Source organism: Muntiacus reevesi, chromosome 15 (genome assembly GCF_963930625.1).
Source record: "Muntiacus reevesi chromosome 15, mMunRee1.1, whole genome shotgun sequence".
NCBI lineage: Eukaryota > Metazoa > Chordata > Mammalia > Artiodactyla > Cervidae > Muntiacus > Muntiacus reevesi.
The window spans coordinates 41,838,549-41,910,637 of NC_089263.1; the positions used below are offsets into that span (position 1 = coordinate 41,838,549).

At 42.3% G+C, this 72,089-nt stretch overlaps 1 protein-coding gene across 1 annotated transcript; it reads right to left on the bottom strand.

Annotated features, from left to right (window-relative positions):
* Nucleotides 1-20,611: 20,611 nt before the first annotated feature.
* EGLN3 (egl-9 family hypoxia inducible factor 3) lies at nucleotides 20,612-49,300 on the bottom strand. Its single transcript, XM_065906530.1, has 5 exons — nucleotides 48,629-49,300; nucleotides 27,340-27,459; nucleotides 25,605-25,741; nucleotides 23,160-23,233; nucleotides 20,612-22,297 (listed from the first exon to the last, which is right to left on the bottom strand). Exons 1-5 carry the CDS (start codon nucleotides 48,983-48,985, stop codon nucleotides 22,266-22,268), a joined length of 720 nt encoding a protein of 239 aa, XP_065762602.1. The 5' UTR covers nucleotides 48,986-49,300; the 3' UTR covers nucleotides 20,612-22,265.
* Nucleotides 49,301-72,089: the final 22,789 nt, after the last annotated feature.

Below are 72,089 nucleotides of genomic sequence, written 5' to 3' on the forward strand. Positions count from 1 at the left end.
ATTAAAACAAAATAGGCTAGTTAATTCAAGACGGCAACATGACAGCGGACTTCAGTAAATGAGCCTGTTCCCTCCTTCTGCACTAAAAACTGGGGCAGGGAGTGGGGAGAAGGGAAAAAAATAAAAGAAATGGTATTACCCTGGCCAAGGATTATCAGGGTCTATGTGGATGATATTAGGTAAGACAAGTAGACTCACATATATATTTTTAAATATATTTATTTTATTGATCTATTTGGCTGCACTGGGTCTTAGTTGTGACACATAGGGTCTTTAGCTGTGGCATGTGGGATCTAGTTCCCTAATCAGGGATCAGGTCCAGGCCCCCTGCATTGGGAGCGTGGAATCTTAGCCACTAGACCCCCCTGGGAAGTACCTCTTGTATATACATCAACACAGGCTAAGGATTGGTGTGAATCATGGATCTGACTAGCAATGCCACGAATATTAGAGCATCTGTGCATATTGAGTTAAAATTAGGTTTGTGCATATGGAGTCAAAATTGGGTTCTAAGTGATTACATCTGTAATGACTTTGATTACAGTAGCTTGCTAAATTGCTATAAATGGGGGCCTCCAGGAAAAAGTGTTTAAGAGCCCACACTGTGCTGTCAAATCTCGACTTGAGGCTATGGCTTGGCCACCAGATAGTTTATGATCTTGATGTAGTTATTTAACCTCATTTTCCTCTTATATAAAGTGGGAAAACAATAGCCACCACAGGTTCTACCATTTCCTGGGGTTGTGGAAGAATCAATTATAAGGCGCTTGAGATGGTGTCTGGCACAGAATGGCTTTGTTCTTTCATTTTGTATGTGTTCTATGCACACACCACAGGAAAATAAGAAAACGATTATTTGCAGACCAAAAACTGACAAATACCCAGCTCTCAAAAGTTAAAGTAAGCAGAAGTACCTTCTCAGAAGAAATTGTAAGACTTCAGGTTCTCTGTAATAATGGGTTTTTCTGCAATAATGGGCTTCTCTGTAATAATGGGATATTTGGACAAGCCCTCTTTAAAACAAAACACGCACATGAACACTATAAAGGAATTCCCTAGAGGTCCCTAGAATTCCCTAGAGGACTTGGCATTTTTACTGCTGAGGGCCTGGGTTTCCATCCGTGGTTGGGGAACTAGGATCCCATCAGTGGCACAGCATAGCCGAACACACACACACAAACCAAAAACAAACACTAAAATTTCTGGGTAAGTGTTAAAAAAAATAAATGAAAAGCAGATATCTCTCTTAAAAGTAAGAGGAGCTAACACCATAGTTAGAAATAACCAGAACCAAAGGAACTCCAGAGATAAATAAGCAGAGAAGCCACTGCTGTCCTGAGGGCTCTGTTGCTCCCGCTAGACTTGAACTCGCATTTGAATGACTTTTGGCTGCAAATGGTACACAAGTCAAAGCTCAGACTCAAACCAGGTGGATATCGAGAGGGAGCTTCTCCCCTCAACAAGGCTGAGGCCCAAAGGTGAGGACGAACTAAAGGAATCCATTCGTCATCTATAAAATCTTGCATTCTAAATGGATCCAGACCTCAAGCCTTGAACTAAGTGTTGCTGAGTCTAAGCTCGCTAATCTCGCTGCACGACAGGCCAAAGAATCCAAGAGACAAGGTGTTGTTGAGGCAAGGAAAATTACTTTATTCTGAAAGCAGCTGACCGAGAAGATGGCAGGATAGTGCCTCAAAATAACCATCTTATCACGGTCTGGATGCCAGGTTCTTTTATAGATCAGAGATGGTGGAGAGGTGAGGAGGCAAAGTAAAAAAGCCATTAATCTTGCAAACGTCTGCTAGAATGGCAAGCCTCAGACAGGGGATGTGTTAATTTCTTCCTTCCTGCCATCTATAGGTGGACCGGGTTCTGGAACAGAGGCACTTTTTCAGTTTTATTTATTTTCTTTACAATATTGTATTGGTTTTGTCATACATTGACTTGAATCCACCATGGGTGTACATGTGTTCACCATCCTGAACCCCCCTCCCACCTCCATCCCCATCCCATCCCTCTGGGTCATCCCAGTGCACCGGCCACAAGCACCCTGTATCAAGCATCAAATCCGGACTGGCGATTCGTTTCACATGATAATTTACATCTTTCAATGCCATTCTCCCATATCATCCCACCCTCGCCCTCTCCCACAGAGTCCAAAAGACTGTTCTATACATATGTGTCTCTTTTGCTGTCTCGCATATAGGGTTATCGTTACCATCTTTCTAAATTCCATATTTTTGCATTAGTATACTGTATTGGTGTTTTTCTTTCTGGCTTACTTCACCCTGTATAATGGGCTCTAGTTTCATCCACCTCATTAGAACTGATTCAAATGTATTCTTTTTAATGGCTAATATTCCATTGTGTATGTGTACCACACCTTTCTTATCCATTCATCTGCTGATGGGCATCTAGGTTGATTTCATGTCCTGGCAATTATAAACAGTGCTGAGATGAACATTGGAGTGCACGTGTCTCTTTCAATTCTAGTTTCCTTGGTGTGTATGCCCAGCAGTGGGATTGCTGGGTCATATGGCAGTTCTACTTCCAGTTTTTTAAACAATCTCCACTCTGTTCTCCATAGTGGCTGCACTAGTTTGCATTCCCACCGGCAGTGTAAGAGGGTTCCCTTTTCTCCACACCCTCTCCAGCATTTATTGCTTGTAGACTTTTGGATAGCAGCCATTCTGACCGGTGTGAGATGGTACCTTATTGTGGTTTTGATTTGCATTTCTCTGATAATGAGTGATGTTGAGCATCTTTTCATGTGTTTGTTTTGTTCATGTGTTCCACAGTTCATGTGTTTCATCTGTATGTCTTCTTTGCAGAAATGTCTGTTTAGTTCTTTGGCCCACTTTTTTATTGGGTCGTTTATTTTTCTGGAATTGAGCTGCAGGTGTTGCTTCTATATTTTTGAGATTAATTCTTTGTCTGTTGCTTCGTTTACTATTATTTTCTCCCATTCTGAAGGCTGTCTTTTCACCTTGCTTCTAGTTTCCTTTGTTGTGCAGAAGCTTTTAATTAGGTCCCATTTATTTTTGCTTTTATTTCCAATATTCTGGGAGGTGGGTCATAGCGGATCCTGCTGTGATTTATGTCAGAGAGTGTTTTGCCTATGTTCTCCTCTAGGAGTTTTATAGTTTCTGGTCTTACATTTAGATCTTTAATCCATTTTGAGTTTATTTTTGTTCATGGTGTTAGAAAGTATTCTAGTTTCATTCTTTTACAAGTGGTTGACCAGTTTTCCCAGCACCAGTTGTTAAAGAGGTTGTCTCTTCTCCATTGTATATTCTTGCCTCCTTTGTCAAAGATAAGGTGTCCATAGGTGCATGGGTTTATCTCTGGGCTTTCTATTTTTGGAACAGAGGCACTTTAACAGTTGGGGGGCGGGCAGGATTCTCTGAGGCAGGCCATTCTGTATGATTATCACAACAAAAGCAATGAAAAGCAAGTCAAAGAAACAGTTCCAACATGGAGTCAGAATTGGCTTCTTCTCTGCAACTAGAGTAGGGTAGTCCTGGATTAGAACTACCCGCCTGTACCATGCAGAAGCAAACTCCAATGCTTCCTGCAAGACCGTAGCTGTGTTCTAGTTCTCCACTTTTTTCTAGAGATAGCTCCAAGTACAGTAGTCGAGAATTAATGATGAAGATGGACACTAAAGTTGTTACCATGAAGAAGAAAAGCAGAATCAAGCATGTGTGCTCATGTGCACACTGACACACATGGACCCACAAGGGATAAAAAGCATGTCGCTTATTATATTTAGTGAAATGCAAGATATGCTCCATCTACAGGGAAAAGGAGACTTTTACCAAATGAGAAAGGGAACCAAGCAGAACTTCTAGAATTTAAAAATATGATAACCAATGTTATGAACTCAGTGGATAAGTTAATAGCAGATCAGGTACATTCATGAATAGGGATAAAAACCAAAAGAAGTTATCAAGAACGTAGCCTGAAGAGACAAACAGCAAATGCAAAAGAACTGGTAAGAAATAGGAGGCACAGAAGTGAGATCATGGGCATTCAGTTGAAAGAAGAGAGTGGCAAAGAGAATACATTTGAAGAGATAATGGCTGAGGATTTTTCAAACGAATTCTGATTTAAGTTCAGTTCACTTCAGTTGTTCGGTCGTGTCCGACTCTTTGTGACCGCATGGACTGTAGCACACCAGGCTTCCCTGTCCATCACCAATTCCTGGAGCTTACTCAAACTCATGTCCATTAAGTCAGTGATACCATCCAACCATCTCATCCTCTGTTGTCCCCTTCTTCTCCTGCCATCAACCTTTCCCAGCATCAGGGTCTTTTCACAAGTGTCAGTTCTTTGCAGCAGGCGCAAAGTATTGGAGTTTCAACTTCAGCATCAGTCCTTCCAATGAATATTCAGGGTTGATTTACTTTGGGATGTACTGGTTGGATCTTCTTGCAGTACAAGGGACTCTCAAGAGTCTTCTCCAACACCACAGTTCAAAAGCATCAACCCTTCAGCGCTCAGCTTTCTTTATAGTCCAACTCTCACATCCATACAGGACTACTGGAAAAACCAGCCTTGACTAGACGGACCTTTGTTGGCAAAGTAATGTCTCTGCTTTTTAAAATGCTGTCTAGGTTGGTCATAGCTTTTCTTCCAAGGAGCACATGTCTTTTAATTTCATGACTGCAGTCACCATCTGCAGTGATTTTGGAATCCCCCAAAATAAAATCTGTCACTGTTTCCATTGTTTCCCCATCTATTTGCCATGAAGCGATGGGACCGGATGCCATGATTTTAGTTTACTGAATGTTGAGCTTTAAGCCAACTTTTTCACTCTCTTCTTTCACTTTCATCAAGAGGCTCTTTATTTCTTCCTTGCTTTCTGCCATAAGGGTGGTGTCATCTGCATATCTGAGGTTATTGATATTTCTCCCGGCAATCTTGATTCCAACTTGGGCTTCATCCAGCCTGGCATTTTGCATGATGTACTCTGCATATAAGTTAAATAAACAGGGTGATAATATACAGCCTTGACGTACTCCTTTTCCTATTTGGAACCAGTCTGTTGTTCCATGTCCAGTTCTGTTGCTTCTTGACCTGCATACATATTTCTCAGGAAGCAGGTCAGGTGTCTGGTATTCCCATCGCTTGAAGAATTTTCCACAGTTTGTTGTGATCCACACAGTCAAAGGCTTTGGCGTAGTCACTCAAGAAGACATAGATGCTTCAAGAGGTTCTATGAATTCCAGTCAGAATGAATAAAAATACGTCCACACTTAGAGCACATCATTGTAAAACTGTTGATAGTCAATGACAAAGGAGCTACTCATCAAAGAAGTTTAAGAAAAAACGGATTTTTTTTCTTTTCTGTTTTTAATTAAATAATTTAAAATCAGTCATTCTAGTAGATGTGAAGTGGTGTCTCATTGTGGTTTTAATTCGCATTTCCTTAATGAAGTAACCCAACCTCTTGGAAAGTCAGGATTACCATTTACAAAATGGGTAGAGTGCTTATTTTACAGGTTTTCTGTGTGGAATAAATAAGACTGAATTATCTGAAGCACAGAAAAATCCAATAGAGAGCAGATGATGACACTGATGCTCCAACAGACTTTCCTAAAAGGAGTGTCAGATTAACAGTAATAAGACTGAAAACAGTAGAAAGGATCTTTTCTTATCATATGTTAAAGATTGCTGTTAACCTAGAATTCCATTTCCAGTGAAAATATTTCTAGAATGAAGGTGAAATAAAGGTAATTTTAGAAAACAAAAACAGAATTTATCACCCAAATAAAAGAAAATCTAATATACTCTCTAGATGGCAAATATGATCCAAACTGAAGATCAGAGATGTGAGAAGGATTTATGAATTCATGTAACTAAACACTGCAAGCATAAACTAGATCTTGCAGGTTTTAAATATAAAAAGGTCATTGCATTTTCCAGAAGGAGGGTAGTTACCAATTAACTTAACATGCTGCAATTTTTAGGATAACATCTAAAAGGAACAGAAGAAGAATGTATAATGTCTAAGCTAGTAGACGAAAAATGGAATTCTAAAATAATTTAAGATATACATGAAAGAAAAGGGCGCAACAAAACAGGGTAAGTATGAGCACAAAATAAGATGTCAGAGTTAAGCCCAAATAAAACAATTAAATTCATATTTAATTGAACTGAAACATGTATAAAAGAATAAAGAAATTCCCTGTGAGCTGATATAGGGTGATTTTCAGGATATATTCTTAAATAAAAAAGCAAGATGCAAAAATTATGTCACCTTTTGTGTGAGAAGGATAAAAGGAATATACATGTTTTTGCAAAATCAATCAAAAAGAACTAAAATCTATGGCCTACAGGGGTGGCGAGACTGGTATCCCCAGAATGGAAGGGATAGAGAAGGGAATGAGACTTAGAAGACTTTTAATAGAATTTTGCCTTGAACCATGTCTATTTTTTATACATTCAAAAATAGATTGAAACAAGAATGGGGAAAACTTTAACACTGAATTCAGACACAAACAAACCCATATGTCACGTTAATATATAATTACCCAGAAGGAAAAGAAAAAAAATTCTGAACACAGTACACTGACAATACAACCTCAAAGGAAGAGTTCAGTCTTAGGACAAAAACAAATCTTAAACGAGACAAAGTAAGTTTTCTGTTGATGAAGCAATTATGAAATATTTTTCGTTTCCTGCAGGACTGAACAAGCATACTGTTGAAAACCCAAGTTCTCATTGAGGGAACAAAGACGTACAAATAGCCAATGTAGGCAGAACAGGAAAATACCCCCATGGAATTAGGATGAAGTTGGAGGCACTGTCAGTATAAACTTGAGATTTCTTAGCTCTTTCCACAGAAGGGCCTGGAAGCAATCACATCTCTGCACCAAGGAGCACACCTAGCGGTCGGATCTTAGTTTTGAATACTATTCCCCACTACGGAGGAACAGCAGGATGGCTCAGAGAAATGCCTGCTTTCTGGAAAGTGAAAAGGAAGCCCAGAAGATTTTCTGGTACCAAAGAACTTAAAAGTGTTCAAAACTGATGGAATCCAGGGTCTTAAAGGAGGTCACTATGATCAAATCTTGGAGAATCTAAACTTCAAAACAATTAGTGACAGGACTAGATTATACCTCTGAATAAACAAAATAATTCATAAATCCACTGATTCTAAAATTTCCTTTAACATTTTAGAGGGGGCAAAGAGGAGTAAAGGGAAGTTTTCCTTAGGGTAGGTGCCAACTGACAGGTGTAGGAAGAATGACAGAAATAGAAAAATCATTATTTTACATGAGTAGAATCACCAATGAATGATAAAATATGGGCTAAGAGATAGTTGGGGGGCAGAATGTGGAGAAATCTGACAGACATCCACCTTCACCTACTTAGCATCAGTAATAATGGGGCGAACTGCATTGTGCACCCCTCACACATCACACTGAGGGGAACACAGCGGGGGACACCTCTGACAAAAACGTTTACCTGGCCCTGATCATGAACATCGAGTTAGACAGATGCAAATATGCAGAGGGATGTCCTGCAAAATAAGTGAGGTAGACCCTTTAAAAAGGAGAAAAGAGAGAAGAAAAGGGAAAAGGAAAAAAAAGAGAGGAAAAAACAGAAAAACAACAACAAAAAAGGCTGGGGAACTCTTCTACCTATAGAGAAAACTAAACGTGGTTCTTGACCCTTAATTGGGTCCTGGATGGGAGAAAAACACTTGAAGACTTATTGGGACAACTGGGCATATCCGAATGCAGTGGTGGTTTAATCATTAAGTCGTGTCCAACTCTTGCAAACCAATGGAATGTACCCTGCTAGGCTCCTTTGTCCATGGGATTCTCCAGGCAAGAATACTGGAGTGGGTTGCCATTTCCCTCTCCAGGGGATCTTCCCAAACCAGGACTGTATATTAAATGATAATATTATATAAACGTTAAATTTTTAGAGGATAATTATCTTATGGTAGGACAATGTCCATATTCTTAAGCGATAAAGGCTCAGTTCTCATCCACTTCAAAGAAGCACATATGTGTCTGTATACAATATAAATAAATACACATAAAAATTATATACATATTCATTTGTATATACACATTCACAGAATGCAGCAAAGTGTTAATAACTGGTGAATCAAACTGATGTTTATTACTCTTGTGGATGTTCTGCAGACTTAAAGTTTTGAAAAATAAAAAATTGGGGAAATTTTAACTAAGGTTTATTCTTTGAAAAGACAAATATTGTTATACTAGGTAAAGGGAGAAAATCCAACTAGATACGGAGTGCATAAAAGCTACATTTAAACCTAAGGCTATTAAAAGATTGAAAATAAAGAAGATTAAAAAAAGAAAGCTCAGATGGCTCCATCGGACAAGACCAATTTAAAACAAGAAGCATTAGCAGAAAGAAGAGTTGTCTCAGTAATTTTTTCAAAAAGTTCAATTTACAAAGATGAGATTTAAAAATACTCAAAATGTTTATGTCAAATAAGAGAGCTTCAATATATAAACCAAAATTGATACAACTGCAAAAATAAATAGAAAAATCTACATTCATAGTGAAAGCTTTTAACCTATATCTCTGTTATCGATAGACCAAGCAGCCAAAATAGCATTCAAATGAGAGGAGGAAGAAATTGAGACATTCAAGGACCCAGAGTTTAGCAGCCACAAACACCTCCTGAAATACTAAAGGATAACTCTTCCTAAAGGAAAAAAAAAGAAAAAGAGTCCAAAAGAGAGAGACAGAGTACAAAAAAAACAATGGCCATTAAGAAAGCAATTAAAAAACAAAAAAGAAAAAATCTCTAAAAGCTCTTTATTACAGGGAAAAATAATAATCCTAGAAATAATACCTGAGATTAGGAAGGAGGGAGTGAAAACAAGCAAACATTATTTTGTACAAGAGGAAGTGACAGATTCTGGCTACAGCATAGAATATTTAGATACACATCAAAAATTTAAGGTTAGCTAGTAGAAAAACAGTTTATTGTTTCGGAACCACTAGAGTAAAAAACAAGAACAAAAGCAAACACGCAAGAACTTGATCAAAAACAGGGAAGGAACAAACAAGAACACAAGAAGCATGGTAAAACATAACATGTCAATCCAACATGTGACAGTAACAGATGGCTTGTATGAGGGGAAGCAAAGCTATGAGCTGTTTACAAAAGACACTCCTAAAACAACAGCAAAGAAAAAAAAATTGGCCATAAAGGGATGGAAAAAACATCAGAAAATGCTAACTAAAAGAAAATGGGTAGGATAATATTAATCTCTGACAAAATTGTGTACAATCACTAAGAGAAAACAATGAGAGATGTTCTTATTTTTTAAAAAAATTACAATCCACAGAAATCCCAGGAGTCACAGTTGTCCATTATTCCCAGAATTTCAAAGTACATAAAGCAAAAAAAACCTTGTAAAATATTAGAGGAATACCCATAACCACATTATAGTTAATACCCTTAAAGTCCACTCCTATATATTCTGCAAGTTTCTCCTGACAGATTAGCAAAGTCTTACAGTCTTTTTAGTATGTAAGTTGGGTCTTCCCAGATGTTAGTATATCCTGTCCCTGGAATAAACAGATAATTGACTCTACAGGCTAATAGTGAGCCTCCCAGGAAGCGCTAGTGGTAAAGAATCCACCTGCCAATGCAGGAGACACAAGAGATGCAGATTCAATCCCTGGGTCGGGAAGATCCCCTGAAGGAAGGCACAGCAACCCACTCCAGTATTCTTTCCTGGAGAATCTCATGGACAGAGGAGCCTGGCAGGCTGCAGTCCATAGGTCTGCAAAAGGTCGGACAGGACTGAAGCAACTTGGCATGCACACACAGGCTAATGGTAACAAGGGCTGGTTGTGGTGGATCTTGAGAAGGAACATTCCCTTTCAAGGCATCTGTCCCAGATGAGGTGAGCATGGAGTTTTCCAGCAAAGAAAAGCTTGTTTCTTCAGATATCAGAGGGCAAGATACTTCTACTGGCAAAGGAATCAGGGTGACTTGCGGTTTCAAGAGTGTTAGTTTTATCAGAATATAACCAGCTGTTCCTACTCCAAGTTTCAGAATCCCATTCTTTCCCAGTCAATGCCCTAATCTGTAACATAAGATACTTGGCATCACTGTGAGTTTAGCAATCATAATTCAACCACCCACACAATTAAATTTTGTATAATCTTTCAGTGATATCAGCCCTCTGGCAACAAGAAATAATTCTTGTAAGGGCTTAATAAAAGCTCTGTGACATTCTGTAGTCAGACCATGACTTAAAAGTTGGAGGACCTGAGCATGTCATTTTCTCTCTGTAAACACTCTAGAACCCTCAGCGCAATCCACCCCACATCACAATCCTCATCGTCATCATGACCGCCATTAACAGTCCAGCAGTTGTCTCAGATTCCAAGGCATTCGCTTCCATTGATATTGCATCACAGTTAACCACCGGTGAGAGCTTAATTAACCACGATGCCACTGCATTACCAGCATCCCATTTCCCATGGGCAAGGAGCTGAACACTGTACTCAAGCCCAGACAAATCCCCAAATACCATTTGTGTGTATGGTTGGAGAAGGGAGGGGGACATCTATTTACTGGGACTGCTCCCGGTATCAATTCTATCACAGTCAGACTCCAGGCACAGACAGAAACTATACGGGAATTTGAACATTTGAAACCATATATGGATGCTTCACACGAAGAACTATTTACAGGGAGTACACACTAAAAAAGAAAGAATACCCCAGGGCTGAGGAAGAATAGCCAAGCAAAGAACAAACTTTCCCAGGCTGAGATTCAGATCTCCTGCCAGAGGACAAGACTGCAGCCCATGGGTGGCAGAGAAGCTCGAGATGGCCGGGGCCAGAGCTGGTCCACAGTAGGTGAGCTGAGGCTGGCGTGGTGGTCAGGTATCGCGGGCAGAGCACACGGGCCGGGGACCAGCGATGCAACTGGCTGGAGTGCAAGGACCCCTGAGTGTCCTCCACTTAACACTGGCAACCACGGGGCGAGCAGAATTAGGAGCACCCTGCAAAGGGGCAGGCACCCCTTTCCTCCTGCCGTGTCCCTCCAGCACCTCAACTGACAAAGTTAGCATTGCTCCAGACGGCGAGGAGTCTGGCTCCATCATCGAGGCAGTGAAGGGCGGGATGGAACACACAGGCAGTTCATCAGTCACTGTCTTACTCGCTGTCCACCGCACCCCCTTTCCCTTCAGCCAGTGCCACAGCTGCAGGGGCCCTTTGCCTGGCCCTGACCCCTCATTCTCAGTGGGGCTGAGTCCCGGTCGTGCTGCCTGGGGTCTGTCCATCTTCATTACAGGCACAGGAAACCAAGGACGCAGCCCGGGGGAGGCCCAGACATCCGCCATGCGCATGCCTCTGAGACCTCCTCCGGCAGCGTTGACCCTAACCCTCCCTTGAGAGAGTGTCAACCACTCGAGTCCACTCTGGGTTGTGTTCGTTTTTGCGGCCTATTTCCCTAGTAGTTACTCCTGAAGGAGTGCCTCCGGGTGGCTCTCTCAGCATCCAAATCCAACAGAAATTTCCCTGTGCCTCCTGAAGGAAGCATTTGTCCTCTGGGCGCAGAAACCCTCCGACAGGAGGAGCCCAGCTCCACGGGGACGGGAAGCACCGTGGAAGTAGGTTAGAGGGAGTGGAGGCGGGCTTACAGAGGAGAAACTGAGGCACTCAGAGGGTGGGTAACTTACAGAGGTTGTACAGGTAGAAACAGCCGAACTGGGACTCCAAGCCAGGCCTGACTCCAAAGTCCATGCTGTTTTCCCCACACCACATTGCCCCTGACTGTCTGCCAGGCCGCTGTGAAATACTGGGGATGAATACACGGGCAGACCCCACCCCACCAGGGCCCTCGGCTTCTGAGTCACCTTCAACTCACAGACACACCAGGCCCGTGGTTAAGCCGGGCTGCTTACAGGACTCTCTGCCCACCTGTGCTGTTTTTTCACCCAGAAGCAGCCCCATTCCCCCACGAATGTCAAAACCAAGAGCCTCACCTCCGGAGCTAGACTCTCCTCTGATCTCAGAGCCGAGTGTTTCCGAGAATGGAAACACTACAGCAAGGACCAGAAGCGGGTCCTGACCTCGGGCAGTTGGACGACCACACTTCCTACCCTGTGGGTAGCAGACACTGCTGAGTCTGGCTGAATTGTGGTGACGGTGGTTTGGCAGGGGGAAGAAAGGCAGAACTGGTGACGAGTGGGGAGAAATCCGAGCTTCTCAGAGAGGATCTGCTGACCTTTCTGGACGCCTCCAAGCCCGAGTTCAGCTGCTTGTTCAGAGAAGGAGCCACAGCTGTGCAGGACTCAGGGCTTACAGGTGTTTAGGGGTCATTAACGCCGCTCCCTCTAGAGATGGTGGGCGTGGCTAACGCAGCCTCCAAAGACCTGTTGATGATGCCCTCCTGGCAGTGCAAGCTAATAGGAGCCGGAGAAACACGTGGCTGGGACCCACGGTAAAGGCAAGGGGATTCTTTGTGTGTGTGTGTGTTTAAGAAGCAGAATCTAATAGGAAAAGAAATGGTTGTGCTGCGGCTCTTCTCCTTGAAGATGAAACTTCATAATAATGTGACTTTCCTTTGTCCAGGTCATCCCCAAGACCAGGCTCCTTTGTGAGTCTAGAGACATGATCTGATCGGCCCAGCTTTATGTGCTAGGACAGGGTCAGCTCTTACTCATCCACTGCTTACCTCTTACCAATGAGGCAAGTGAGCTGGGAACCTGGCCCACCTCCGGGAACGTGGTAAAATGAGGAGAAGTACCTTCAGCTGCTCACCCAGCAGGAGGCTGCTTCCACAGGCCTCCTCCAAGCTCTGGGAGCCTGGCCTCGCCTCCTTCTCCCCGACTTCTCCCCTCCCAGTGCTTTCCCCCCGACTGATCCTAGGTCTTCCAACCCCTGCTCTCAGAGCCCTATGACTCTGATTCACAAGTCGGGACACACATAAAGAGGCCAGTCAACAGCCTATCACCATTTTGATATATTTTTTAAAGAGCAGGGCTTTCACCTTTTTGTGTCAATTAGAATTACTTTACTTGTCTTTCACAGAACCCGAAAGAGCGCGTATGACCGCTATGTGATTTGGAGGGGCCTGCCCTGCCCACATGCCCTTCTGAGAAGAACAGCTGGAAGCAGCCTGTAGGAACTGAAGGATTCTACCCTAGTTCCCCCAAGCATCAACAACGCTAGTGAACACCTGCCCCCAGAGCAGTCAATCCAGATTGCTGGTCTGGCCCCACAAGATGAGCTTTGCAAATCATATTCTCTCCTTGGGAACAAGAAAACTGAAAGCAGCTGGAAGTTTCCATGGGTGGGAAGTCATATAGCAGGAAAGCTATATAGCTAGGGTGTCAAGGAGCTCTTTAGCAGAGAGAAAGAGCAGAAGAGAGTTTCCTCACTCCTGGCTGCTCTCATGGCTTCTATGCTAGTCCAGTGAGCCTGCACCGTTCATGGCCTGCTCTTGGATGCCCATGACATTTCCCCTGGAACTTAGACCCCACTAGAGCACTACCTGGAGGATGAGCATGGGGGCCCTCAATCAGCAGCAGACCTTGGAACAAAATCCCGGCCTCCAGACCAAAACTGACAGATCTATCCTCAAAAGCATGGGTGGTTCTGAAAGTTCTTGACAGTTATGTGGCTGAGGCCCCACTCGTCAGAAGGGAGGTCTGCCCCATCAGACGCCAGCAGGCATGGGCTGGTTACCAGCTTAAGTCAGGGCAGTTGTGGCAGTTGGAGGAAGGCCATGGAGAATGGCTTCACACCCTTGCCTAAATGAAATGATGCCTTAAAAGCTCTCTATAAATTGTCAGGGTGGCATAGTTTTCAAATTGCTCCCATCCAGACTTGGCTCTGCAAGCCTCACTCCCTGCTCGATGGGGCCCGAGAAGAGTGGGGTGTGGCCCTTCAGAAAGACAAGGGAATCGCCCCTGGTCTGGCACACAAACCAAGTCCATAGGTGGAGCCAAAGTAGTCTCTTCAAATTCGGGTTGCTGTGCATTGACTTGAGTTAGCATGAGTCAGAATGTAGCCAGCAGAGAAGGAAGAAAATCTCTCTCTGAAGCTCTTGGGGGAGACTTTGTAGGTCCCTGTAAATAAAGAAATATAGTGCTACTGGCTACCTCCTGACTCGTGCTAACTCACGTTCTCTCTCTGGTGGCTCAGACAGTAGAGTTTGCTTGCAATGCAGGAGACTGGAGTTCAATCCCTGGGGCAGGAAGATTCCCCCGGAGAAGGGAATGGCAACCCACTCCATTATTCTTGCCTGGAGAATTCCATGGACAGAGGAGCCTGGCAAGCTACAGTCCGTGGGGTTCGCAGAGTCAGATTCAACTGAACGACTAACACACACACACACAGTGTGGTAGCTGTGATAAAAGGCACAGGCACACAGCCTCCAGTGGAGGAAGAGGGCCGCTCACTCCTTCATACAGCCCCCGAGAGCATTCAGGCTCTCTCAGTGATGTCCAAACATTTTTCCACACCTTCAGGCAACTTTTGTAAAAATAAGTACCCCCTGCATATTTGAAAGTTGATATCTGGTTTTCATCTTAAGCTTAAATCATTGCAAAGAAAAAATCTTCCAGTAAGTATTGACATTTTAAGTTAAAACTGTTCCATTACTCTCTTCCATGTAAAAATAAAACTAGACTGTGAAATAGCATGACTGGAAGGTGAGGTGGGGGAATACTAAGAGTGGAGATGCTCTTTAGGAAGCCAGGATCTAAATGACCCATCATTATCCATGCAGATGGGTGGGAGCAGACCACTCTAGGCAGAAGGAACAAGTGCAAAGGCCCTGAGGCAGAGGCAGACTTGACTTGTTTGAAAAACAGAAAAGTCCTGGTGTAGTGGATAGGCTACGAGGGGGAGATGGGGCTGGACCGTGGAGAACTCTGGATGCTGTTGTGTTGATCTGTTTTACCGCCCCCGCCCCCCACATTCCCTAGGTTTTGCCCCTCATTTGAGCCCCAGAAGCCTGACCAGACCTATGTCCCGCTATCAGTGGGCAGTTGACTGGTGACTTACAGATGTGCTTAGCCAAGGTACATTTCAGCAGCTCTGACGAGGGAAAAGCCAGAGGTGTGGTGTTAACTACCCAGCTCCCTTCTTGCAAGGTCCCATGAGCTGGCTGGGTTCCTGCAGTGAAGGTCCTGTCAGGAAGCCTCTCTGTTAGGGTTACTGTTTCCTCCCCTTTCCCGCCTACAAGTCTTAGAGTCTGGAGTGGTACCCCCTGCTTTGGAAGGCTGGGTACTGCACTCTCTCTTGTGGCTTCCCTACTTGCTCCCCACCTTGGTGAAAAGTCTTTTTACTTAACTCTCCTACAATTATCCTAATTGTAAGTGTTATCCATTTCCTTCCGGGACCCTGGTTGGTACTCCATGATTAAGTGGTTTTATTTTATTTGTTGTTTCTTCAATCCTCTGATAACTGTCTTTCTATCCTGTGAAGCTACATCACAGACCTTTTCTTTTTTTTTTTTAGCTTAGTTTCTAAGCGCCTATTACAGGGTTAGAAGAAAGGCATAGTGACTGTATACACAATGCACGGTAGGGCCAAGAGATGCTTGAGAGACAACCGGTCCATGGAGAACAAACTGCAGTTGGAGGCCATGAAGTTCAAGTCTGGGACAGCATTCCCATGCACAGCCCTCTCTGGGGAACGCAAACTCCATCGCCCTCCCCAGGTTCAAAACTTCCACTTCCCCTTAGTGTTAGTTGGAAAACTTTTAGCCAGAACCATATTTAGTCAAATCTGGGGAGGGGTCGGGTCAAAAGTCAAAAAGAAGAAAAAGAATGTATATATGCTTACGTAGTTAAGGTCACAGTTACTGCTAACATACTTGTCTGGGAAAGCCTGGGCCAGAGGGCTCAGGACAGGAAAACAAACTAAGCCAAATAAACCTTTCCCTTCGATTGGGTGGATCCTGGCTGCTTTCATTCATCTCAGTCCAAGAATCATCCTGTCAAGTCATGACGTGGTCACACTGTGGGAGCCTTAAGTGGCCACAAGGCCATTGGCAACTCAGTCCATGTTAATCACCACAAGTCACAGCTGTCTAGTTTTCTAAAGCGTGCTTCCTTCCTCAAGATCATGCTAATTTACTGACAGAAGGAAATCCACAGACAGCCCAGAAGGAGGTGTGAGAACAGGACCTGGGGCAGAGGGAAGTCTCCCTGCTATTAGAAAGTGAGCCAGGTGCCTAGCATCCCAAGTGGCAGGTCCAGGATGGGATGGGAGAAACCCTGGCACCCTACACGGTACCCCGATGTTCTGCTGTCCACTTCTGAGGAAGCCAGGAAAGGCCGAGAAGTGCAGGGGGCCCATGAAAATAAGAAGAAAGGATTAGAAGTTGGTTAAAAATAAAACTTATCAGATGAGAATTAGGTCCTGAGAATGTTATCTCTTCCCCCAGGAGGATGGAGAAAAAAACTGCATGTTAAGGAGAACACAGGCCACATGATGAATAAGCATAAAAATAGGAGGAAATGACCCAGCAAACGTGCCAGTCCTGCGGGAGGAGGGCTTTCCAGGAGGCGCTGACCTTCCAGGAGAGGTGGTCACCCTCCGGGGACACAGAAGAAACTGGCCAAGTGGCTGACTCTGGTGGAGAGAGACTTTTTTTCCCCTCTGTACTTTTTAAAAACTGATTGCTTCCTTTCCCCATCCCTGCCCCTGTCCCACATGCATTTGTTCCCTTTTCAGAAAAATATCGGTGTTTGGAAAACACTCTAGGGCAATTCCTATTTTTCAGCATTTTTATGGCAGGTAACCCTGTCCTCAGAGAATTTTTCAAAGTCCAGTTAGTAAACACTTAAACTGGGTGAGGATGAAGGAAGCTGGCAGCAAGCAGCCAAGCCTTGGCTGCTAGGAACCCACCTCCTCATGCCACCCCCAACCCTTCACCCCCCACAGCACCCCCTTATCCTCAACAGCTTTTCTGGGATTTGCCACCAAATTGGGCTTCTCCACAGCTCTTTTCAAAACCGGCCTACCACACACCCGCTGAAGTCCCATTACCAATGATACATGAAGTCCCGACTCTTCTACCGCTATGTCCGCCAGGCATTCATCATAAGGGATGTGCCGTGTTCCCTCAAGAAATAGGCACAAAACAAAGACTGCCTGTGAAATTAATTTTTAATAACCTAGTGCAAATAATGAATTTCATTCCACAGCTGCTCTTAAAATCTGTATGCAAAACTGCGACAATAAAGCACAACAGCCATTCCCTATCTGAGATGTTCCTCTAACTTTAAAAAAAGAATCACAAAATGGTCTTTATAAAATTTCTGAAAAATCTCAGCACTCAGGAGCACAAGCAGCAACTACTTCAAGGAAAGCTTTTCTAAGTACAATACTAAGTTTACCAAAGGTCAAACAAACAGGATTCAAGAAAGAAATCTGGTGCTTTTTTCAACACTCACAGTCTTTCAGGGTATTTAAATAGGCAAAAGTGCTGTGTTTTAAAGAAATGAAAATGACATCCTTCTACAAGCACCTCAAAAAGATTAGATAAGAGACTATCCAAGAGCTTCGGAGAATTAAAAATGTTTCTGAATTTCCACTCAATGTCACTTAGAGGGGATGATGAGAATTCCCTACGATGACGGAGCCTAGCCTAGCTTCCTGTCTTGATTTCCACGTATCAGAGAACTGTCAGTAATAGAACCACGCTGACATCTCAGCCTTAAGCCTAAACTGGAAAGTTAGGTATATTTAAAAAAAAAAAGGTTTCCTTTCCTCCCCTCAGAGGGCATCAACCTAGGGCCGTGAGGACAGCAGCCTGGACACTGTCCACATGTCCCCACACACTGCATGCACTGTGGCCTGCTGGGAGGCTTCCAAATTGTACCCTGCAAGTCCCAGTCTGTTTTCTCTTCCAGAAAGTCCACACTGCTTAACTCTGCCCTGTGGGGGATGGCATGCCCCACACAGCTCATACCCAGGGTTAGCCTGAGAGACCAATGTTGCCCATATTCCCAACTTCCCCCATGATCCTGGGAGGCATGCAGCGAAGATCCCATTGCAAAGACAAGGGAGAATTCATTATCTATGCCGTTGATGTTTTCTGCTCATGTGGCTTCTTCTGAATAACTGACATTCCTTTAGGATGCTGGGCATGAGAACCTTGTGGATAACCTGAGCCTCACGTGAAGCTATCAAGCAGCAGACATTTAAAGCTTCTTCTCCCCCTACTCCGCTCATTCCTGCTCTTTTGTCTGGCATCTCCACTGCAGGAAGGAGACACCGAAGACAGCGAGTCCTGAGGAGCTGGAAGTGCTGAGTGCAGTACTCCTTCACCCCATGTCATGTCACGTCATGTGTTAGTCGCTCAGTCGTGTCCTACTCTTGGCAACCCCTGGACTGCAGCCCCTGACAAACCACCCAACTGCTCTGAGACCGTTTGCTCATCTGAAGAGAGCAAGAGCTGACAGAGGCTGCAGAGAACAAACGTGTGAGCGCACGGAGCTCAGGCCTGGAGCAGAGCCGTTGGCGTAGGAGGCGTCATCTTACCAGCTGCACCACAGCGTGACTTGGACCTCTCTGACGTTGGCCTTGCAAATGTAAGAAAGATAAGCCATAGTAGGTCTGGGATCTCAAAGGACCTAACCTATCAACACAGGGATAGTAATATATTAAAAATCACTTTTGGACAGGAATAGACTGATCTGAAAGCAGATTGGATCTTAAATATACACTAGCATGTATCATTCAAGAGTTCAACTATAACCAGCTTCATCATGAAAAGAGCTATTTCCACTGTTTCTACAATAGTTTCCAACTGTCAGGCGAGTGTATGCTCCTCGGTTCTTTGTCTCATCACAACAAAAATTTGGAGTGACGAACATTGAAGCCCCCTCGGCGGGTCACAGCTCTTGGGTCTTGGACAGACCAGTGTTACGGCTCTTAAATAAATCAGTGTTACAGCTCTATTTTATTTAGATGATAGCAGGAAAATCCATCTTGGAGGTGTGAGGGCACGTCGATCCAAAGACGGGAAGAGAAGAGTGCCCCATCGTGCAGGAGAGAGAGAGAGAAGAGGGCTTTGGCTCCTCTTTTTATATGTTTCTCTGTCCCTGAGCCTGTCTTCTGTAAATTGGGCCAGCCAGGAGTGTTGTGTTTTACCTGAGGTTCTCACTCCGGTCCTCGGACCTTCCTTTGTTCTATTTTCACGGGCTTTTCCCTTCCAGGTCTTTGAGCCACCACCACTCTGGACTCCTTTTCCCTATTCTAACTACCTAACACAACCACCTCACTGCTGCGGCTGCTGCTGCTAAGTCCCTTCAGTTGTGTCTGACTCTGTGCGACCCCAAAGACGGCAGACCCCACCAGGCTCCCCTGTCCCTGGGGTTCTCCAGGCAAGAACACTGGAGTGGGTTGCCATTTCCTTCTCCACCTCATTAACCAGTATTCTTTTCATGCCCTTCAAAAGATTCAAGACTGAAGCTAAGTCAATTTTGTATTATTTTTATTTTAAATAACTTTACCAAGAACGTTCCTTGGGCTTGTCCTCATAGTTGATCAAATATAAAAGTACCTGTCATGTCCCAACCCCTATTTTATACAAACTGCTGACTCAGCATGGCACTTCCCATCACTGCTTCCTAAATCACAGGAAATTTCAAGACCGAGGGACTGAAAGAAAGTAGAAATGACCCAGCCTCTAAAAATCCTGAGTTATGTAAAGAAAAATAAAATCATATCTGAGTAGATAATTCATGATTCAGACAGCCCAGCAGCTAATTGGTATTAACTACTCTACTGAAGATCTACTTAATGCACTTAGGTAAGACTTTTTATTTCCATGAAATTGGATCTTTGGTTCAAAATTTAATCTCCTGCCAAAGACTCTGCACTATGTAGGTGACGTAACATGTCATTGCCAGGAATATAAAGAAATTGATCCGATTATTTGCTAAATAATGTTTCTTTATCAGGGCTAAGTCCTCCTCTAAGTGGGCTGTCAAAGAGAGGAGCAAAAAGCAGTCACTATTAGTTGTATTATCCAGGACTCCAATTCAGCCATGAAAAAAAATCAGTGCACTAAAAATTGATTGGATATACAGATTATTAGGTTATAGGACCTTTGTCTGGAAGGAACAAGCAAGGCCTATGAGGTCTGATCTTTTGGCAAGTAAAAATATTAACTAAAATGAAAGATATAAGACATAGTATTGGAATGATATGATATTCCTTCAGAATATTATCATTCTCATGACATTAATAATCATGGAAGAAAATTTACCTACCATTATAGGGAACATAAAATTCCTAATAAACAACTTTGTTTCTTTTTCTCTTGCTAAAATTTTTCAAAACTGTTCTGAAGGAGGAATGTAGTCTGTCCTGTCTAAAGCTATTCTTACGTTACTCCCATGGTCCCTGGACACAGAAGGGCAGAATCTTCCTCAGTCTTCAGATTCACTGTGGTCAATGACCTCTTCAAACAGGTAAACAGATAAGAAAGGACACTATGACCAAAGCTTTCTATAACCTTTAGCCTAAATTTACACGTCAACAACAAGAGAAAGGTGTGTGCACAAAAATGCTAGTGAGCCCTTCCTGCCCAAGATGGAGGAAATGAATCAAACCATTAAAACACTAAGGCAGGAGAATGAGTTTATTCAACAAGTATTTACTGAGCCCTTACTATATGCCAAGCACTATTTTATGTGCTAGGAATACATTCCATTGATTAAAAAATACAAAATCCCTGTCTTCATTGTGCTTATACTCTAGAGGAAGGATACCAGACAATGAATATAATAAATAATTTACATAGTAAGTAGAAGGTAATGAGTACTACAGGGGGAAAAAAAAATAGAGCAACTGTGAGAATGAAGACAAGTCTTATTTGGAAAATTTCCCAAACCGGACACACACAAAAATATGCTTCTTTCTTGGAAAGTCTATGTGCCTGTCAGTAACAAAAGAAAATATTTCTGGCCCCTTAATGTTCATGGGATTTTCAAGCAAGAAATTACAGGGGTTTTAAAAATATGAAAGTGGAATTGAAAACTATGCAGAGTAACTTTCATAAAAGAGGAGCTCCATACAGAATTTGTGAGGCATTGGAATCTGTGTTTACTGCTGGAGGATGTCCCACAATTCTAGCAAATTCCATGATTCTGGCCACACTGCCAACCACAGTAGATCTGGAGAGTCAAGTGTCAAAGAGACTACCAGGGTCAGAAAATGTGGAAGAACTCAAGTAGCTTTCCATGATTTTTTGTTTTATTTTCCATTACCTTGTTTAGAATACAGCCTAGTTTTTGTGATTTTCTTGTTTCATTAGAGAAGAGTGAGCTCACTAAAAAGGAAAACTGAAAAACAGGAATGCCTACATTTCCAACTCCATCTCCAATCTCAAACTGTTTAAAATGCACACGTTTATTGTATATCAGCAGACCCAGGTTTTTTGACACCATTATCAGAGGTTGTTGACTCTAAACTACCAGGAAGATTTTTTTCCCCTTTGATTTAAATTCAAATTTCATTTCAACAAAGCAACCAAAATAATTAATGAATTAGGTTCTCTATGTAAGAAGTGAAAATAGAAAATAAATGGTGTCATCTTTGATCAGAAAGTTGTATTTCAGCAAGATGGGGCAGAGGCAGTAAGTTCAGGTTACAGGACCAGGAAAAGGGAGTGTCTACCCACAGGATACTTAGAAATTGATTACTATAACAGCAGCCTGTTCTAGAGGTAATAATGACGTTAGGTTGTGATAATTCTCCAGAAACCCCAACATCCCAGGATTAGGAACATCTGGAAATTGTTCAGATGACACACATTTCTGTTTCCTGTGTTAAGGCTTCAGTGATGCCTCTCCGTGGCACCTGTCACCATTTTATTTCTTTGCAAACCTCCTCCTTTCAAATTAGAAAGTGTACATAAAGTGCAAGTAAGATTCAGTCCCTTGCCTGTGCTTTAAGATTCTTGCTCTGATAGCCAGGATTACCAAATCTAACAATTAAACCGCTGGCCACCTAGGTTGTCTGCATGTATTTCTGGAGTTAGCAAATGAGTTCATCTGGCAAAAAAAGAGTGTCTGAAGGTAGGTGCAGTCTTGGTAGGGAAATACACAGTACCATACACGAGACAGGGATCTGAATGATGCAAGCAGTGGGGCAAGGGGCTGGGGGTCCTTGTCACGGAGTCACTGAAGAAGAGGCCTTCTTTGGATCTCAACTCTTAAAGCAAATTCAGAAACTGTTACTAAAAGTGAATGAGGCCAGCGGATTTCAGAGCAGGGTCAGTCCTCAGTGAGGGCAGGTTCGGTTTTCCCTGGGTTGGGAACAGAAAAGAAAACAAAGAGGTTAAAGAGCCAGATATGATGAACTTCATGTCACAAACGTCACCCCTAAAACCTCCTGCAAATGCATCTCATAGAACATAGTTGAACAAAGGACCTCCTGATGGGGCTTAGAAAAATATATTTTCTTTGGTATTTGCTAGGGAGACTGTTCAAATAGGTCATGATGTTACATACATGTTTACTGTAGGATTTCTTAGGCTAATTTTTCTTGATTAATATGCCCATAAACACAGTGACTCTTCAAGAAAGAGATACTGTATGTAACAATTCCCACATTTGGGGACCAGGAATTTACCTTCTCACAAACTATTCATAACATGTCTTTCAATATAATGTATTTTGGGGAAATATGTCTTATAATATTGGTTGGAGGGGACAGGAAAGACATTAAGTCATATTCAGTTTATATTACATGAGCCTGGTTTTTATACTGAGAGTCACATTCCCATACCAATATAACAAATGAAGTGTGGTGGTTGCATTGTATTTCCTTTGTAATGTGCCAAAACCATGGGCAAAATTTAATGTTATATTTGAGGGGTGGGTGAATATTAATGATCAAAAGTTAACCATATCCCATCTATTACAAACTGTCCCACAGTAAGTGGGCATTCACAAGGGATGTTCTTTGCATTTTTTTTTCTGATTTTTTTCAGCAGAGCTAAGGCCAGGGTTTCAGAACTAAGTCTGTCATGATGTCATGTGTGTGTGTGTGTGTGTAGAGATACATAGCTGAGACTGAACAGAGTACATTAGCATATACATTAAAAACTTAAATAAAAGTTCTGGATTGACTTAAGCAAAAGTCACAGAAAATTATCAAACACATACTAGTTAAATTCCTGAATTTCTTTTTGGCTTCTGCCCTTTCTTCAGCATCAAAGTACCAAACAGTCATGGCGTATCTGTGAAAGATAAGCAGATATTAGAAAAGAGGTTTAAAAATATGACCAAAAAAAAAAAAAAAAACTATAAATTTCACATAACAGACATTTGTAAAGCCAACATTTAAAATTTTTCCTATTATCAGAAGTCCACCCCAATTTTAATTTAAAATAAACGTCTCTGGTTTCAAGTCTATTTAAATGTAATAAAACATGTAAGGAATTCCAAGTATGCACCACCCATTATCCTGGGCGGTGGGAATTCAAACCGCCCTGTGAATACAGCAGCCTCTTTCTCAAGGAGCTCAGGCTTTAGCAGGGAGGGGAAAGGCAATTGAACAAATAATATAACAGGTCCAGATGAACTACACAAGAAAGGGCTAGAAGCGAACCATTCATCGAGTCATTCAGCTAAAGCCTGAGGGACCTAAGCTGGTGGGGAGAGCACAGAGACGAGGACTGAAGCTTTGAAGAATAACTTATCGAACGACAGGACAGTTAAAAGTCTTGACTTTTTTCTTTAGTTTTGGACATTGAGGCAAAGAAGCAATGGGATATTGGTACTGTCAAGTTTTCTACTATGTCCCATTTATGGGATAGACTATACAGGAGTAATTTTATGTATGAGTTTCCAAAATGTTTTGTTTCATTATTAGTAGTAGTTACTGGAATTGCTATAGGACTTGAATTTTTCCAAACGCTTCCCGTCAACACGTGGTGCTAAGGTTTCTCCTGTGACCCTAGTCATAGAGGCACTGGGGAAGAACAAGGAAATTCTGCACAAATGACAAGGACCGATTACTGTACCCCATTAATAAGCCACAAACAGGCTTTGGTGGGAGAAATAGTTATCTGCTCACCTAGGGCACATCCCAATTTGATATTTCATAGGCAGCTCTGTGTGGGGTTCAGATCTGTCACTTCTGGAGGGGGACACATAAACCTTAAGCACTTAACACCTGTGATTTTAACTTAATTAGTCTTGTTAAGGTTTAGTCATTATCTTTTCTACCCAACCTTGCTCCTCCTTGCCCCCAACTGTTATTTCCACTTCAGGCTGCACCCCACAGTGCTCCAATACCATGTGGTTTTCAGCTTTGACCATAAAACAGACGCAAATTAGATAGAATCTGAAACTAAGATTATATCAAGAGTTTCTGGGCATCCCAGGTGGCATAGCGGGAAAGAATCCGCCTGCCAGTGCAGGAGATGTAAGAGATGCAGGTTCCATCCCTGGGTCGAGCGGATCTCCTAGAGAAGGAAATGGCAACCTATACCAGTACTCTTGCCTGGAAAATTCCATGGACAGAGGATCCTGGATGGTTACAGTCCATGGTGGCATCAGTTCAGTAGAGTTGCTCAGTCGTGTCTGACTCTTTGCGGCCCCATGAATTGCAGCATGCCAGGCCTCCCTGTCCATCACCAACTCCCAGAGTTTACTCAATCTCATGCCCATCGAGTCGGTGATGCCATCCAGCCATCTCATCCTCTGTCGTCCCCTTCTCCTCCTGCCCCCAACCCCTCCCAGCATCAGGGTCTTTTCCAATGAGTCAACTCTTTGCATGAAGTGGCATAGTTGGACATAAATGACTAAGCAAGCACACACAAGAATTTCTATATTAATAGTAAACAATACTAAATTGTTCAGTTACTCTGAAAAATCTTCCCATGCGTGATCTAATGAAAGGAGTCTGAAAAATCCAATTGTTGGGACATGTTGGATACAGTAAACCCAATCCAATTTTAAGCTAAGAAAAGGGGCAAAAGAAAAAGAAGTCAGAACAAATTCCTCCTTCTTTTTTAATTATTTTTTAATTGAAGGATAATTGCTTTACAGAATTTTGTTGTTTTCTATCAAACCTCAACACGAATCAGCTGTAAGGATAAATATATCCCCTCCCTTTTGAACCTCCTTTTTTTGAACCCATTTTTAAAATTTTATTAGAGTATCGCTGATTTACAATGTTGTGTTACAAATTCCTTTTTCTATTCTCAAGGTTTTTTCTCTGTTTGCAACTGGCAGCTTTTAAACTCATCCAGAGTTAACCAGATAGGATTCCTGACATGTGGCAACCAACAACATTAGGCTTTTTTTTAAGGGAGGGTGGTGAGCAAGAAAGGCGAGAAGAGAAAAGAACGCTCTGGGAAATTTGGAATCTGAGACTCTCACTTAATGGAAAACGACTTGTTAACAGTTGAAACCAATGTTAGACTTTACATGTTAAAGAAGCCACAGTTTCTCCTTTAATTTTTATTGACTTCAAACAGGTTTGCTCTCTGCTTAGTGGGATGGTTGGTCCCTCGTCCGTAAACAACACACATTTGAGAATTCTCTGGGAACTGGGGTTTGTCCAAGAAGCTTCTCAAGAGCAGTCGTGGCCCTGGCTGTTACCTGGTCGCATAGGAGGGCTGGACTTCATGTGGGTTCCTGCGGTCTGACCAGAAGAACAACAGTCTGTCAAAAATGGGCTCCACGTCCGCTATGAATGATTTCCCTTCTGGAAATATCCGCAGGACCCCACCATGTCGCTGAGGGCCACAAAGAAGGTAGATTACTTCGTGGCCTCAAACAGAGTTCATTAACAATGATACTTCAGTCTCATCGAGGAACAAAGCTATCTTCCAACTGCCACTCCAAGCATATATTATTCCCAAATTTTAACTTCAGTGCCATCCTTTGTATTAAATGTTATTTTAAACTTGGCTAGACATATCTCTTTATTCACCTCATACCAAACGAAGTCTTCTTACCCCCACAGTCACAAAGCCTGTGGGTACAAAGTGGAGTTCTACTAGGTCAGTTATACAGACTTGCCAATATCTGACTGTTTGACCCATAACCCTCTTCCCGCCCCAGCCATTTCATGTAATTCAATCTAATATTAACAGCTCCAGAGGACAGTGACCACATATAACCTCCCCTTCAATTAGAATTTACAGTTTTCTTTTGAGTTCCCCTATCTCCTACCTGATTTCATCAGCTGGAAGTTATATGCTCTTTTTTTCTGAATGCTCAGACCACCTTATCTCTATCTCTCATGACATATACCACTCTCTCCCTCGAACTACATTTTTTTACATGTATATCCAATCTGTCCTACTAGAATAATCTTGTCAAGGTAGAATTCTGGTCTTACATGTTGATGGTTCCCCACAGCACGATGCCTGGCACTAGCAGGCACTCAAATATTTTTTGAATGATTTCATCCTTTGTGATTTATCATCACCGATCTGACAACTTGACTCTCTTGCCTGTAACACTAACTTTCAAGATTTTAAAGGATAACTAAGAGATATATTTCAGTCATGTTACCAAATAGGGAACTGACACAAACCTTGTCACTAATTCACTGGTTTCCCAGGTTTACTTTTTCTGACCTCAGATAAAATATCCTTGCTTTATGACAGCTAGTATCTGGCCTAATGAATAGGAAATGGAGATGCAGAAGGTTCAAAAGCCAGATAAACTTGGAAAGTTCTCCAACTTCTCAGACTCCTAAATCATCCTTAACTTTTAAAAAATATACTAATTCCAGACACATGTCTGCTAGCATGGCACCAGACTTCATATCTCTATCTATATATATGTTCAAAAATGCGAAAATAAGCTGCAAAACCTTTGGCATTCACGATCACAGTAAACCATGGCAAGAGGCCACCAAGGAGACATTTCACCCAGAAAGAGAGGGCTGTGTGGGAAACGTCACTTGGGGATGTTTTAACATCCTACGGTTCTATTTTTATGAAATCCTCTCAGTGTTGCTCCTGGCAGGGAAAAGTATATATCTTATTCCGCAATGAGAATCAAGAATCCTATCAGCTCTGGATTAGACTAAAAACACTGATCCCCGTTTTTAAAATAATAAACTACCTTCTCCTCACCAATCATCAAATTATAACCTATAACCTAATAATGGCCCTACTCACCCACTGCCATCAAATTAACTTTGCATCTATTATTTTCATCTCATCAACTTTAGTACTAAAACCATAGCAGAAAAAAAAGGATAATACGAAATAGAAAAGATTCATCAGTGGGAATTATGAACTCCAAACTCTCCTCTAAGTCATCCGAATTCTTTTCCTATGGTTTTAACCCCTCCCTCTACTTGCATTATTTCAAGTACCTTGGCATCCCAGTTCTTGTTCAGATAGTAGATGCAGGTGATGCAGCGGCCATCACCGTTGGGGTTGTCCACATGTCGAACATAACCTGCTCCATTTCCTGGGTAGCAAGCCACCATCGCCTATAGAGAAAGTCAAAGGAAGCTGGTTAACAAAGCTGAACCAAGCATCTCCCACCATTGAACGGCTGAATAACATAGTCTCCTCAGCAGCTATGGGACACAGGTATCTGCTGGCCTCTTCAGTTTATGTACAGTGCATAAATTTGGACTCTTCAGCATATAACATTAACAACCAAGTTATATCTTACAGCTCAGCCCAGTGGAAAGCAGTTCAACAATAATCGCACAATTCTATAACATTTTAGATAACATCTATGTTGTTATTAGAATGCCCTGCCCCTCTTAAATCTTTCTTTTTGAAAAGGCAGGTTCTGGGTTCCACCCTAGACCCACAAGATCAGAATCACTAGGTTTGAAGTTTAGAGATTATGCCTTACTAGCAAATGGCCCAGAATCACCAAATCAACCACTATCTTAGATCAATAGCTAAGATACTTGCATTTACAAAGACACGGGAACCAATCACAAAGGAGAAAAAGGTTAGGCTTGCTCAATAAAATGCTCAGGACAAGAAAGAAAAGGGAAGGGTCAATGGAAACTGTGGCCCAACTTGTCAGCATAAATGACAGTCAAATCCAGCTCAGAGGAAAAAACCCCACAAACATCTTAATGCATTTTTCAATGCTTGTCTTTTTCCTATTGGCAATTATCAAATTAAATGATTCTCTTCCTTTTGTCCAAACACTACCTGTATCATTCAAGTGAAGAAATACAGAAAGAAGCCAAACTAAAAATCCTACCAAAAATTAGTATTAGGGAATTGCTACGAAAAAAGTAACAAACCTCTAAATGTTCCCTGGAAAATTTATAGGAAGGGATCGAAAAAATTAGACAAAGTGTAAAAAGCCAGTTATTTTCACAGGACATTGCCTTGTTTCTAAAATATGTTTATAGGGATGAGACACTTGCAGGGAAGATATTGGTAACACAAGATGAGAAAAGGGATATTTTTCCTTTTTGTTTGCTGGTATATTCTTAAGTGCCTAGAACAGTTCCTAAAACATGGAACGTATCTGTTAAAAGTTTACTTTGGAGGGCAGAATGCACACCATAGTGCTTGTAGGATCTTAGTTCCCCAACCAGGGGTTGAACCTGCAGCCTTGGCAGTGAGAGCTCAGAATCCTAACCACTGGACCATCGGAGAATTTCTTGTTTTGCTTTTGTTTTAAAATTTTATAAGTAAATGAATGATTAGCAAGCAGGTCTTTCTGCTAAAAAGTAAGTTTTATTTTCTACCTAGATCAGTAGGGATGTTGTCATTTTAAAAGCACATCTTCAAACATACATGTAGCAATTCAGTTCACAATTTCCTTCACAAATGGCAAGACTGTTTCATTGGTGAAATAACCAGTCAAGTAGAGCCCATGCTAATGCACTATTGGCTCAAGAATTAGCCTCAATGCCATGAGTGCCAAGTCACTCCCAGTGGTAACATGAAGACATGAACTAGGCATGCACTGGCATGTACTCACACATACTGCATACTAGAACAAAAATAAGGCTGAATAGTAACTCAGTTTTACAATGATCTTAAGGCTTAAATTACCATATCTCCGCTATATCCCCATGCAGCTAGCAATCCCCATATCCTGTCTTTGAATGTCAATGCAATGCCATCTTAAATCTAAAGTTAGGCTGTTAGCTTGAACATCTTTCAGAGATGGAATTCTGAGGTTACTGCAATTGAGATTTAACAAATGACACCACCAAGCAAAGGATGGCTTGGGGAAAGGTGATTGGTAGCAGATAGAAATGATGGGCCTAGCTAGGGAAGAAGAGATGAATGAAGTCAACTATAATGACTAGGGAATTACCCATCCCTGGAAGCAGCTATTAGGATTATAAGAGCCACCACTGAGCCAACAATGAACGTCACTTAAGCCACAAATAATTAGAGGCTGGATTCCCTACCAACTCAGCCTCACCCCACTGTGAAGCTCTGAAAAGAAGAAAAAGTACTCCATCAATGCTACATAATCTTACGTTCTTAAACAGCTCTACTCTAAGGAAAAGGTCAGTGGTCTGGATGCCTGCCATCTAATTCACCCTGCAACTAATTATGTGATCCCAGGCTTGGTTTCTTTCCTTTAAAGGGCTTACGTTACCTGGACTCTGATGGTTCAAGAAGGTCTAGCACTCTATCTAGGCATCACCCCTACAAGCAGCAACAGAGTTCTTTGGGGCGTTAGGAAGTGCTTATCTGCCTCAGGACTGAGATTAAAAATTGAAGAAAAAAAAATTAGATACAAACTCACAAAAGTACCTCCTTGATGAACTGCTGCATCTATAAAACACACCCAGAGTGAAGGAGCTGGCACATTCCAGGGGATTTATTTTTAGAACAAAACTACTAATGTCAGCAAAGTACCTGATTGATTAAGGGAGAGAAACAGAATTTTTCTGGCCAGAGTGAATCTTCACCTTCTCTTCTGGTTCCTGAAACCACAGCATCAACTTCAAAACAATGGAAGGAAATCATTGTGAGCCTCAGTGGCCCTGTTGAAACTACACAGGCCAGTTTATCATTGTTTTCTGGACAAGAGCCACACGAGATGGGTCTTGGCTTGGGCACATTCCCAATATTTGTTGGGTTTTGACACAGTTCGAAACCGCAGAGGCTAAGGATGCATTGAGAAGCAAGGTTCACTTCAAAAACAAGTCACACGTTTCTGTGCCAAATCGTGCACGGGGCAGAAACAAACCCCGGAAACTGATCAGGTCAACGGAGCTGCTATCCAAACCTCATCAAGCAGGGAAGGGCTTTAGACTGTAGAGAGGAGAACGCTCCAGAACAATAAGAACATCACCAGAGTATTTCAGGATCAAGTGACAAACGTGCTGTGCAGTTAACACTGAAACTCATCAGCAGGAAGTCTCACTTATTACTCATCAAAACTTCCGGACTAGATTAATACTTGAAATTCATAAAAGTTTAATAAGATGTTAGTGTGACCAGCACTACACATACAATTTAGTCCTATAGTTCTAGCCTTGGATGTACTGATAAATCCACATGTCTCCTTATGCATTCACCATCCCTTCCTCTGGCCCCACTGTGGACTCCTCTACCCGCTCCCTATCCCCACTCCCTCCCCAGAAGCTTCTCTATAACTTTTAACAGAAGAAAATGAGTGGAGAGGGGTGAACCCCTCCCAGGCTTCCAGACTGGCTCCAGACCACAGACAGGCGCTCTGGATTACCTAGGCGGCCACATTCTGGCAGGAAATGTGTAAGGATACTTTGAACACGTACACAGACATAGAACTTTAACAGCCAAACCCAAGTAACAAAATATGCTCCCCAAATGCTGCAGGGGGAAAAGAAAACAGGGTTTCTGTTAAGAGTTCTTACTAAGTCGGCTTTGTGAAAAGCCATATCTCATCCATCCCAAAGGTAAAGTTGAAAAAGGAAAGTGCAGGATTTCCATCCCAGCGCCTAAACTGAATGCTCTTAATTGAAATCGACCACAGCTCAATCACATGTATACACCACTTCAAAAACCTGGTGTTGGCAACCTCCACTGTCCATTCAGCAATGAGGATCATTTTAGATCCACAGGTGGGAAGGGGATACGTCTGTCCCATCCCCTCTTCCACTCAGACTCACCACTTCGTTAAAAACAGTCAGCAACATAGATCTTCTACAAAAATGTACTGTACATCATGACTTCAGCATCAGTCACAAGTATAATTTGATCTTAAGGTAGAGAGTGACTTTTTATAGAAATTTTAACTTAGCACATTAAAACAGTAATCACCTCATTTTATTTGCCAAATTTATAATAAATATGAATCCATTTTGAAAAATTTGCTAAAAAGAGCATAACTTTGAAGCTGCCAGGCTGAGTAACTTTAAACTGGTATTTTGGTCCACTGCCAAATACTAAGCCCCTCCAACTGTGAAACAGAAATACCAGCCAATTTGCTTTGAATTATGGAAGGTCCCTAAGCAGAACATACCTTTAATAAAATGCAACCTAAATACAGAATAACCTGTATTTAACCTGCTCACATCCCAGTTTTCTCATCTATAAAATGGGTTTATGAGGATTGAAGGTGATAGTCCAGGTAAAACACTCAGTGTAAGGCCTGGCACATACCAAACACCGCTTTGCTATTGTTGTTTCCAACTCTCTGCGATCCCATGGACGGCAGCACACCAGGCTTCCCTGTCCTTCACCATTTCCTAGAGTTTGCTCATGCTCATATCCATGAAGTCAGTGATACCATCCAACCATCTCATCCTCTGTCATCACCTTATCCTTCTGCCTTCTGTCTTTTTCAGCATCAGGGTCTTTTCCAATGAGTCGCATCAGGTGGCCAAAGTATGGAGCTTCAGCTTCAGCATCAGTCCTTCCAATGAATATTCAGGGTTGATTTCCTTTAGGATTGACTGACTTGATCTCCTTATTATCTAAGGGACTCTCAAGAGTCTTCTTCAGCACCACAGTTCAAAAGCATCAATTCTTTGGCACTCAGCCTTTTTTTTTTTTAATGTCCAGCTCTCACATCCATATGTGACTACTAGAAAAAACATAGCTTTGACTACATGGACCTTTGTAGGCAAAGAAATGTCTCTGCTTTTTAACACTCTGTCTAGGTTTGTCATTGCTTTTCTTCCAAGGAGCAAGCATCTTTTAATTTCATGGCTGCAATCACCATCCATGTGATTTTGAAGACCAAGAAAATAAAGTCTGTCACTGCTTAATGTCAGCTATTTTTTAAAACATGCACTGATGATAGGCATGTTTGTGTTCCCCTCAACTGAGGCTTCAAAATGTCTCTACTTAGGGGATCTGATCCTACCTAAGTGTTTTTGCAGTTTCAAAAGCAGGGGTGAGTAACTCACACAGCCTGTGGTATTTGCAAGTAACAAAATATTGAGGGGTTCCCTGGTAGCTCAGCTGGTAAAGAATCTGCCTGCAATGTGGGAGACCTGGGTTTGATCCCTGGGATGGGAAGATCTCCTGGAGGAGGGCATGGCAACCCACTCCAGTGTTCTTGCCTAGAGAATCCCATGGACAGAGGACTTTCACTTACTTAAAATATTGAAGCCAATCAGGTCTGTGTCAGAACTCTGGAATGTGAGCTATACTACCTACAACTAGGGAATTTTCTATCCGTGGCAATGAGGGGCAGACGTTAAAAATCTTCAGGTTTTAGGACAGTAGCAGGTAACTGAACCAGATTTGTATATAAACTCTCCTGAATATTTTTAACCCTAATTGTTAAATCAGAGCCACACACACAAAAAAAAACATCAGACTGGATTTTGAGATCACTGTCTATAGCCCAGGAACCGTCTGTAACGCTTCCTGAGCTACACAGGGACGCTTTCCCTGTCTCTCTTAACCAGGCTCAGCTGTATCCTTCAGGGCCATCCACACTGCACAGGCCGTCACCAAACCTCTCTCCTCTCAAGTCCTTCCCCAACATCTGCTCCGGACACAGCAAAGGGGGCCCAGGATCATTTCCTCACTATACCATAAGACACCAACCGCACAGAATGTTAGATGAGTAAAGACTTGAGAAAAAATACACAAGACCATAAACCTTGTTTAACTTGGAAAAACAGCCAGTCACAGTGGAGAATGTAATAGCTGAAGTTTACTGGCCAGAAATGGGTCCAATTTATATTACCTAACTCAGACAAATATCATATGATATCACTTATACATGGAATCTTAAGAATAAATGATACAAATGAATTTATTTACTAAACAGAACTCACAGACCCAGAAAACAAACGTATGCTTACCAAAGGGGAAGGGAGGGGGATAAATTAGCAGTTTGGGATTAAAGTATACACAGTACTACACATAAAATAGATAACCAACAAGGACCTACTCCATAGCACAGGAAACTCTACTCAATATCTTATAATAAACTATAATGGGAAAGAATCTTAAAAAGAATATATGTGTATGTGTAGATATGTATGTATAACTGAATCACGCTGCTGCACACCCAAAACTCACACGATATTATAAATTAACTATATTTCAAGAATATTAAAATATATATATTACCTAAGTCACTTAAATTTATACAATACTCACAAGGCATGTTTCCAAAATAATTGCAACTATGCAAAGCCTTCTCCAAGAGTTTCAAGAAAATGTCATTGAACAGTTCACACTGCTGCCAGTTTTAGAAAAAAGTAAGCTCTCAATGTGTTGCTGAACAGCTCAGAAGCAGAAAAAGTGCTTTAGAGTCTTTATATTCATTCTAACTTCAGAAAAAAGTAAGCAAACTGTCACTAGTTATCTTGGCATCTTGCTTGTTATCTATCTGGTTAGTTAAAAGCAAGTCTAGCTACTTCTTTCCTCCTACTGCCCAAGTAAAAGACTGAAGTAAGGGAATGAAGAAATGGGGGATATGCTTCTGGTGGGTAACAACAAGAGCTGGATCCAGCTACCACGCTCCCATTCCCAAAGTTTCAGCATCTGACCATACAGTTCAGAAGATTCAGAACATCAGGCAGTCACTATCCAAGAGGCAAGTAATCCTTCTGACAAACCCCAAGTTATTCCCTCAAATATCTTCTACTAATTCTATTTCTATACTGAGAACTTCTACCTTCCTCACATGCCCTAAATCCATACTAAAAATTCTTCTCCCTGAACCCACATACCTAGAACTCTGCTACATATAACCTTACCTCCAATTTAGAACAATAATCGTTATTCCCCAGACCTAAATTTTGTTGAAATGCAGGAGCTTCAGTAATTCTGAAAATGAAAAATCAGAAGTTATAAGCCACTCTCAGTGGCTCTGGTGAAATGGGCCTGCTGGTTCCTTCCTACCAGGCAAGAGCAGCCTGCCTAGAAAGGCAGGGAATTTACCATATTCACTTGAAAACCTGTCCTCAGGTAGACCTCTTTCATCAGCGTCCCTCTTCATTACGAACTTGGTCCTAACTTTGGGATCATTCAACAAACCATCAGCAACTATCAAGACTCTGAAACCTTCTACTCAGTTCTCTTAGCTCAGTGATAATAGCTCCTCGAGATTCTTACATTCAAGAGCTGGCTCCCACCCCACCCTCAGAAACATGCATATATATACACACACAGAAGCATGCCTAAGATTACAGAGGAGTCACAGGCCTGTGAGGTTCTGACTGAACTAGATCAAAATTCTCTTGAGGGGATCCTGCACCTCGTGCATGAACCTGAGTGAATCACCCTGAACTTGAGGGAATCACCCTTCCCCCAGAAGCCACTGAAACTCTCAGAGGCCAGGAATTTAAGGGACTATTGTCACTCCGTGAATTGTGCTTAATTCCTCTCCTTGGAGGGGATTCAGGCAGAGCCCTGCAATTAAGCCCAGTAAACAGGCCCGGGAGCCTCGGCGCAGCAGTGCAGGCTGTTTGGGTCTGGGAAGGCAGCCCTTCCCGCGGAGGCCTGGCTCCGGGCCAGCGGGGTGACGGCTGAGTGACAGGGCTACGTGCGCTGCGTGAGGGTGGCAGCCAGCCCACACCCGAGCACACAGCCGGCACGGGAGCGCCTCCCCAACCCCACCGAGTCACCAGAGAAATGTTCTCAGTAAGGGCTTCCTTGCAGTTATGAAATCCCCGAAAGTCAGCCAGGCCCTGGGTTAAGGCCGTTTAACCCCCTCCATTCCGAGACCTTCCCCCAAATCGTATCAACTGCTATTTCCTGAAGACCCATGACGCCAAGGAGCACTTGAGGTTGGCAATTTACACACATTCTCACATTTGATCTCCAGGTTAAGGGGAAGGGGAACTAGTGGCCATCTGTCCTGAGTCACCCTGCCCACAAGTTTTCAGTAGAAGTCGTTAACTCTGGAAGCTATCATAGGGATCTAGAAGTTATCCCACTCCTACAGAAAAGGAAATTCATGAGTAATCCTTAAGGCAGTATGGGTGTAGGAACTCCCCCATTTAACTTCCTTTGATGTGAGAAACAGACTTATCAGTAAATAAAACTTTACATGTGGCTTTCTAAAGGCTTTGAGCTGAAGAGGAAAAAAAAAAAAAAAAAGAATGTTTATGACCACAGGATTGTCAGAGAATTAAGCATGGTTGACTTTAAATTTTCATCTGGAATGAATCCTAAAACACTTGAGGGAATCCATGATAACTTAAATACAGTTGGTAAAACAAGATTTTATTGAGTAATACACAAAAAGATAGAATTACTAATCAAAACATGTCAAGAAAAATGCCTTGAAGCAACGTTCTTAAGAGAAACAGGAAACACTTTATTTGCAATTCCCAATGAATTTGAAGAGACTTGGGACAGTGCAACTATGTCGGAAAAAGTAAAGTTAAAGAACTTTCTAGGAAACCAGATCTTATATTCACATTTGAATTTCAGCACTTGGAAATATATCCGCTGAACGAAAGGAATGACACAACAAGTCAGAACCAGAATTCATGTAACTCAGGAGGCACATTTATTTACTGAACAAACATTCGTACGTGCCTGACACTGTTCTATGTGCTTCACAAATACTACCTCATTCGCTATTCATAATAGCTCCATAAGGTGGGGACCATTATCACCTCCGTTTTACAGATGAGGAACTGAGGCACAAGGAGTTTAAGTAACTGGCTTTTCGGAACCCAGGTAGAGAATGATGTCATGCTTTACCAGTGCAGTTTATCTAATGTCTTATATCTTATATCTAATGTCTTACAGATCTTCAGTTCTTCTTGAGGTGTCTACTTACTCTCACCCTTGCCTGTCACCCTTTGCCTAATGACAGAAAATCATAAAATGCAAAAGAAAGAAAAATGAGTGTGCTCGGTGTTGAGTCTGTGAACTAAAAGCTCCAGGGCAGAGGTGGGAAAGTGGGGGCTGGGGATTTCAACAAAAGCAAAGAGCAAAGGAAACACCCAATTCCGCATCAGAACATTAGTGGTCTTTGACGGGTTATTCACACTGCAGAGCTCAATCCCACTCTAAACCGTAGCCCCATGTCTGCTTGGGATGCAGGTGGTCAGCCATCAGTCTCATCCCCAGGTCCCACCCCAAGGTCTGCGGGAGGAAGTCAGCCTCTCCAAGATCTTGCTTTTTAGCTCGGGTCAATACCAGCTAAGGTCTTCAGACTACTTCAAAGTCAGAAGGTAAACGACCAATCAAGAAAAAACTTTAAAGGAAACACAAAGTTTATTTCCCTTGGGAAGACAAAGGGCAACACTTGGTAAACTCCCAGGAATCCGAGGGATGAGACAAAATTTCCTTCCTGGAGTGCAAAGCTTATTCAGGAGATTCCTGACTCCCACTACACAATTAATTAGAATTCACCAAGTACAGAACTTTCTAATATCATATCATAGAACACACTGGATATAAACCCACTGTGGCTTACAACAGGGGTGAGATCCAGAGGGCCACTCAGATGGGTGGAAAATAAAAGGCTCTTCTGAGAGAAATGTACAAAGTACCCTGGTGAGCAGCAAGGGGACTAGAAATAAAGGAGTGCCTGACTCTGAGTCTAGGGGGCAGTGATGGTTCATTTAATTGTCCCCAAGTCCCTTCACATGCTGTAGTCCATAGGGTTGCAAAGAGTCAGACACGACTTAGCAACTGAACAGCAGCAGCGATGTCTCTTCAAGATGGGGCTCCAAAAAAAGCCCCATTTTAAAAATGTGGAAACTGAGAGAGACAAAAAGTAACTTGCAGGACATTATAGAACTAAACATGGTCTTTCCACCACTAAACAGTGCTTCAGAAATATCAGGGAAAAGTGGTTCACTGAAAACATGTGCAATTATTTCCAGAGTGACCACGAGTGAAACTGTCTTCCTTCAATTCCAAGATAACACAACAAAGGATTCTCAGAGGATTCTCGTGACTTACCAAATATGGGCTCACACTGCATTACTGAGAACTCAAAGCTCTCCATGCAGAAAAGGCAAGTGCCAGCTACTCTCAGATTTCTAGTGAGTCAGACCTTTGATTATGATCAAGTTGGATTCCTTTCCTGGTTTCCCCTCCCTTAGAATCCCACACCTCAGCCATCTTACCCCAGAGGGTCAGACAACATAACCTTAGGTTTCTGTGTGGTGTTCAGTTAGCGCATAACAGATGCTCAATACAGAGAATCATCTGCTCTTTTCCAGTTTGTTCCCAAATTATTACGATTCTTTCCTGTTCTCCCTCATGCCTTCAGCTTGCACTCCTTGCTGGGCTGTAGGATACAGATAGGGGAACAGTACTCTACACATACTAATATTAACGAAGATTGCTCCCCTTCAATTCAACATAACAGGAGAGACTCGGTTCCAAATTCCACTCCAATCCTGGTTCTGAAAACTTAACTTTATTGAAACAAATAACAGATAAATCATGGGTGTGTTTTGTGTGTGTGTGTGTGTGTGTGTACTTAACATGCTAAAGTGCTTTTCTAAAAAATTTCCCAAATGAGCCAAAAACACTTGTACTTTTTAGTTTTCACTGTGAATAAGTGCAGATTGAGTCAACTGATGGAACTGATTTTCTCACCGATGGAGAAACTACAGAAAAATAGAACATCCCCATTTAGCTTCCTCATATTTATTTCACTCAGTGGTTCTCCAGCTTCAGCCTGTATGAGGAATGCCTGGAGGATAGTGAGCTTCTGGTTCACTAGGTTTGGGGAAAAGCTCAAGACTATGCATTGCCAAGAGGTTTCTGGATGAGGCTGCTGCTGCTGCTCCAACAACCACACTTTGAGAAATCATGGCTACTTTGTGACAAACCAAGAGTTTCTGTGCAATGCCTCAGCCTAAATGATAAAAAGTCAAGGGGAATTAGAATTAGTCATCTGCTCTAGTTAATCACAAGCTGGAATCAAGATTGTTGGGAGAAATATGAACAACCTCAGATATGCTGATGATATCACTCTAATGGCAGAAAGTGAAGAGGAACTAAAAAGCCTCTTGATGAAGGTAAAAGAGGAAAGTGGAAAAGCTGGCTTAAAACTTAACATTCAAAAAACTAAGATTATGGTATTCAGTCCCATCACGTCATGGCAAATAGATGGAGGAAAAGTAGAAACTGTCAGATTTCATTTTCTTGGGCTCCAAAATAACCATGGACAGTGATTAAAAGACGCTTGCTCCCTGGAAGAAAAGTTATGACAAATCTAGACAGTATATTAAAAAGCAGAGACATCACTTTGCCAAGAAAGGTCTATATAGTCAAAGCTATGGTTTTTCCAGTAGTCATGTATGGAAGTGAGAGTTGGACCATGAAGAAGACTGAGTGCTGAAGAACTGATGCTTTTGAACTGTGGCGCTGGAGAAAACTCTTGAGAGTCCCTTGGACTGCAAGGACATCAACCCTGAATATTCATTGGAAGGACTGAGGCTGAAGCTGAAGCTCCAATACTTCGGCCACCTGATGTGAAGAGCCAACTCACTGGAAAAGACCCTAATGCTGGGAGAGGAGAAGGAAGTGACAGAGAATGATATGGTCCGATGACTTCATTGACTCAGTGGACATGAGTGGGAGCAGACTCAGGAAGATAGTAAAGGAGAGGGAAGCCAGGCGTGTTGCAGTTCATGGGGTCACAAAGAGTGGGACACGACTTAGCTGAACAACAAACAACAACTAGTTAACTCAGAGAACAGGAGGTGATGGGTAGAGCAGGAAGTAAGAGGAATTCCTACAGGGCAGCTTCTGGCACAGGCTTTGCAGCATGATTCTTGAAATTAGCAGGAAACATTCCAACTGCAACTCTGTAGCATTGCTGAGGATTATTGTCATGTCAGCATTGAGGTGTGAGGCTGATAGAGTCAGATCTCTTCTTCAGGAATGCAATCAGAGGCACTGAAAATACTTATCTGCTCTCTCAAATGAAATCTTAGTCTCAGTTTTCATTTAATTCCTTATCATCTGGATGTAGATATTTATTATTGTACCCATGTTATAGACGAGGAAAGTGAGGCTCAGAGAACTGAACGCAGTGAGACAAAATAAAATATAAAATGTCCATCCCAGTGCCTAGTAAGGTGATGACTAAAATTAAGTTCAAATATAAAAATAAAAATTGACTTCCTTCCTAGGGAAGTGGAAATTGAGGTCCTGAGATGCTACTTGTAGGGGACCGAGTGAGGACCAGAAGCTGGGGTCCTAGCCTTGTGGTCCCAGGCTTCTCTGAGTCTGACCACTAAGTATGAGCTGCCAGGATCTGAGTACAACTTGGTACTTTCTAGGGCAAAGCATAGACTTTCAGAATTGAGAAAAAAAAAAAACTTACATAGCCAAAGTCTCTCCTATCAGATGGTCCCTCACAACCTGTCAATGTAATAAAATAGTTAAACCCTTTAGCATCAAATTAGGGACCAAGTTGAAAATCTTTCTTTTTGGCCTAACAAAATATTTATCTTTTCTTTTTGATACTCTGACATCCTTAAAATCGAAGTTCCTTTTAAAGATGAAATTAAGTCAACAGTAAAGGACTGTGGGGAGGCACTAAAAGTATATATCAAGCTTAATAGTCTCTGCCGTCAAAGAATTTAGAAGTAAATGAGGGGCAGGGTAAGCAGTCAAAGAAATAAGCCTACTGGGGCGGCCCAGGCTGAGCCACCCACAGCGTTCTAGGGAGCAGGAGGGAACTTCACGCAAAGGCACTAAGATGGATTTTGAGGACAAGACAATGGAGACGCCTGGTTAGCCTGGCAAATCAGTTTCTAGCACTTCAGGGATCCGGAGGGAAGGAAGGCTGTCAGTGGGAGATTACATGTAGAAAGGTCAGATGAGGTCAGAAGCGGAGAAACTTAAATAGCATGCTAAGTTCACAGTGTAAACGGTGGACAATGGGGAGAAAGCACTCTTTGGTTTTTTGATTTTTTTTTGCTGAGCATGGACACTGCATGATTAGTGTTGGGTTGTACATTACTTAACACTCTAGCGAAAGACATTAAAATGGATCACAAAGAGGACAAGAACCAAAGGCAGATGATTTCTGGTTAAAGTAGGTATCTTTAAAAGACTTCCCTCCTCAAGGATTTCTACAATACTATGAAAGACAAAATTTAGATCACCAAATAGCCAGATTTTGACCAAGACTACTACATGTTCCTGACTGAACCTTCAATGTTTAAAAGTTGTGTTTATCTACTTCAAAACAATCAAATTAACCTGCAAGACAAAATCAATAGGAAAGTCATCAAAAAAAAAAAAAGACTGACTGCCAACTTTGTGTTGGGTATTGAGATTTCTGAGTAATAGTCCCTCAGGTTTGACTAGACAGATGAGTAGAACTGGGAGGGGATGTGGAGGGAACATGGAGGGAGGGGCATGGGAAGAATGTTCTCTGTGTCTTGAGAACACAAGCAAGCTCCCCGCAAATGTCCAGGCTGTTTCAAACAGTATAATACGTCTTTACTATTTCCAAGCAATGCTCAAAAAGGAGAGTATTATCTTGAATACTTCAAAACAATTTCAATTTGCCCGAAGAAAACCAAAAATAGATGTCACTGACACCCGGAATCAAATTTTTCAATTTGTCTTCTTCCCACTGGCAGATAATCAATGCTACTTTCGTGTTCTTTGAATCTTTGTATTTGGGGATTATTTCTATATCCTAAAGGAGACCAGTCCTGGGTGTTCACTGGAAGGACTGATGCTGAAGCTGAAACTCCAGTACTTTGGCCACCTCATGCGAAGAGTTGACCCATTGGAAAAGACCCTGATGCTGGGAGGGACTGGGGGGCAGGAGGAGAAGGGGACGACAGAGGATGAGATGGCTGGGTGGCATCACCGGCTCGATGGGCATGAGTTTGAGTAAACTCCGGGAGTTGGTGATGGACAGGGAGGCCTGGTGTGCTGTGATTCATGGGGTGGCAAAGAGTCGGACACGACTGAGCGACTGAACTGAACTGAATTGAATAGCATTTGAGTTTCATTTTGGAAACAAAAATATGAGATAGGTACATTTACTCCAGAATTTGAGAAACTGTGATCATTGCATCCTCTAAAGAATGAAAATTGATTTGACTAAAAATAAAACTACCATATGACCCAGCAATTCCCATCCTGGGTATATGTCCAAAGAAAATGAAAACATTAATTTAAAAAGATACATTAACCTCAATGTGTATAGCAGCATTATTTACAATAGCCAAAATACGGAAGTAACCCAAGTCTCTATCGACAGATGAATGGATAAAGAAGATGTGGTACATATATACAATGGAATACCACTCAGCAATAAAAAAGAATGAAATTCTGCCATTTGCAGCAACATGGATGGACTTGGAGGGCATTATGCTAAGTGAGATAAATCAGATGGAAAAAGACAAATACTGTATGATATCATTTGTATGTGGAATCTGAAAAGTACAACAAATGAAGAAATATAACAAAAAAGTAGATTACAAGACCAAACTGCTCGTGAGACCAAGTGGTCATTAGCGAGGAAGAGGGCGGAGACACATGGGGTGAGAGAGTGGGAGGTACAAGCTCTTGGTTGTAAGACAGGCTCAAGGATGTATGTACAACACAGGGAATAAAGCCAATTTGCAGTAACTGTAAATGGAAAGTAACCTTTAAAAATCTTATAAAGATAAAAATTTACAATTAAGTTGGTTTGATTTAAGGAGGTATTAACATTGTACTGAACCTGGAGAACACTCAGTAAGGAGGAACAAAATGAATCCAGAACAAGATCTGAAAGCTTGCAATCAACAACTGCAAACTCATATATCTGTAAGGCTGGGGTTGGGTGGGGCAGGGGGTAAAAAATATGACACTCCGTCACTACCAGTTCAAAAACAAGAATAGGAACTTGCCTAGAAATCAATATCAAAAGATGATACAAAATTAAGGTAAGAGCCTCATCGGTTTAAGATCAAAATAATCAAGGGAAAGAAGGTACAAATTCTATGTATAATGAACCAAGCTAACTAATCTTGCTTGGCAAACAGACACATAGCTCTGAATCTGAGCCAAAATAACGGCTCCTGGCAATCTGCCAAAGTCGAATTCGTTAGTCTGGCATCATAAAATGATTTGTCTGTCGAATTTACAATTCTAGTGTCTTTGGATTCAGCTACCCACTGGGCACCCCTGGCAGTTGCCCAGCAGAATACATCTGAACTATCATTACTGTCAGAACATGCACATTTGACAAACACTAGAGAAAAATGACACTCGTTTCTTAGAGCAATATTAGTTAACAGCTACAATACTGCTATAGAGGAATTATCAAGTCTAGACCTATAATAATTAATGAAAAATTAATAACCTTCTCTGTTGCGCTAACCTGCAAGCTGCTCCTTGGTGTTCAATAGACACAGGTCAAACTGTCATTTAATTTACTGGAGGCCACAAAGGTGAGTCAAAAGCAGAGGTCTTGCCAAACATGGTCCATAGGTGAGATATCCTCAGAACTTTAACCTCCAATGCCAGGATGCTGGGGTGCTTAGAGATGCTTCTCCAATGTGCTCTGCTCATTATGGGTTAAACTCCATCCCCAATTTTAAGCTCATCAGAGAAGTCTCCCAGACACAGAGCATTTTCAGGATAGAGTTGTAATAATATGCATCTGAATAATATCTGAAATTCTTCTAGCCAGAGTCTACAATCAGGAAGGAAGTGAAGTCGCTCAGTCGTGTCTGACTCTTTGTGACCCCATGGACTGTAGTCTGTCAGCTTCCTCTGTCCATGGGATTGTGCAGGCAAGAATCCTGGAGTGGGTTGCCATTTCCTTCACCAGGGGATGTTCCCTACCTAAGGATTGACCCTGGGTCTCCGGCACTGCAGGCAGATTCTTTACCGTTTGAGCTACCAGGGAAGCCCAGAATCAGGAGAGTATTTACAAATTTTGCTTGAGCTGAGTAAGGTCAGAAAGGGACATAGTTCATGACATCCAAAAGTTGAATGCACAGACAGACTATGTAATTCCCACCTAAGTGTGTCCAACTCTTTGCAACCCCATGGACTGTAGCCTGACAGGCTCCTCTGTGCATGGAATTTCCCAGGCCAGAATACTGGAGTGGGTTGCCATTTCCTCCTCCAGGGAATCTTCCTAGATCAGAGATAAAACCCATATCTTCTGCATTGGCAGGTCGGTTCTTTACCACTGAGCCAACTGGGCTCCTTCTGATACTTCCCTAGGTGCAAAAAACTTTAACATTAAAATCCTAATAGTTTTGGTCACTTCATGTTTAGTAAATAGAGAAACTGGAGAAAGCTCAAAGAAGAGAAACAAAAATGACCCATCAGTGTAAAAGTGGCCTGTTTAACCAGAAAAAGAGACAGCAAAGTTGGTAACAACTATTTTACGCCACTCAACTTTCAGCTTACTTCTTTAGGTGCTTCTATCATCCCTTTCCATCTCCTCTCTCCCATCCACATACAGATGGACTGCAGTGTAAGACATTTAATGATTTGTGAATGAATAAATTAAATTGATACCTCCTGATTTCCCGCTTCACTGCAAGCAGACAAGGCTGCGGCGGCCACTGGCCCAAAACTGAACAATAGAAATGATAAAGGAAACACATACATGCACACCTTCTTTTCTGTGTTCCCAAGTGTCATTCAACAAAATACACAAAGAACTCTATGAAAACTCACCCTGTGGAGAAACTTGCTTCACTAAGGTTGTATTCTGTAAATTATTTTCTTCCGCCAAGAGCTAAGTGACTTTCAAATACAAAACCTTTTATAAGAATCCTCACATCCTTATAGAAAGGTGTTCCCATGCTTTAAAATTTAGTGCCTCATTCCCCTGAAATAACTCATTGACAGACAAATTTGTAAGATTTTAGTTGCAGAGACACCATGTATAATGTCTAGTTCCCAAACCCTTTACTCTAAGAACTGCACCTCTAACACGCCCTGGTAACCTGTATTTGTTACGTATGATTCCGCATGCCCCCCTCAACCATCGCCACCCAAGGCTGATGGATCCTCTGAGCCACAGTGAGACCATAATACTTTCTCTCAGGAAATGAAAAAGCATTCCTAGAATGTTAGTCAAGTCTCTGTTGAAGTCAAACTGAGGCTGAAATGAGCATTGTGAGGCAGCCATCTTGAGCCAACTGCATAGGAATCAGTAAGAGCTGCATGGAAGGTAGAGATGGCAATAAATAGCGTGCAAGCAGAGAAGCAAATACGAAGGCCATAGAGTGCCAGAGACAAGAACTAACACACCTGCTCTCCTGGACGTTAAGGCCTTTCTCGTTCTCAGTTCATGGCTCCAGGCTTCTGTGAACCCCAACTGCATTTCCTGCACTTGGGTCCTGAGAGAGGTTCTATTCTTTGAAATTCATTATCCCAGGTTTGCTTAAGGCAGTTTGCAACCATAATAAGCTCTATCAAGTCATGAATATTCCTGCCATCACAGAAGGAAGGGCCCAAACTGTCATTGCTCTAGCAGCGAAGTAACAAACCCACCATTTGTGATATATTTTTTGTTATCCACAACTTATGGTTGTTTCATCATTTCTTTGTACAGTTTCCAGGGGAGGACGAACCTGTTGATTCACAATACAAATCCCATAACCCCATCATCCAGAATTAGTCCAGTCGGGGACCCTAACAACCAACTTTGTTAATGAATGCGTTTCCTGCAAATAACAGTAGGAAAACATTAGCACGGCATTCCATTCTCTTCTTCCAATGTACTTAACAGACCCACTTCAATGTTTGGGTTTTTTCTTTTTTAAGCTGGAGAATTGATCAAGTGTAAGCCAAGGGTCCTACAACTCAAAAGTACGTGTGAGTGTAAGCTCTAGTGGGGCAGGCATGATGTCTGTCCACCTTAGTCTCCCTACTCCAGAAAAACTCTCCACGCTGAGGGAATGAAAGGAGGGAATGTAAGAACCTAAGAGTCAAAAGCAAACTCTAGGCTCAATCAGAACTGGGTCAGAATCCCAAATCTCCCCTTTTAACATTTATGAAGGCTCAGAATTCTGCTAAGAATTTTATGTTCATTATCTTGTTTCATGCTTCTTCACCAATCCCCCCACCCTCCAAGCTGTAGGTAGTATCTTTCACTTCACACTTGGTGAAAACTGAAACTTACCCACGGCCACAAGCTTAGTGAAGGTTAAGTCCAAATCCCTAACCCCTGTGACAAACTTCATTCACTGCTGACTTCATCACCTTGGGCAGATGATTTAATCACTCAATTTGCCAAAGATTATGGTTCTGAAGACTAAGTCAGACAGACAGTGTCTGAAAAGTGCTTAGCACAGTGCCAGATGGAACCAACTGCTCATTAAAAGGTAGCTATTATTATTAGAGTTATTAACTAGTGAGTCTACAGTGAGATACTTCAAACAGAAGGATTCTGGGTTCTATAAACTACAGGTCCTCTGGAAAACAGCCACGTACAACATCTAGGCAGCCAAAGCAAGAGAAGCAAATTAAAACCAATATTTATCTTGGATATGGTCAGAATTATCCAAGAGGGAGTAACAGATAAGAAATCTTTTCATAGCCTGAAAGCAATGATAGTACTTGAAGTTAGGGGGCACCATACTGCTGTCTATCATGGGAACGTCTTCCCTGGAGAGTCTTCAGCACCCCTGGATTTTTTTCTAACAAAGCGGAGGTAGATAAATTTTGATCAGTAACAACTTTTGTGGCAGGGAGGGGAAGGAACCCTTTAATGTTTCTTTCCATAAGCTTCCACAATTTCAATTTTAGGATTAGTATATATTCCTATCCTATTCCCAATGCCTCTAGTAATTCTTTCATCGAGATAAAAAGCATTATTACACTGTTCAATGACCTTTAAAAGTTCAGGGGGAAAAGTGCTTAATCAGGATTGATAAGCATAACACAAACAAATTTCAAGTACCTAAAAAACAACTGGTCTAAAATACATAAATGAATCTATCGGCAGTTGTTGAAAATGGGTGGTGGGAGCTCATTACACTAGCCTCTCTACACATATATGTTTGAAAATTTCCGCAATAAAAAATTACAAATAAATGTTTAAAATAAATGTACAAATTCTTCATTTAAAAAATTTAGTTTTTATTAAAAACCTGCTTTGAGGATGGAGCAGGAAACTGGGTCTATATCACTACCCTGGGAAGCAGTAGAGTAAGGCATTCAGTTGAGGGAAGAGAAGTAAATAAGGTTAAATTAAGGTAGAACTATTATAAATCATGTAAAATTGAAATGTGTTTCTATAATGCTTCAATAATGAACTTCAAGTAAGAGACTGAGGGGCCACAAGACATTACCAAGGAGACTTCTTTATACAAACAAACAACTCTTTTTTTTTTCTTTTTTTAAAGTATAATAATGGTTTGCTCAAGTTTGGTCTACATTTGGTTCTAGCTGACCAGGGAATATCCAAGTTTACAGGTGATTATTCTAAAGACCAGAAATAAAGAGCTTTGTGCCAAACAGCTAAAGGAAAGCTGAAAATCAAGGTATGGATAGAGGTCTCTTCATTGGCCAAAAGATGAATTTTCTCTTTTCAATTCGGTCACCTTCTGAAAGGGTTAACTGAAGTTTTGTTATACCTATATGATAATCCATAATTGAAGAATCATATCTAGAGATCTTTTTCCCCCCTTACTCAGAGGTACACAATGCTTTTCATTCAATTTGTGGAGTTAAATTCTAGCCTAAAACCCTACAACTGTCTGTTAAGTCAAATCTACAATAAAAACAAAAACCAAAAATTTAACTTTTAAATATGTTAGTGACCTCTTTCTATCAATTAATTCTGATCTCTTGCTGAGCAAATTCCATTCCTATAATGCTGGGAGTGAATTTCATAACAACAAAATTTGAAAGAAACTTTGAAAAACTGAAGAGAAGCCATTTGCTGTTTTCAGGTTGAAACCACAAGCACCTCCACAGCACTGGGGCTAGCCAGAGCCCTCCCCCATCTGAAAGGCGCAGTCATTTACAAAACAAGTGCAGAAACACAACTAATCAAGACAAACGGTTCTCTAGATCATCACCAAAATGATGGGACAGGCATAAAGAGGCACTTTATCCTAAATGTTCTACAGAGACCAGCTAACTGAGCTTTCCCTCAATCAAAGGTTAGGAAGCAGCATTTCCTTCTAAGATTTACTTTATTTGCATTCTATGAAAAATAGTGTTTCCAGCCATGTCCTCCTGGCTGGAAAGGTAACTGCAATCTCTTTCTCCCCTGTTCTACTTGATCAAGCCAACCCCTTCCTTTCTATGCACTTTCAGTCTTCACCATTTTTTCTTTATAAAAAGTGTTCCTCTCAGCTTATGGGACAAATGAGACAACAACGGTGTGTTTTATTAATATCATAGGCGCAATCTTAAATTGAAGAATACTACATGCAGTGTCACAGAGTGGTACATAGGTGAATGTTCACCTTCCTTCTCACACTAGTATGTTTTGCCTCACTGTGTTAAAGTAAAACTTCTCTACAGCTCTAAGTGCCCCTTGACAGGGTCTACAATAAAAGGAGTACAAATCACTCTCAGAACTACCCTGGAAAACTGGTTGGATTATCATTTGTAGAAAACACGTGAGTAGCAGGACTGTCCCAGCATAATGTACATGCACCAACATTATGGTACTCCACGTTCCCATAGTTCTGCCAATCTACCTGTAAACGTTTCCAAGAAAAATTACCACCTAAGGAGAGACTGCTGGGATGTGAACAAAAACATGGTTTCTTTCCAGAGGTACTTGACTACCCTCTCCTGATCATTCAACTGGTTGTTCTGAGTGGATTTCCCCAGAAATTGACAGGAAAGGTAAGTGGTGGCTGGGGCTCAGCACCAGGAGAGAATTTTCACATCAATTGGATGATCAAACAATGTCCTGGATGCAACCAGCCAAGGGCAGCACCCAAAAGTGAGGATGAGCCTTACTCTTTCACAGATCAAATTCTCACACCTGCCAGACTCCACAAACCAAATGCCACATTGTGAAATCACACCGTCTCTAGAATTCCCTAAAAGCGCTTTTGTTGTAATCCCCTCTGAACACAGTGAAGGGCTGAAGGGCACTATTAAGTGACTTGAAAGCAGACATTTAAGATCACGAGTTCGAGTGTGTCTCAGATCATACATAACGTTTCTAATAACCTAGGGAAATGTGAGGGGCGGGGGTGGGGGGCAGGCGGACTTCTTGCTTCTTGTTTAAAAACTAAAGTTCGACTGCAGCCCTGCCAAGGGGACAGACAACGGACTGCGAAGGTCCCCGCTCTCCGGGCTGCAGCAGCGGCCGGGCGCCCGCGCGCGTCCTACCTTGGACCTTTCTTTGACGTAGTATTTGCCCAGCCGGCTCCCGCAGTACAAGACCAGCCTGTCGATGAGGGACAGGAGATAATTGATGGCCTCACAGCCTTCCTCGTTGCCCCCGATCCACGTGATCTGATCACCTCGCAGGTGCCGCTTGGAGACGCCGGCTCGGGGCCCGGCCAGCTGGCCGTCCCGCAGGGCCCCGTTGCAGTGCAGCTGCTTCACGCGCTCCAGGACGCAGTCGCCCACCACCTCGCCCAGGAAGTTATCCAGGTAGCAGAAGCCGACCTCGTGCAGACAGGGCACGATGTACTCCAGGGCGATTTTCTCTAGATCCAGCCTCATGATATGTCCTAGGGGCATCCCGCCCGCCAAGCCGAGCTTGGGGACCCCCAGCGTGCAGAGAGCGACCTGCGTGTGAGCTCAGCCGAGGCGCGGGGAGCGTGGCTCGGAGTTCAGCTACCTGCGGCGGCCACGGTCCCCAAGCCACCGCGGCGCCAGGGAGAGGGGAAAGTTGCCCGCAACTCTGGGGAGGAGGGATCCCGTTTAGAGACCAGCGGGAGTTGTGCGGAGCTCCGCGAGTCAGCGCCAGACTGGCCCAGTGAAGAGTCGGAGGGCCCCTTTTGGAAATGTGGAGCCACCACTGGTGCGGCGGCGGCGGCCCCAGGCGGGGAGAGGCTGAGGTCCAGCCCCTGAGCCGGCCCGACTCCACGCGTCACGGGCCCCGCCCAGGCTCCGCCCCGGGACCGCCCCCGGGACAGCCCTTCTCCCCAGTCCATCACCCGGCCGGGTTTACCCCTCGCCCTAGGAGCCGGGCGAGCCGGGCGCCAGCCTCGCTTGTTTGTGACCAGGAGAGGAGTTGGAGAACAGACGGCATTTTTAGAATGCTGTCGATTTGCCCAGTTTTGCATAAAACCCCTTAACAAACTTGAAAACCTGGATCCCAACTCTGAAAATGTAAATGGGATTAACAGCAGCTTGCTGCCACATTCTAGACCGGTCGCTTCCTAGACTTTTGAATAAAATAATAAACCCAGAAACAAATATTTTAGCAATGAACTCCTTCTAGCTTTTCTTGGTACTTTATTCTCGTTTCCTCAGCTGTTTGACCCAGGACGGGAGGTTCAAGACTTTGAGAGACTGGGAGGAATCCAATTTTAATTAAAATTAACAAGCATCTCCCAGACCCCTACTATGTTCAAGGCCCCGTGCTCTCAATGAAGGGAGGGTGTGAACAATGAAGAAATACTGGGTCATATTTCATACTGAAAATAATGTATTTTGCTTTGCTGCATGTTTTGATCAATTTATCTTTCAAGCTTCTTACTAAAATATGATGTTCTGAAAGTCTGCCTTCAAAATTCACCACATGCTCATTCATGTAACAGCCAACATAGGTTATGTCCTTCAAGACTTTTTAGTTATCCAAAGGTAAGCTGATTACCTAATGGATTTTTAAAATTCCCTTTCCTACTGAACACCAAAGAACAGACTCAAGAGAAAAGGACTCATAAATTGCACACAAAGCCATTTCTGTATTTTAAATTTTACATCAGTTTGCACTTGGGTTCTTCATTTAAGTTGAACAAAAGAACGTACAGTTCTCACATTAAGTTGAAAGTTACAATAAATTTGTTGTTGTTGTTTAGTCACTAAGTCACATCTGACTCTACAACCCATGGACTGTAGCCCACCAGGCTCGTCTGTCCATGGGATTTCCCAGGCAAGAATACTGGAGTGGGTTGCCATTTCCTTCTCCAGATCTTCCCGATCTACAAATTGAGCACCGCCCCACCCTCCCTTATGTACCACTGAGCAACCAGGGAAGTCCTACAATACCTGTAAAACCTGTACATTCTTCTTCTCTTTTTTTTTTTTTCTTTTTACAAATGTTAACTGTATTTTTATCTTTTATTCAGTTTATTTAAACAGAAAAAGAAAAAACAGTTCACTCATAAACATAAAAGTACAATTAACATTTGTGAAAAGAAAAAGAGTGTACAGGTTTTATAGGTATTGTTTATTTTGTATACAATTCCATATAGATTTGACACTTTTATTCTCCTGCCCACAGCTCTCTCTTTTCTTCATCTGAGAGGAGAAATGAAGCGAAGTCTGGGCCAGGAACTAAGAGCAGAATAGGAAAGGGATTCTGTTGCTGCCGATGGAAAGCAGCAGACAGAAATACATGGTCAAGTAAGAACCGAAGAATGTTCCAGAGGAGCGGTGAGAAACCCAGTGAAACTCCTACTTATACACGGAGGAGGATCTCTGCCAGGGCAGCACTAAGTTGACACCATTGGTATGAGCTTCCAGCAGGAGGTGCACCAACTGAGGTAATGGCTTGACTGGCCAGCCTCAAGGAGCTGCTGTCTAAATTCCCACAGCAGCTCCTGGATGACAAGAGCCTATAATTCCTGGACCCCCAGCACCGAGCACATAGTAGGGGCCTAATAAGTAGGTACTGGGAAACTGGTGTCTCACCCTGAGCCATGGCAACCTCCACGTGGGCTTTGGGCAAGTCTGGCCTGGTTGGAAACTGGCCCTATTTGCATGAAGGACGGAGATGCCTCCCCAGAGAGAAATCACTGGGAGAGTGTCAGGCAGAGCAGCCTGGCCCAGAGCAAAACCCCAGGGGCCAGTGGAGGGGCAGGTAGGCATTCTGCAGGGTACTTGCCTCCCGGCTTCACCTCTCTATCCAGCCATGGAGGACGTTCAGTTCTGGGAGCAGGAGACTTAAAGAGAAACCTGGGGCTGCTCATTTGCGGCAGGGACTGACATGAAGATGCAATACCGAAAGAGAGGAAGGCCCTTTCCTCCACTGTGCCTAAACCCTGCCCAACCAGGATACCTTGGGCCCTCCAGTGAGCTCCTTCAGGGGCATGATGGATAACAAATGATCAGAAGAATGATCTGAGGCTGCCTGGACATGGGCCCTGGTAAGCAGTGGCTGGAGGTTTTTTGCAGCTTTGGGGTTTGTTGTAGCCTCAGAAGTAGATATATTTGAATTTGAAGGTGGGGCAGGGGAATGACAGATTTGGTAGCTGGCTGAAAATTTGCTACCTGAAGTTTCTTTGAAGATATACCTGACACTTCTAGGAATAATTAGGACATGGTAGTCAGTGAAATACAGAAAAATACATCCGTACCTCCCAGAATCAACTTGTTGACCCAGGGCTTTAAATCCCTGGACTAGGTAAGTTCGGCTCGCTATTCAAATCGTATTTCTGTAATTTTAGAATAAAATTGTAACTAGTCCAGCTGTGACCAAAATAGCCCATGAGCAAGTTCTAGTGACTAAAATCTTCAAGTTGTTCTAGATTACTTTGGTTGTAAAGCATAGGCAGTTTAGAAAGGTATTCAATCCCTTGCCCCCATTCCTACTTGGCAAGGGCACCTATCAATCAATCCGAGGCCTCCTAATCAACTTGGGGCTGCCGGCACTGCATTTGGCAGAGGAGCCTGAGATACTGTGACTGGCCAAAAGCACAGTGTGTGATTACAACGAGGGGTGCAGACAGGCTGGAGCCGCACGCGGGCTCAGAGGAGTCTGTACAGCAGAATGGCAAACACCAAGATAATGGCTAAAGTGCATTTGTTTTACTTATTTGTCCATTAATTTGTGTCATTATCATCATAAATATTAAAACACTTCTCCTATTAATAACTAAAACAAATTAGTTTCCCTGTAATTTAATTTCAACAACATGGTCTTCCAGTATATATCCGCAGTACATAGACAGGTATTTTTTAAGCATGTAGATGAGAGAAGGTAAAATGAGGAAGATGAATTTCCTGGCTTTGGAATTTGAACTGGAAGGGATCCGAGTGGTCCAACCAAAGTGGAAACCAGGGTCCAGAGGGCCTGGACATTAAGGGACTCTCCTAAGGAAGGAATCTCTGGTCAGTGGAAGAGGAAGCCTGGAATGTTTCTGTGTTCTCAACTCCAAGAGAGCAATCTCTCTTATTCTATTTATGTATGTATGTGGGATTTGTTTTGGGGGGGGGGGAGGGAATTAGGTAAATTTCACCAAAAACAGTGTACAAAGCATTGGCATTTAGTATATTCATAATATTATGCAACCACCACCTCTCTAGTTCCAAAACACTTTCACCACTCCAAAAGAAAACCTTGCATCCATTAAGCAATTACTCCCTGATTTGCTAGCGCCTGACAACCACCCATCTCCTTTTAGAATTTCTATGAATTCGCCTTTTCTGGATATTCCCTACAAGTGGAATCACAAGATACGTGTCCTTGTATGTCTGGCTTCTTTCACTTAGTATGTTTTCTAGGTCCATCCAGGTTGTACCATGGATCATTCCTTTTTATGGCTAATATTCCATTGTATGAATATATGATGTTTATTTATCTATCATAAACTGATGGGCATTGGGGTTGTTTTCACCTTTTGGTTATTGTGAGCAATGCTGTTATAAACATGTGTGTGTAAGTATCTGAGTACTTGCTTTCAATTTTTGGGGGCATACACCTAGGAGTGGAATTACTGGGTCATATGGGGCTTTCCTGGATGGTAAAGAATCTGCCTGCAATGCAGAAGACCTGGGTTCCATCCCTGAGTTGGGAAGATTCCCTGGAGAAGGGAATGGTTACCCATTCTAGTATTCTTGCCAGGAGAATCCTGTGGACAGAGGAGCCTGATGGGCTACAGTCCAAGGAGTGGCAAAGAATTGGACACGACTGAGCAACTAACTTTTTTTCCTCCCACTTTCGTGGTAATTCTACATTTAACTGTTTTGTGGAACTGCCATACTGTTTTTCACAGCAGCTGTGCCATTTTACATTTCTGCTGATAATTTGGGAGGGTTCCATCACATCCTCTTTTATTTCTGTTGAAAATCATCTACATTTCTTTCACTCCTTCAATGTCTTACTGTGCCAGAGTTTCCCTCCCTCCAAGATGGTATCTGAATATGCTTTTCGTGTTTTTGCCATGCCATATCATCAAGAGGTTTATCATTAAATGGAATGGATTTAATGTGGGCAAGGATGATTTTATTTATTGATTTAGCAAACAAACACTTTTTAACACCATATTCCAGGCACTGTGCTAAAAGTGTTACAAGCATTATTTCTATCAATTCTTCTAACACTGCCAAGGAATTATTTTTGCCACTGTGAAGATGACAAAAATGAGGCATAGAGAGGCTAAAGACTTTGTCCAAGACCACACAATGAGATATATAGCAATGCCAGACAAAATCTAAGCGATTACAAATGTGACAAGATCAGGGGTGGGGGGGGGCAGTATTTTGAGCCACTTGCTTGGCATAGCAATGCTTTTGCCCTATATTGTTCATTTGCTAAGTCATATCCAACTCTTTCATGACCCCTTGGACTATAGCACACCAGGCTCCTCTATAAGTACTCTGTTTTGTTGTAAGTCTTAATTATAGCATTTTCACCTGCAATGACAGTTTTAACTCTTGGTTTCCTTACTGATACTTGGTGTAGAGGGAGATAAGCAAAAATCTTACCATGAATTATTTAGCTGACTATATTGAGAGGAATCTTCCAAGCTACGAATCAGGATTTGCTCTTTGCATGAGTGCTAAGGCACTTTAGTCGTGTCCAATTCTGTGCAACCCTATGGACTGCAGCCTGCCAGGCTCCTCTGTCCATGGGATTCTCCAGATAAGAATGCTGGAGTCAGTTGCCTTGCCTTCCTCCAGGGGATCTTCCTGACCCAGGGATTGAACCTACGTCTCTTACATCTAACCTGCATTTGCAGGCAGGTTCTTTCCAACTAGGACCACCTGGGAAGCCCTTGTTCCATTCCAATTATAGCCCAATGTTTCCAAGAATCCCGTATAAATTCAGTGATGTACAGTCTGCTGAGAGTAGTCATGGGATATGAGTCACACCTCAGTCCACTGGGTTGTGTGACTCGCCCCTCAGGACACAGGACGTACATTTAATTTAAATGGAGCTGGTAAAATAAGAAGAGAGTGCCTGAAGGGAACTTGTGCTTGAACTCACTGCTATGAATTGGGCTGAGAAAGAGATGCATCTGATCATGTCCCAATCCCTGTGGAATCCACCCATCCTACTCCTTTCCAGGTCTAAGGGGATGGCAAAGAAAGCAACTTTCTATATTGGTTCTTAAAAATTTCTAAGCATATGGACAAGTTTAAGTCTCATTTGCTCTTTGATAATTCTGCTGTGTGCAGGTTCTGGGACGTGTGATGTATTTGGAATATTCATTAGTATTTTCCAATTCAACTCTTGTTTAAGTTAAAAATGCCTAAAAAGCATTTGCTCTGGCTAAAAACATGGCATCAATCATAAAAATACAGCAGTGTGAAATTTATATTAGCATGGAATATTTTAAAGAATTTAACTTTACTTAATTTTATAAAGCTTTTCCAAAGGTGCTTTCCATTCATTAGAATTTCACAACTTAATGTGTTGATTTAAAATAACCTTATTTTAGAATGGGCTTCCCTGGTGGCTCAGAGGTAAAGATCTGCCTGCCAATACAAGAGACATGCGTTTGATCCCTGAGTTGGGAAGATTCCCCTGGAGAAGGGAATGCAACCCACTTCAGTATTCTTGCCTGGAGGATTCCATGAACAGAGGAGCCTGGTGGGTTACAGTCCATGGGGCCACACAAAGAATAGTTTTAGATTCACAGGTAAATTGTGAAGATTTACACACAGTTCCCATAGGCTCACACCCAGTTTCCCCACAGACATCAGATATTAGTATGGTACATTGGTCACAATTTATGAATCTATACTGAGACATTGTTACTAACCAAAGTCCTTATCATGTTCAGATTTCTTCTGTTTTTACCGCATGGCCTTTTTCTTTTCCAGGATGCTGTTGCAATTATACAGTAGTTTATAAAATACAATTATAAACTAGTTCAGAGTGATTTCAGGAAAGTATATATGCCAGATTTGTCTTTTCAGTTCTTTAGCACCTGCAGAAACTTGCAGTCTCCCCAGGGTAGGAAGGAATGTGTACCTACAGAAGATGGCTTCCTCCCATCTTGGGTTGGTCCACTGTTGAGCCCGTTTGCAGTGGCTGAGGTTTGGTGGCACAATCGGGCGGCCTCCCTGTACAGCCAGGAGTCTGGGGGTTCAGGAGGCTGATCCCCTGCCCTGTTCTGACCTGGCAGTGGGAGGAAGGAGCATTAAAAGGCTCAGTGTCCTGGGGTTCACCGGTAAAATGTATTTACCCTCCCCAGCTTCAGAGACGAGCCTGATTGATCTAAGGCAGTAGGTCTCAGACATAAGTAATCCACCAGAACCAGCGACAAACTTGTTAAAACACAAACTTTTGACCCTCTAGAGTTTCAAATTCAGTAGGCATGGGTGAGGCCCAAGAATATGCGTCTCTGACAGGTTCCAGGAGCTATTTCTGTTGGTTGGTCAGGGTAAGGGTGTGTGCATCACACTTTGAGGCCCTTTCCTAAGCCAATCAGTTCATGGCATTACCCTGGTGACTGCTAGTCTAGGGGTGGGCAGGTGACCTAACCCAGTGGTTCTCTGCCCTGGTTATCCATTAGAATCAGCTGGGAGCTTCTAAAAATGACCTCCAGCTGGGCCCCACCCCCGACTAATAAACATTTCTAGTGAAAAGGCCTAGGTATTGCAGTTTCAAAGATAAAATAGCAAATAAATAATATATCATCATCATCAATTAATAAATAAGTGACACAGCACTCTTGGTGATTTTAACTTGCAGCAGTACTGAGAACCACTGATCAGCTTGAGAGGAATTCATATTCCTTCCAGGGAACATGGAGGGAGGGATCTCATTTTCTTGCTGAACATGGGAAAGGAAACAGGCAGCCCCGTGGCCTCTGACGGCTGTCTCGTCACCATGAAGGGAGCCAGGCTCAGGAGGAAGCCAACACAGAGGAAGGCAGAATAGAGTGTGGAAAGAACTTGGGACCTTGGTGACATCACAGAGCAGTTTATCTTACTATTCCGGGAGCCTGTCCTACCTCTGGACTTCCAGTTATTTGAGATAATGCATTTCCTCATGTCTAAAGCCAACTTAAAGTCATGGTTTTCAGCTACTCGCTATCGAAAAGATAACACCAGAGAAATGGTCACCTTGTAGCCATAATAAATAGTGCACATTTTTTTTTTACTTACTTTAGGCCGTGCTAGGTCTTCACTGTTCTATGGGCTTTTCTCTAGTGGCACTGGGCAGGGGCTACTCTCCAGTTGCAGTGTGCGGGCTTCTCACTGCAGTTGCAGAGCACGGGTCTAGGGCACTCAGGCTTCAGTAGTTTCAGCTCCTTAGTTGCAGAGCACAGACTCAGCCATTGTTGCACATAGGCTTAGTTGTTCCGTGGCATGTAGGGTCTTCCCAGAGCTGGGATCGAACCTGTACTAGTTCCCTGACCAGGGATTGAACCTGGGCCCCCTGTGCTGGGAGTGTTGAGAGCACTGAGTCTTAGCCACTGGGCCACCAGGGAAGTCCTAAAATATATACATTTTTAAAAACTATAGATTGTTTTTCCTACTTAAAACAAATCTTTAGTTCTTCCATGTGCCGGTCATTGGCTTGCTGGTGTTAAATACAGTCCCTGCCATTCTGTGTGCTGGTCAGTTGGAGGTGGCTGGGATCCTGTGACTTGCATCTCCCAGACTCCCTTGCCAGCTGGTCCAGTTAAATGTTGCCGGTGGGAAGCACTGGTGGGAAACCAGATGAAATGAGGGAAGGAGAGACCCTCCATTTAAAAAAAAAAAGGTTCTGAGAGTGGCTGGCACTGCCCTCAGTAGGTCCAGCAACAGCATCCCTGGTTGGGACAGTGGCCAGTGCCAACAGCATCAGCAGCTTTCTGCAGTGTTAGATGCCAGATACTCCTGGGCTCTGAAAACATTGCCATCTCTGTTTCAGCTTCAGCCTTTGGAGTGGTCCAAGACTTCTCACAGATGCTTATCTCTAGGTTACCACATCTTCCCCTTTGGCTGCTCCAACCTTGCCACACTTTTGTAACTCATTCCTTAGGTTAAATTCCCTCCACATGAAATACCTAGCGTGGTTTCTGTTTTCCCAGCTGGACACTGACTGATATGTGTAATCTCAGTTCCCACACTGGATTCACAACACCACCTCTTAATCTGACTGCCAAGTTGTAACTCCAAATCCTCCTCTTCTCCCTGTCTCACGGCCACAACTGGTCCAGACAGCCATCATTTCCCAACTGGATTACTGCAACAGCCTTCTCTTGGGGCTTCCACTTGCCCCACATCAATCCATTCTCTACACAGAAGCTGGAGCAATTTTCCTCCCTAAATAAGGTGGCATCACTCTGCTTTGTAAAATCTCTGCACTTAAAATCCAAACTCATTAACATGGCCCAGGAACCCCCAGGAACCAGTTCGTTGTTCCTCATCTTCTTCACCCACCGTGATCTAGTCACACAACTTTTTTTGCTGTTCTTGAAACAAGCCAAGCTCTCTTTTCTACCTTAGCAATGCTGCATATGCAGTATCTTCACCTTGGAATACACTTTTCCCTACCCTCCATAAAGGAAGCTGCTCATCACTTCCTCCATGATATTTCTTCCAAAAGGCCTTCTTTATCACCCAAACAAGAGGCGGCATCGCCCATCTCAGCTTCCTGTTTATTTCCTTTTTGGTGCCTATAAAAATTTTACTCTTTTTTTTTTTGGTTTGAATCTGTTGTACATCTATTCCTCCCAGGAGTCTAAGGGCAGGAATGGATTCACCACAGCAACCCTAAGTGCCTAAAACTATGCCTGACACAAGTTAGATGTTCACCATACCCTGAATGAATGCACTGCATACTTAACTGTTTCTATATTCATGCACAGAACTCAAGGAAATCTGATTTTCTCAATATATGTGGTTATATATTGTGTATATATGTATATACATATATAACCACACATATTTAAACCTAACTTCATTGCTTGATTTATGTGATTGGAATCTTTCCTGTCAGGCTGGTTTACTCCCCAGCTTCCTCAAAATTTCTCCAAACTCCCCCAGGAGCAGCAGGTGTTTGACAACTGGCAAAGAAGAGACGAACTGAAAGTGAATGCCCAGGCAATTTATAGAAAATAAGAACTGTTTACAGGCTTCTTGCCTCTAGAACACTGATAGGCTTTGAGAATTATCCGGGAATTCCCGGTGGCATATTGCCATCTTCCCATTAAACATGAGGTGAATAGTAGCTGCGTGGCATGTCACATCAGAGGCCAGAAGAGCCAGGGAGAGGAAACAACTGGAGTTAGGATGTCTGGTCCCAGCGTCTGAGAGGTGCCTCAAGGGCCGAGGTAACTAGACTGACGAGGACAGGGAGATGGACGAGATGGATGGAGGCACCAGGACATCAGCTGCAGGGGTCGGTCTTCAGCTGACAGCGCGAGTGGTTCTGAAGTCAAAAGGAGAAGTCGGGGCGTGTGTGGGAAGGCTTGCACAGCACTGGGGACTTGCAGCTGAAGACAGAGTAGTAGTGAATCTCAAAGGAGTGAGCATGTCAGAATCAGCGGGGGAACTTTGTTTTCATTGAAATATCCTTGATTTACAATGTTACTTTAGTTGTTGGCGTACAGCAAAGTGATTCAGACATATATCTATATCTATCCATTCTTTTTCCAGATTCTTTGCATTATACATTATCACAAAATATTGAATGTAGTTCCCCTCTGCTATACAGTAAATCCTTGTTTATTTATTTTTTATATAGTAGACACCTGTGGAACTTTTTCACACTCTCAACCTTGATCCATGCCCATGTTACTGAAACATATTAATGTTGGTTGCTCAGTCATGTCTGACTCTTTGCAACCCCCATGGACTGTACCCTGTCAGGCTCCTCTGTCCATGGAATTCTCCTGGCAAGAATACTGAAGTGGGTATTCTTCCCGACCCAGGGATCAAACCTGGGTCTCCTGCAATGCAGGCAGATTCCCCACCCAGCCCTACATCCCTCCATATCCCTCTCCTGCTCGCATCACCGTGGAGCAAACCTGTGTCACTGCAGGAGTGTGTCTTATTTCCTCAGTGAGTTATAGGGGGAATACCCTGGTTTTGTTAGGCCTGAAGCTCATACAATTTTAGGGGCCCTCTTTAATAAAAAATAAATTTAAAATATCTGCAAGCCAATACAAAATACACTCAATGCACCCCAGTGCCACAGATCTGCCTCTTTCTTGTTAATAGCCACATATTATCTCACTGTATGAATGCACTGTAGTTGATTTCTCCATCTCCCAACTGACTGACCCGTAGGTATTGTCCAGCCTCTTGCTATTACGTGCAGCACAGTCACGAGTACCTTTGTACCCAAATCTATTCCCACACTCAAGAGCATTTCTGTGGGGCAAATTACTAGGAGTAAAAATCACTGGGTGAAAGGGTTTGCACATTTGTAATTTTGATAAATATTATCAAATCACCCTCTATAAAAATTGCTCCAGTTTACACGCTTACCAGCAGGATATGAGAGTTACTGTTTGTGTAACTGCTTGCATAACTGCCAATATTATTTTTGTTTAATCTTTGCCAATCTGATAGATACAAAAGTATCTCTTTCACTCTTCTTTTTAACCAAAGGTGAGTTTGAGTACTTTTTTACATGTTTGAGCAACACATGTGGGTGACTTGCTTGGTGAACTGTTCATATCTTTTGCCCATTTTTTTTCTTTTCAGATTAGAACAATAGCCCCATTGATTTTTTTTTTAGGAAAAGCCTTTATATTTTCAGGAAATCAGTCATGTCATAGCTAATATGCAAATACTTTCCCAGGTTTTTTCTACTTTTGACTTGGCTTATGGGTGCTTTGTCATCAGAGGTGTTTTTCTTTTGTTTCAGCGTCATCAAATTTAACCTCCCAAGAGGGAGCTATATTAGCTATTCTGGTGGGGAAGGCTACTCTAGCAAGGTGGCACTTGAGCTGAAACCTAAATTTCATGCAGAGAGCAGGAGACAGAGCCCTGGTCAGAAGGCTCTCAGGCAGGAACGTGCTTGGTGTATCAGCAATGAAAGGAGTCAGCAAACTGAGCTGAAGAAGGAAATAGCACACAGTGAAATTCAAGAACAAGACAGGCCCAGACAGTGATGGCTGTGAAGGCCAGGGAAGGAAGTGTGGCTTAGGTTTAAGGCCCGGAAGGGAACCGAAACCAATGGAAAAAATGATAGGAAGGCAATTTTAAATTCTACGTTATTAGGTGAACATTCTAATAATTATCACTGTCCAGCATGGAATCGGCTCCAGGAATATTTATGGGTGAGTTTCCTGTCCCTGGAATTTTTCAGGCATAAGTGTAACACACCTAGATGCAAACACTACAGAGGAAATTTAAGTATTGGGAGTCTGACTGGGTGACATTCATCGTATAGACCCTTGCTTTATTTTTTTAATTAATTTATTTTAATTGGAGGCTAATTACTTTACAATATCGTGGTGGTTTTTGTCATACATGGACATGAATCAGCCACGGGTATATGTGGTCCCCCATCCCAAACCCCCCCACCTCCCTCCCCATCCCATCCCTCCGGGGTGTCCCAGTGAACCGGCTTTGAGTGTCCTGTTTCACACATCGAACTTGGACTGGTCATCTGTTTCACATATGGTAATATACATGTTTCAATGCTATTCTCTCAAATCATCCCACCTTCGCCTTCTCCCACAGAGTCCAAAAGTCTGTTCTTTATATCTGTGTCTCTTTTGCTGTCTCACATATAGGGTCGTCGTTACCATCTTTCCAAATTCCATACACACACACACACACACACACACACACACACACACACACACACACATATCTGTTGATATACTGTGTTGGTGTTTTTCTTTCTGACTTCTTTTGACTTTTCTCATGACTTCTCTCTCTTCCTGTTTTCTTAAGTCCCCCTTCCTTCCTTCCTCCTTTCCTCCCTTTTTCTTTCTTCCTTCCTTTCTCTTTCTCCTTTTCTTCTTTCTTTTCTCTCTCTTCTACTTCCTTTCCTTCCTCCCTTCTTTCTTTCCATTATCTTCTCCCATGTGACAGTACTGCCAATGGCTTATTCTTGGCTCCACTGGTAGCATTAAAGGCCACAGTGACAAATAACTTTCTATTTCCAGTGACACCTGCTTACAGTTATGCCTCACGTGCACCTGGCACTGGAACTCTCTCTGACCCAGGAGCCCCTGAGGACAAGAAACACATCTTTTCCCTCCTGTATTGTACCCTGGTGCAGAGACATGGACCTACTCGGTGCTCGATAAACAGGTGATGTTACTCTGCCTTCATGGGCTATGTCTGCAAAATGACTAACTGCAGATTGTACACCTTCCCCCTGACGGTTGAGATCTGGGAACCAGGAGGACAGAGATGGGCTTGAGAAGTCAAGGCATGAAACAGATTTGACAGCCTTCCCTATAAATGAGGTAAAGCCACAATTATGGATGGGATTGCTAAGTCCGAATGCCAGGGAGAAGGTATGGAGGGGTAAGAAAAGAGAGGAGATACCCCTGAGACTTCTAGCCTAGGAACACCTTCAAAGTTTTAGGCAGACGATTTCACGTAACACCAGATTTGGAGAGGGGCCAGGATAGGAGGTAACACTGGGATGAGAAGGAAGAAAAGAAAAAGAGGGTGGAGCAGGCTGTTCTCAGAACCTGGCACCAGAACTGAGGCAACCCAGTGGTGGACCTACAGGAAGAGGGGTCAGAGGCATTTACACTAGGCCAGTGCCTCCACTAAGAAGGCCAGAAACCACTAAGGCCTTTACATATGTTGCTTTGTTTAATTTCACAGCAGCTCTGCAAATTACAAATTATTATTCTTGTTTTATAGTTGTGGAAACCGAGGTTCAGAAAAGTGACTTCCCCAATGTTACACAGTTGGTGAGTGATGGAGCTGGGATTTTTGCCCAGTTTGATTACCAGGCCTCACTCCCTCCATACCATCAAAATAAAAGTGAGTTTCCCCCACTACTGCAAGCCATTGGCTGGAAAGTCCAAGAAGAGTCCTGGAGGTCTCCAAGTGAGGGTAGGAGGTGCGCTTCACCTCCTGGCAGATGTGCTCTACTCTTGGCGAAAGGAAAAGAAGAATGCAGTTACCACCATGTTTCTCAGCTTCTCTCTACAACCAGGTCAACAGTATGTTTGTTCTAGAGCTGTGTTTAATCCAAATAAGAGCTCAGTGTTTCCTCAAAGGAAGACAGCAACATGCTTCGTTTAGAGGCACTGATTTCTTTCCAATTTCTTATTCCCCTGACGTCACATCTTCTCAAAACATCTCTCATCCATACACAGCAACCAATGCAAATTTGGAATTGGGATCCTACACAGAGGGAGAACACCCACTAGGAAAATAAACCCCCAAATCCTTTTTTATTACATGGATTTAGTTGGAGATGGGAGTGGTCCTGCTTCCAAGACACTGTAGTACAATTAGGCACACCGGCATAAAGCATCCTAAATTATATGATTTACTCACTAACTTACTTTATAAAATCCAGTTTAGCCTTATCATAAGACAATCACCTCATGTATAAAATTACCTAGAATTTAGTACATTTTTTGAGTTGCTCCGATTTTTTTAGCTCACAATTATTATTATCTGTCGTTTGACACTAAGTTTAATAATAGACAGTTCACTGAACTCAGGTGTTTGGAACTTTGGTGGTTCAGGTCCTTGCAATGAGCCTTGATACTTTATTAAGGAATGTGTGATATCTCATGCAAGCAGGTTTCCTTAAGACAAACCACTCTTGAAAACAAGTCAGAAGTTTTTGTCTTTAATTTCTGTTTTAGACATGTTATAAACATGCAAATTTATTTCCCAGTTGATTCAATCTGCCATCTCTAAATCTTTAGGGAGAATTACAGAAATGGAGATAAAATCTTGGTAATTTATTCAATTTTATCACTTCTACTGATCCCATAAAAAGACTCCATCTGTCAAATTATCCTTAAAAAAAAAAACCCACAAAAATCCTTTTATAATTTTCTTTATATGGGTATGTTGAAAACGAGTAGTTTAAGTATCTGTGTCATGAAAACTATTGACGTTCCAATAAAATCTGTTCTTTCTAAATTATCTGTTCTTTAGCCTGTTTTGAGAGGAAACTTCAGCTTCTATCATTTGTTTATAATTTGCTTGTGCAGCTTGGGATTTATTGCTTCGGGTGAATATATTATGGCATGTTTGGGAAGCATAGAATAAAATATTCTTATGTTAACACATTCTGTGATTTGGATGCCAATCTATAATCAGTACATCTTTCTTTTTAAAATTTCTGCTGCCTTGGTTTTATTGAAAGCACAAATAGTGAGCATAAAAAAAAAAAAAGAGAGAAACCTAGCTGAATTCCATCTTTTACCATATATTTTAAACCTTGTTTCTGTAATCACAGGCTGTGTGCATACCAATGTACCTGAACATCTGAGCCCCACTAGAGAAACACCCCAACACCACTGGCAGGAATTTTCTGATTTCTAATCTCAATTGGACCTTCCTCATATTAATCTTTGGTCAGATTTCTCATCCTCTCAATGACTATTCCAGAGCTTCACTTTTCTCTTAAGGCCCCACCTAGGACTGTGAGACAAAATACATAATACCCAATTACAATGGAATTTTACATAAACAATGAATACATTTTAGTGTTAAGTGTGTTCCATGCAATATTTACTATGTCCCCATTTTTAGTTGCTAAACCTGACAACCCAACAACCCTACTACTCCTAAAATCTCTTCCTCCCCCTCATAGCCAACTCTGTCTCATGGTAAAAATCTGAAGTCATTAGCAGGAACTCCCTCAGCTTCCTGTCATCTCCTCTTTGGAGTCACCTACTTTAAGATACACCTTCACCTCTCTCTCTCCCACCCTGGTGAATTGCTATTCAAGATCACCCTCCTGGGAATTCCCTGGTGGTCCAGGGGTTTAGGACTCACTGCGTCTATTTCTGGGCATCCAGGTTCGATCCCTGGTCGGGGAACTAAGATCCTGCAAGCTGCACAATACAAACAACAACAAAAATGACCCCCTCCCTCCCCAGCCATCTCCCATCTCCCCATCTCCAATGTGAGCAGTCCTGACCCTAAAGAGCTGAGCCAGCAGCTCTCCTATAGGACAAAAGCATCTTACAGAGCCCAGCACTGGATGCCTCTGTGTAAGGAGAAGCAGGTTTGAAATGCTGAGGGCCAGAAGCTAGTCTGGCTGAAATGTATAGCTCACATAGAGAAGAAATCTGATGGTTTCCCTATGTTCAACATCAACCTTAAACACTTAGATGGCATTATCAATAATCTTTGTGATGCTGGAAAAAGACTTTCTGAACTATCAATTTTTGAAAGTTTAAACAACTATACTAGAGGAAAGAGTGAATTACCTATTTACGGAAAATAATTACAAAACCATTGTCACATTCAGTTCAGTTCAGTCACTCAGTCGTGTCCGACTCTTTGCGACCGCATGGACTGCAGCACGCCAGACCTCCCTGTCCATCACCAACTCCCAGAGTTTACTCAAACTCACGTCCATTGAGTTGGTGATGCCATCCAACCATCTCATCCTCTGTCATCCCCTTCTCCTTCCACCTTCAATCTTTCCAGCAACAGGATCTTTTCCAATGAGTCAGTTCTTGGCATCAAGTGGCCAAAGTTGGAGTTTTAACTTCAGCATCAATCTTTCCAATGAATATTCAGGAGTGATTAAAATCTATGATATCAAAAATTTAGAGGAAAGTATTCTAGAGGTACTTAAAATAATTAATTTTTTAAATTATATGACCTAGATTTTGTGATATCTGTAGTATTTAACCTAACAATATTGTAATTATTGTCAATTCTTTTCTCATTCTAAATAAATAAATTTGTTCTTGTAACTTATATTCATAACTTCATACTTCCAACAAAATTTATGATTTTGTAAAGATGGTCCCCACTATTCTGTGGACTTCAAGGTTCCATCTAAACCTGGATCCATCCCTGTGTGGAGGAGCCCCAGGCGAGGAAGTGTAACTGAGTCATTATCAAACAAGGTGAAAAATTCACAGAGTCCACAGGTGGGAAGGGAACAGACAAAGGATCTAGAAAATCCCTTGAGAGAAATAAGCAGTGAACCTGATAAATTCCAGAAAGGAAAGGCAGCCAGAAACTGCCTTTGCCAGTTCTTGACACATTCCTGAGTTCTCCTCCCTGACAAGTCAGGGTCAGTCTGAGAGAAATGGTTCCTCTTCCTTGACTCAGCCTTCAAGTCACATTCTTCAGGATTCCTTCCCTCCTTGCCTGGTCTCATCTATATGGGTCTAATCAACACCTAGACTCTCATGGCTGTCAACTTTCTCTCTCTCAGTCTCGCCTCTCTCAAGCTTCATTCTCACAAGGAACTCTTCCAAGCATGTTCCCAGCGCACAGAGGCCCCTTGAGCCCCCATCTTGAGCAGTGTGCTCCTGATTTCTGGTCATGGTCAGTTAGGTCACGGCAGTCATCTGACCCAGGCTGGGCCAGTCAGAATCTCCTTTTCTAACAACTGGGAGAAAGACAGCAAAGAGTCACTAATTTTCTTCTCCAGAGAGCTGGTGAAAAGCGAAAGGGCAAGCCTCTCCCACAGCAGAGAACCAGGAGACCAGCACGCAGGGGAAGAAAGAGCTGATGTTCAAGAAGAAGCAGAGAGCACCCCCAGTGAGATAGGTCACCCAGCTTTCTAGGTCTTTGTGTCAAGAACCCCAGGACGCCATTGACAAGACACCTCTGTATTCCCATAACACATTTCCCATTTTAGCTTCAGAGTGTGAACTGATTTCTGATACTTTTAACAAGAAAGCTATTTATAACTATCTGTTACGTTAGAGCTGTTACAGCCTCTAGGTCATTCCACAAACTCAGATTAATCAACTCAAATGCATTAACAAGGAGAATTCTCCTTTCCAAACAGAGTAAATCTTGGAGGACTCATTTCAGGACATTTGCAAATTTTTTTCCCAGGGAGAATTTTTGAAGATCACTTCAATATGATTTGGGAAAACTTTATTGTTAAATATCATATCAGCTTTACTACAGTCATTTGGATCACAGGCCAGCTGTTTCCTTATAGACCTATAACTTCATATAAATTGGATTTCCCTATAGGAGAGTAAGCTTATTCCAACTTCTCTATCGTGGTAGAATGAGATTCAAATTAGTAAAAACTTATCTTTGTGAGTTTTACCAATAATAATTATAGGGAATATTTTTTAACAGGGTATAGTATATGGAATATATGCAAAAAAGCCTATATTTGAATTTTTAAAGAACTGCCATTACCTCACAATGCAGTAACATGGTATTGTGATCACCATCATTTTCTAAAATGACAGCACAAGTACATCTTAAAGAACTTAAGAATGTGCAGGAAAATGGACTCCCGTAAGTGTAAAATGTGTAGTAAAATTGTTACTCTCAAAAATTTTCAGGGAAGAGAAACATTTCAAATATTTGTTACAAGATATCAATGCTAGAATAGTTAATTGCAGCATTGTCTACAAACTGGAAACAATATCAATGTCCAAAAACAGGATGTTGGTTAAGTTACAGGATTCTATGTAGCTATTAAAAATATGATGATGCAGGTTTATAATTGTAACAGAAGGGACAAGTGCCAGTTAGATGGAACCCTATCTCTGGTGTAAATGTGTCAGCCAGGAGGTACCACTGTACAAAGTTCATAAATTGGCTGAAGAGTCTTTCAGATGTTCCTGACTTTCACAGCCCTTTGGTTCTCAGGTGTTTGCCCCAATTATTGTTTGAGTCAGTTTTCTGTCTATGTAGGCATGTTCCAAAGTTTAGATGCATTTTTTTTTTTTACTCTTGGCCAAAACTTTAGAAGAGGCCATGAACATCATTTTAAACTTGTATAAATATATGAAAGAGGGAAAAAAAGGAAGATTTTTTTCTAATCTCACTTTTTAAAAAATTGAAGTATAGTTGATTTACAATATTGTGTTAGTTTCTGGCACAAAGCAAAGTGTCAATCCCATGTTTGTAACATAAGTATGAAAATAAATAAATTCTGTGTGAATCTGAAAATTTAAATGATGATTGTCAAAATACAAATGGCAAAGCTTTCCTTTGGGTGATGCAAATATGGGTGAATTATTTGAATTTCTATACTTTTATCGCTTCTCGGCCTTTTGGCTAAGATCAAGTGTTGAATTTCTATACTTTTGTATTATCTCATTTTGTCTTGTTTTTCACAATGCATACATGTTCCCTCTGCATTTAGAACCAATAGTAGTAGTGTTTTCATTTTGAAAAATCTCTTTACTTCCGAATGGTAGAATCAAAGAATTTTGATGTAGAAGGGACAGAAGAGGCTTCCCTAATCTAACTCTCACTGGTACCCACTCCTACCACCAGTGCCGGGATCTTTTCTGGAGGTTTCTAACAGCCAATGATCCATTTCCTCTGTTTAGAAAGGGAATAGAATTTAGAGAAAGATGGACCCCTTTGGGGCACTAGGGTATGGTGAGATTCAAAGAACATGGCTGTATCCTCACGCTAAAGTGTTCTGTATGAGGCAGGGAGAATACCATGTGTCCTCCCTAAAAGAAGTGAGGAGAAGTTTACAGAGAAAAGTGAGGAGAGAGGGCACTTGAAAAGATGGACAGAGGTTGGGACCACCAGCACCATCTCGAGAGGGGCTGGCTGGAGGTCCTTCTACCTAGTACGCCAAGGGACCCTTTATTGGGTTATTTTCCTGTGATGTCAACAGCTCCTTCCTTGTCTCTTCTGTTTTGCCTTCTCTCACTCTAATCTGTTTGTGAAAATCAAAGAGTGAGTTAGGGATCTGAATTGACATGCTGCAAAACAGACAGCAGAACTGAAAGCAGGCACAGAGAGTCAGCAATAACCATGAGAAGCGAACTTGGTGAACTCTTGGGCGTACCATGGGACACGAACATGGTGGAAATGGAGAGATGAGGACAAGCCAACCTCACTTCCATTCCCACAGGCAGAACCTCTGAGACATCTGGGTCACATGAGGTGTGACTTCTCAGCTCTCTTTCTGCCTCCTAGCAACTCAAAATCTGCTCCTGTATGTCACATTCCTTTGCTCCTACTCTGTACCAAGGCAGAGTCAGTTTGACCCATGTTCCAAATGAAAGATAAAGGAAAGATAATACCCTTGAAATATTAAACCGAAGTAATTTTCATTTCTCATAAGTGATGTTGTCCTACGACCCCTCACTCATTGAATCAATGGGTTTGAGTACTTCTGGGAAAGGCTGAATATTCAACCCAAACAAAGTCATTACTCAGCTTAGACTGTCAAACCAAACTTCTTAAGTGCACAGCAAGATAATTCCAGGTTTTATTAAGAGGAAAAAAGATCTTGCCTAAATTCTAAAACTTTCCTTTTTCAACACCCATGTGAGGGCAAAGCCAGGGGTCTGAGCACAGAGCTTTACTGGAAAGCTGTGGTCTTTACACTGACCTGTGTGCACCCCTGGAGTGGGGGGCCGTGGAGACTGAGGGAAGAATTTTAAGGGAACAGTTTTGGAAACTGTCAACTTCCAAGTGAATTCTTTCCTAAAATGAACCTGTCTTTAGAATTGGCAGATAAACCTACCTTTTCAAATTGTTCTCCTCCTTTACAAAAGAAAATCATACCTTTCACCATCTAGAATCCTAAAATAGTTTATTGCCTCAAGATGCAAAACTCTCTAGGTCACCAAATGACAGGACAGTTGGAGAATGCATGCCCCAAAGGAGAGTTCTTTGAGAGTAGCGTCAGGTGAGCTCACAGTAAAATCCTGAGGGTCACTGAGTCCTATTTCATCCAGACTGTAGAGTCACAGACAGCTCACTGCCTCATCTATTTGCATCTATGTATGAGAATTCAGAGGTGATAAGGTTGCCATGAGGACGTATACTGAAACACTGACTTAAATTGAGAAATAAAATCAAGACTTGTTCTGACAGAAAGTATGGATGATCTGGCTTACTGGCTAGACAACAAAAACTGACCAGTTAGGTTCTGCATAAATGTCTTCCAGATAGTAAATGAGCAAAATCTAATGTTCTAAGGTTTTGACATAAAAGTACATTTAGAGTATGTAAGTAAAATACACCAGAGATTACACCTTTTGCTATTATCAAACTTACGATAAAAGGAATTTAGGTATCAAACTAAAAATGTTCAAGTTTCTCAGAACTCTTTTCAAAGTATTAGAGGGAAAAGGTTGCTAAAAGCAGTGTAGAGAGGCAGGATAGGATGGACAGGCACTTTGGGTTAGACAAAAAGATAAAGGAAAGAAGTGGTGAGGTCAGGAGGTCAGATGGGAATGCGAGGTAAAGGGTAAGAGGTCAGCTGTGAATGTGGGAGGTCCCCTCCACCCCTACCCTGGGGCAGACGTACAGATCCCAGAGCCAATGGGTATAGGAAGGACTAGGCGTGAGCAAATAAATTTGGGAGAATCCAGTGTTCTCCAGAAAATAGTAGGTCAGGAAGTTATCAAGCATCTTAGCTCCACAATAACATGAAATAACCACAGGGTAGTGGAAACGGTGGCAAAATACTGGTAGGTTGAGATCTCTCCGAAAGACCACCAAACTGGACTCCGTGCAGTGGCAGTGTGGTGTGGAAGAACCCCCACAGTTCCATACGACCCATAACAGATGTACAAGGACTGTATGTGCTGAGTCACTCAGTTGTGTCCGACTCTTTTCAACTCCATGAACTGTATGTAGCCTGTCAGGCTCCTCTGTCCCTGGGGATTCTCCAGACAAGAATATTGGAGTGGGTTGCCATGCCCTCTGCCAGGCGATCTTCCCAACCCAGGGATCCAACTCAGGTCTCCTGCATTGTAGGCAGATTCTTTATCAGCTGAGCTACCACGGAACTGGATGTTAGGAATGGCCTGGTCTTCAGGGGAAGATGGCAGAAGTCCCCAGGTTCAGTCCTCCTCCCTTCCTCCAACCCCTTCCTGTGTCCTGACACCATCTAGGGAGAAGAAAGGAGACCCACACTGAAGGCAACCCTGCAGGAGATGGCTTTAAACCAGTCACAGGACATCCATCCAGCATCTACAAGTCAATAATTCAGACAAGCAATTGTTTTTTCATCAGAGTAATACACGGAGTCATTGAGTCTAGAGCCTGATGGAGCTTAATAAGGTTGCTTGGCCCTCTGCTCTCATTTGACAATAGGGAAGCTGCAGCCCAGGGTGATGAAGGGAGCTAAGTCTGGGAGTCCACATCAGAAGTGGTGGTTCTCATGGCTCACCTTAAGACAGGGTCTTTGTAGTGATTTTTTGGTACTAGCCTTCTAACACTTTACAGAACATGGATTCTCCCCATTGGGTTTTGGTGCTCTGCAATGTGTCCAGAAGACCTTTAGGTTGACCCCTTGGGGATATCCAAGGTGTCAGGACTTATGAAAACACTTTACAACAGCACTGTCCAATGGAAGCTTTGGCAACATTGGAAATGTTCTTACCAGCACCACCCAGTGCTATGGCCACTGGCTCTGAGGCTACTGAGCGCCAGAAATGTGGCTAGTGAGAGTGTATTTAATCTTAATCGTATTTAATCTTAATTACTCTTAATTTATATTTAAGTAATCACAAGTGGCTAGTGAATACAGTACTAGACAGCACAGCTTTATAACATTCATAAAAATAAGGTTCCTTTTCTTTTTCATCACAATTATCAGGAAATTGGTTGAAACTGGTCATTTCTGGTCTATGTAAGAATCTTTTCTTCAGATATATTATCCCCAATTCATGAAAATACAGTCCTTTACATTGTGCCAAAACAGTAGTCATTCTCTGGAAGACCAAGCACAGTCCTCTGAATGCTTAAGGGTAATAATTAATCTTAGTCTCTGGACCAACACTTACTGGTATTTTTATTTCTTTAGTTTTTATTTACTTGGTGCATCTGTGAGTAAATGAATAATTTCAAACTTTCAGTTACAGTTTCATAGTCACATTGTCAACTTTAATAGCTTTAACTTCTAAGTAATTTGCCCCTAATTTCCCTCCCTTTTCAAATGACACAAGGTCTCTCAAAGTGTTAGTTGCTCAGTCATGTCCGATCCTTTGCAACCTCGTGGACTGTAGCCCACCTCCGTCCATGGGATTCTCCAGGCAAGAATATTGGAATGGGTTGCCATTCCCTTCTCCAGACGATCTTCCCGACCCAGGGAACAAACCTGGTTCTCCTACATTGCAGGCAGATTCCTTTGCCCTTTGAGCCACCAGCTATATTATCTATCTCTGTATAACAAATTATTCTAGCACTTAGCAGCTTTAAACATCAACATTTTCATTACTACACAGTTTCTAGAGGTTGAGAACCAGGACACAGCTTAGTGGTGTTCCATGACTCAGAGTGTCTCATGAAGATGCAATCGAGGTGTGAACTGGGACTCTAGACACCTCAAGGCTCAACTGGGAGATGATCTGCTTCCAGGCTCTCTCCTACAGAGCCTGACAGGCCTCAGATCCCACTGACGATTGACTAGAGGTATCAGTTC

Excerpts from the sequence above, each read along its gene's own strand:
- EGLN3 (XM_065906530.1), bottom strand. The coding sequence starts at position 48,985 with ATGCCCCTAGGACATATCATGAGGCTGGATCTAGAGAAAATCGCCCTG. Across the intron at positions 27,460-48,628 it reads ACGTCAAAGAAAGGTCCAAG|GCGATGGTGGCTTGCTACCC; the intron begins GTAGGACGCGCG and ends CTTTCTCTATAG. Across the intron at positions 22,298-23,159 it reads GAAATTCAGGAATTTAACTA|GGAAAACCGAACCTGCCCTC; the intron begins GTATGTGTTTGA and ends TTCCCAACCCAG.